Genomic DNA, 71203 nt, shown 5'->3' with positions numbered 1-71203 from the left:
GCTGAAGGCAGATGCTTAACCCACTGAGCCACCCAGGGGCCCATGACCTCTATCTTTGTGCCTGAGCATAGGGAAGAGGAGATGAACACAATTCTGTCCTATTTAGCACTTACCCCTGTTGGCTGTTTGCTCCACATACTGATGTTAATTATACATCCTCACTCTTCCAGGGCAGTGCTCATTTCAAATGATCTGCCCCACTGTTCTGGGGGGATGGTAGAGAGAACTGAGGTGCTCTCCCCTAGCCAGCCGGCTGTGTGCCTTTGAATGAGTTCATTTATCTCTGTTATCTTTTTCCTCCTCTGTAGAAAGAGGAACTAATACGGGCACTCTGTAGGTGTGATACACTGCTGGCTTTCACTCTGCCCTTCTTCCATAGTAATGGACATGTAGCAAGACACAGGGCTGACAGGCTGTCCTACCTTTCACCACCTTCTCTAAAGAAGATGTGACAAAGTTCTCTCCAGTGAAGTGTGACAGGAGCAATGTGTCCAATTCCCAGCCTGGTATCTTGAGACTAGACCAGGAGGGGTCATATACTTTCCCCTTTCCACTTGGCGCCACCCAGATGAGGTGCCCTCTCAAAACTGGATGAAGAAACAAGATGGAGGGGTGCCTGGCTGGCTCAGTTGGTGGAGCGTGCGACTCTTGATCTTGGGGTCGTGAGTTCAAGCCCCACGTTGGGCATGGAACTTACTTGGAAGGAAGGAAGGAAGGAAGGAAGGAAGGAAGGAAGGAAGGAGGGAGGGAGGGAAGGAAGGAAGGAAGGAAGGAAAGAAGAAAGAGAGAAGAGAAGAGAAAAGAAGAGAGAAGAGACAAGAAGAAAAAAGAAAGATAGATAGATGGAGAGGACCCAGGTCCGTGAATAATTGTGGGGAGAGCTGCATGCTGAGCCAGTCTGTTTACATGAGGATAAACTAAAGTATCTTGTGTGAGCTATTCCATTTTGGAGGTCCCTAAACTTTAACCTTATCCAAATTGGGTGTATTTCACTGAACTCTTAGAAGCCCAAGAAAATAGAGGATGCAAGATTCCCTTATAAAGTGTTTTACAAATAGATTATGACTGCCACATAATTGAATGAGCCATCAGTGGAAGCAACAACTCTGAAAAACTAACTACACCCTACTGCCAAGCGGAATTACCCAGTCTAATCTCACTGCAGTGAGCAAATCAAGCAAGGGTGATAGACACGCGTTGCTATTTGAGTGTTTGTCAAACCTCTCTTCCTGTTAATAGCCCTTCTTCTCTTTGGGGAGTCTTGGGAGGTAGTGGACACGAAGCCTGAGGGGCCACATCCCCTCTCCCCGAGACTGCATGTAACCAGCCTAACATGAAGATGGCTGGAGTTCATGTCCATCATGCTGCAGAGTGGCAAGGTAGACCGGACTATGCCTGGGGCCCGCCCTTTGCTGCCGAGAACCTTGGCTGATGCCCCAGGCAATTGTCAGCTCTCCACATATGAGCTTACTCACAGACAAAACTTAATCAATTAAACAAAATCTGTCTCCAGAATCTCCCTGTTCCCTTCATTATAACCCTCCACAAATCCTCTCAACATCCCTGAGAAAGTGGAAAGCAGGTGTATCTTTCTTAACTTGACAGCAAGCAGATGTTTGGGGAAGGAATTAGCCAGCCCACAAAGGACTGCCTCCAGGAACAGAACAGAACCTGGCACAGCTGCCCTGGGCACCTGCATCTGAGCGGGACTGCTCCGCCCATCCTCGACCTAAAACGGGTGTCCCTCCTGCCCTCGTGGGCCAAGGGTCCTTGGCATTCCCACTGTTGGAGATTAGAGACTCATTCATTTGCATTCCCTAGGAATTACCTTCCTTCAAAATGGAGAAAGTCCTGGGGGGAGAGGCTCACTTGTTTATTACCTAAGCCGCTGAGTCACAATGCGGGCTTGGAGCCCCTGTGGGAGGGGCTGCGAATGACAGAAGCCATTTCTGCCCCACCGTAAAGCCCGGGCTTGCTGTTTCCACTTGCCACACCTGGTCCCAGAGCCGAGGAGGACCCAAGCCAAAAACATTAATTGGGTCCAATTTCTACCATCCCCTCTTGTTTACTGCAATTTCAACTTCCCCAGAAACAGATTTTTGCTTCAGGTGCTTTTCTGCTGGTCTCATTTTCCCCATTTTATGGTCTCCTCCTTGAGACATCCTGTTTGTCATTGAGCGGTGCCAATGACAGAATCTTTCCCCATAGCCCCAGAAATGTGAGGTGGAAGAGGAAAGAGAGAGTGCACACCCCAGGGTGCAGTAAAAGGCAAGCAGGCTTTTGATTTGGACTCTCTGACATCCCTGCTCCCAGCAAAAAAGTTGGACGCAAGCTCTACCCTCGATTTGCTCGCACCCCACAAACTGACAAGCTTACAGCACACAAGGCACAGTCTGGATGCTTGCGACCAGTTTTGGAAGCAGAGATCTTTTCCTTTCCCCCAACTTGCTGACACACCTTGGTGGGCTTCTGATCTTTACGTTGTCCCCTTGCCTTCGGCACTGATCCCCCCAAAGCCCAGCTTCTCCTCCCAGCCTGGGATCCCCTGACCTTTCTTTGAAGGGAATGTCATTTACTTCTTTCGACAGGAAAGGAAGATCTAAGCACTTCTTTTTGCCTCCTACTTGCCCTTTATTCTATACCAAGACAGGAACGTGCCTTCTCAAAGGAGCATACTAAGGAGACACACAGCTGCTGAAGGAGGAATTCTGGAAAGGCAGGATCTGACTGGAGCCTGCAGGAGGTAGACCTGGGTCCGGGGCGCAGCTTAGCTGCTCACCGCCTGTGACAGTATGAACTGATCCCTGCACGACTCAGTTTCTTGCTCTGTAAAACGAAGATCAAAACCCCTTTCTCATGGGCTTGGTGAAGCCACCGCCTTGACCCGTCTGGCCAACTTAGTAGTCTTTATTAGCAAGCATGATTATAGTGCCATGATTGCTTTCTTTGTAAATTTACAGATCATGCAGTGTTTCCTGGAAAGACTCAGAACCAAACCCTCTGGCGCAACCTCCCCCTGGACACCAATACACAACCTCCAAGCGCTGAGATAAGGTCCGTAACTGGTACCCTAGAGTCTGCATGCAATCAAGAAGTGTTACAGACCGCTGCGCTCCCCTTTTACTGATTCACTGCCCTAACGTTCCTTTAAAAATATCTTTGGGCCAGGCAGAAACCTCGGAGTTGGTTTTTGGATAAGAGTCTGCCTTTCTCCCCGGGTGGCTGGCCTCCTGCGTAAAGCTCATCTTTTCCAATCAAAACTCATCTCTTGAGGTAGATGGCGTCACCCGGAGCATGAGTTGCTGCACAAGGGTGTTGAAGACAATGGCCAAAAACAAACTAAGAGGGCAGAAGTCCAGGAATGTATTTCATATAGCCAGCCAAAAAAACTTTAAGTCTAAAAACAAAGCAAAACCAGTTACCACTAATCTTAAGAAGATAAACATTGTGAATGATGAAAAAGTTAACAGGATGAATAAAGCTTCTGTAGATATACAAAAGGAACTTGCCCATTTCTCAAAAGGCCTTTCCCTTGAACCTTTGCAGAAACAGCTGATTCCTCAGCAGTGTCATGAAAACGAACCAGTTGATGTTGATGAATCGACAAGATTAATGGTTCAGTTGTAATACATCAAATACCCCAAAAAGACCAACGAATTAAATGTTTTATACAAAAAACAAACAAACAAACTCATTTCTTGAGTATTGGCTTTTCGTGCCACAGGCAGCTGAACTTGGGTTTTTCGGTAACATTGGGGTAATAATGAAAAGATATAGCACGTGTTAAGCACGTGGCATGTGAGTACCTGGCATCATACTGATTAACTTCCCTCATTTTCCAACATCCTCAAGATAAAGAATTTGGAGGGGGTAGTAACATTCTGACAAATAACACGGTGGCTTCTTGAGGTATGGTCCAAGACTGCTTCCACTGCAAAATACACAGAAGCGATCACACACTCGCCCTCAGTTCTTGGCTGCCATGCAGTGAGATGCTGTAGTCCGAGTGGGATCTCATCAATGAGAACATCAGAGGGACAGACTGCTGGTAATGAAGTTACTCCCGCACTTACTCTAAACTATAACATGCCAACCTGGAGAAGAGAATGGAACGTGCTAATTAATTTGTTTATTTAGAAAATAAAATAATAAATACATTAAAAAAATTTTTTTAATTTTTTTTTATTCTTATGTTAATCCCCATACATTACATCATTAGTTTTAGATGAAGTGTTCCATGATTCATTGTTTGTGCATAACACCCAGTGCTCCATGCAGAATGTGCCCTCCTCAATACCCACCACCAGGCTAACCCATCCTCCCACCCCCCTCCCCTCTAGAACCCTCAGTTTGTTTTTCAGAGTCCATCGTCTCTCATGGTTCGTCTACCCCTCCGATTTCCCCCACTTCATTCTTCCCCTCCCGCTACCTTCTTCTTCTTCTTTTTTTTTTTTCCTTAACATATATTGCATTATTTGTTTCAGAGGTACAGATCTGAGATTCAACAGTCTTGCACAATTCACAGCGCTTACCAGAGCACATACCCTCCCCAGTGTCTATCACCCAGTCACCCCATCCCTCCCCCCCCACCCCCCCACTCCAGCAACCCTCAGTTTGTTTCCTGCAATTAAGAATTCCTCATATCAGTGAGATCATATGATACATGTCTTTCTCTGTTTGACTTATTTCACTCAACATAATACCCTCCAGTTCCATCCACGTCGTTGCAAATGGCAAGATGTCATTCCTTTTGATGGCTGCATAATATTCCATTGTATATATATACCACTTCTTCTTTATCCATTCATCTGTCGATGCACATCTTGGCTCTTTCCACAGTTTGGCTATTGTGGACATTGCTGCTATAAACATCGGGGTGCACGTACCCCTTCGGATCCCTACTTTTGTATCTTTGGGGTAAATACCCAGTAGTGCAATTGCTGGATCATATGGTAGTTCTATTTTCAACTTTTTGAGGAACCTCCATACTGTTTTCCAGAGTGGCTGCACCAGCTTGCATTCCCACCAACAGTGTAGGAGGGTTCCCCTTTCTCCGCATTCCCGCCAGCATCTGTCGTTTCCTGACTTGTTAATTTTAGCCATTCTGACTGGTGTGAGGTGGTATCTCATTGACGTTTTGATTTGGATTTCCCTGATGCCGAGCGATATTGAGCACTTTTTCATGTGTCTGTTGGCCATTTGGATGTCTTCTTTGGAAAAATGTCTGTTCATGTCTTCTGCCCATTTCTTGATTGGATTCTTTGTTCTTTGGGTGTTGAGTTTGATGAGTTCTTTATAGATTTTGGATACTAGCCCTTTATCTGATATGTCATTTGCAAATATCTTCTCCCATTCTGTTGGTTGTCTTTTGGTTTTGTTGTCTGTTTCCTTTGCTTTGCAAAAGCTTTTTATCTTGATGAAGTCCCAATAGTTCATTTTTGCCCTTGCTTCCCTTGCCTTTGGCGATGTTTCTAGGAAGAAGTTGCTTCGGCTGAGGTTGAAGAGGTTGCTGCCCGTGTTCTCCTTTAGGATTTTGATGGACTCCTGTCTCACGTTGAGGTCTTTCAACCATTTTGAGTCTATTTTTGTGTGTGGTGTAAGGAAATGGTCCAGTTTCATTCTTCTGCATGTGGCTATCCAATTTTCCCAACACCATTTGTTGAAGAGACTGTCTTTATTCCATTGGACATTCTTTCCTGCTTTGTCAAAGATGAGTTGACCATAGAGTTGAGGGTCCATTTCTGGGCTCTCTATTCTGTTCCATTGATCTATGTGTCTGTTTTTGTGCCAGTACCATGCTGTCTTGATGATGACAGCTTTGTAATAGAGCTGGAAGTCCGGAATTGTGATGCCGCCGGCTTTGCTTTTCTTTTTCAACATTCCTCTGGCTATGCGGGGTCTTTTCTGGTTCCATACAAATTTTAGGATGATTTGTTCCATTTCTTTGAAAAAAGTGGATGGTATTTTGATGGGGATTGCATTGAATGTGTAGATTGCTCTAGGTAGCATTGACATCTTCACAATATTTGTTCTTCCAATCCATGAGCATAGAACGTTTTTCCATTTCTTTGTGTCTTCCTCAATTTCTTTCATGAGTATTTTATAGTTTTCTGAGTACAGATCCTTTGTCTCTTTGGTTAGATTTATTCCTAGGTATCTTATGGTTTTGGGTGCAATTGTAAATGGGATCGACTCCTTAATTTCTCTTTCTTCTGTCTTGTTGTTGGTGTATAGGAATGCCACTGACTTCTGTGCATTGATTTTATATCCTGCCACTTGACTGAATTCCTGTATGAGTTCTAGCAGTTTTGGGGTGGAGTCTTTTGGGTTTTCCACATAAAGTATCATATCATCTGCAAAGAGTGAGAGTTTGACTTCTTCTTTGCCAATTTGGATGCCTTTGATTTCTTTTTGTTGTCTGATTGCTGTGGCTAGGACTTCCAATACTATGTTGAATAGCAGTGGTGATAGTGGACACCCCTGCCGTGTTCCTGACCTTAGGGGGAAAGCTCTCAGTTTTTCCCCATTGAGAATGATATTCGCTGTAGGTTTTTCATAGATGGCTTTTATGATATTGAGGTATGTACCCTCTATGCCTATACTCTGAAGAGTTTTGATCAAGAAAGGATGCTGTACTTTGTCAAATGCTTTTTCTGCATCTATTGAGAGGATCATATGATTCTTGTTCTTTCTTTTGTTAATGTATTGTATCACATTGATTGATTTGCGGATGTTGAACCAACCTTGCAGCCCAGGGATAAATCCCACTTGGTCATGGTGAATAATCCTTGTAATGTACTGTTGGATCCTATTGGCTAGTATTTTGGTGAGAATTTTTGCATCCATGTTCATCAGGGATATTGGTCTGTAATTCTCCTTTTTGATGGGGTCTTTGTCTGGTTTTGGGATCAAGGTAATGCTGGCCTCATAAAATGAGTTTGGAAGTTTTCCTTCCATTTCTATTTTTTGGAACAGTTTCAGAAGAATAGGTATTAATTCTTCTTGAAATGTTTGGTAGAATTCCCCTGGGAAGCCATCTGGCCCTGGGCTTTTGTTTGTTGGGAGATTTTTGATGACTGCTTCAATTTCCGTAGTGGTTATAGGTCTGTTCAGGTTTTCTATTTCATCCTGGTTCAGTTTTGGTAGTTGATACATCTCTAGGAATGCATCCATTTCTTCCAGGTTATCTAATTTGCTGGCATAGAGTTGCTCATAATATGTTCTTATAATTGTTTGTATTTCTTTGGTGTTGGTTGTGATCTCTCCTCTTTCATTCATGATTTTGTTGATTTGGGTCATTTCTCTTTTCTTTTTGATAAGTCTGGCCAGGGGTTTATCAATCTTGTTAATTCTTTCAAAGAACCAGCTCCTAGTTTCGTTGATCTGTTCTACTGTTCTTTTAGTTTCTATTTCATTGATTTCTGCTCTGATCTTTATTATTTCTCTTCTCCTGCTGGGTTTAGGCTTTATTTGCTGTTCTTTCTCCAGCTCCTTTAGGTGTAGGGTTAGGTTGTGTACTTGAGACCTTTCTTGCTTCTTGAGAAAGGCTTGTATTGCTATATACTTTCCTCTTAGGACTGCCTTTGCTGCATCCCAAAGATTTTGAATAGTTGTGTTTTCATTTTCATTGGTTTCCATGTATTTTTTTAATTCTTCTTTAATTTCCTGGTTGACCCATTCATTCTTCAGTAGGATGCTCTTTAGCCTCCATGTATTTGAGTTCTTTCCGACTTTCCTCTTGTGATTGAGTTCTAGTTTCAAAGCATTGTGGTCTGAAAATAGGCAGGGAATGATTCCAATCTTTTGGTACCGGTTGAGACCTGATTTATGACCTAGGATGTGATCTATTCTGGAGAATGTTCCATGGGCACTAGAGAAGAATGTGTATTCCGTTGCTTTGGGGTGGAATGTTCTGAATATGTCATGGTAAATGGTTTTCCACCCCCTCACTTTCAATCTGGGGGTGTCTTTGGTTCTAAAATGAGTCTCTTGCAGACAGCATATCGATGGGTCTTGTTTTTTAATCCAGTCTGATAGCCTGTGGCTTTTGATTGGGGCATTTAGCCCATTTACATTCAGGGTAACTATTGAAAGATAGGAATTTAGTGCCATTGTATTGCCTGTAAGGTGACTGTTACCGTATATTGTCTGTGTTCCTTTCTGGTCTATATTGCTTTTAGGCTCTCTCTTTGCTTAGAGGACCCCTTTCAAGATTTCCTGTAGGGCTGGTTTTGTGTTTGCAAATTCCTTTAGTTTTTGTTTGTCCTGGAAGCTTTTTATCTCTCCTTCAATTTTCAATGACAGCCTAGCTGGATAGAGTATTCTTGGCTGCATAGTTTTCTCATTTAGTGCTCTGAATATATCCTGCCAGTCCTTTCTGGCCTGCCAGGTCTCTGTGGATAGGTCTGTTGCCAATCTAATGTTTCTACCCTTGTAGGTTACATATCTCTTCTCCCGAGCTGCTTTCAGGATTTTCTCTTTGTCTATGAGACTCATAAGTTTTACTATTAGATGTCGGGGTGTTGACCTATTTTTATTGATTTTGAGAGGGGTTCTCTGTGCTTCCTGGATTTTCATGCCTGTTTCCTTTCCCAAATTAGGGAAGTTCTCTGCTATAATTTGCTCCAATATACCTTCTGCCCCTCTCTCTCTTTCTTCTTCTTCTGGGATCCCAATTATTCTAATGTTGTTTCGTCTTATGGTATCGCTTCTCTCTCGAATTCTGCCCTCGTGATCCAGTAGTTGTTTATCTCTCTTTTTCTCAGCTTCTTTATTTTCCATCATTTCATCTTCTATATTACTGATTCTCTCTTCTGCCTCATTTATTCTAGCAGTTAGCGCCCCCATTTTTGATTGCACCTCATTAATAGCCTTTTTGATTTCTACTTGGTTGGATTTTAGTTCTTTTACTTCTCCAGAAAGGGTTTCTCTAATAACTTCCATATTTTTTTCAAGCCCAGCTAGTATCTTTAAAGTGATGATTCTGAACTCTAGATCTGACATCGTACTAATGTCCGTATTGAGTAGGTCCCTGGCAGTCAGTACTACCTCTTGTTCTTTTTGTTGAGGTGATTTTTTCCGTCTTGTCATTTTGTGCAGAGGAGAATAGATTAATGAGAGAACAAAATGCTAGCAGAGTGACAACGTCCCCAGAAAATATACTCTAAACAAATCAGAAAAGACTTGAAGCAGTGGGAAAAGAAAGGGAAAGAGAAAAAAAGGAAAAGAAAAAGATAAAGATAAAAACAAAAACAAACAAAACAAAACAACAACAACAACAACAACGAAAACCCAGAATGTGATCAAATATGATCAGGCTGGTATATAGATCAGTGCCACACACTAGATTTGGGGTGTATTTTGGTCTTTTAGAAGAAAGTGCCTCCCAAAATTTTAAAGAAAGAAAAACTTATATATGTACAAAAATAAGGGTTGATATGATGAAGGGATGGAATATGACTGTAAAGATGGAAATTATAAAAAATTTTATAAAAGGAATTGATAAGAAGTTGTTTGAAAAAAAGAAAGAAGAGGATTTAAAAAAAGAAAAAAAAGGGAGAGGATGTGATCAGGCAGGGGAATAGAAAACACCATATACTAGAGATTTAGGGTATATTTTAATCTGTTAGAAGAAACTATCTCAAAATTTTAAAGAGAGAACAACTTATATATATAAGCCAAAAATACAGGTAACTACTATGAAGGGATAGAATATGACTCTAAAAATGAAAAATAAAAATGTTTTTTTTAAAAAAAGGGATTGATAAGATGTTGGTTGAAAAAGGGAAAAAGAAAAATTCAAAAAGAAAAAAAAAGAAAAAAAGACAGTTAAAAAAAAAATTAACTTTGAAAGACTAAAGAATCATGGTAAAAAAGCCATGAATTCTATGTGCAGTAGTCCCCTAGTGCTGGAGTTCTGCCGTTCTCATTGATGGGTAAACTTGGCCTTGGCTGGCTGTTCTCGCTGATCTTCTGGGGAGGGGCCTGTTGCCGTGGTTTCCAAATGTCTCTGCTGGAGGCGGAATTGCCCCGCCCTTGCCCCCTCCCGGCTAAGTAATCTGCTTGGGTTTGCTCTCCGGGGCTTTTGTTCCCTGCGAGCTTTCCGTACAGCTTTGGAGGCGGAGAGTGAAAATGGCGGCCTCCCAATCTCCGCCCCGGAGGAGCCGAGAACTCGGGGCCCCGCTTCTAAGTGAGCCCCCAGAGAAAAGCCGTCAGTCACTCCCGTCTCCCCGGTCTTCGGCCGCACTCCGTGCTCACCCGGCTTGTGACCGCGTGTTTCTATCTCTGGCACCCGACCCCGGGTGGAGTCTCCAAACCCAGCAGATCCCTGCAGCGCACTCCCGCGCGGCTCCTCCCGGGGAGGAAGGTGAGTCTCCCCGGATCTGCCGCTTGTTGGGTCCCTGCTGGAGGAGCAGGGGCCCGACTGTGCCGCGGATCACGGTTTATGGCAACCCCGAGCTGAGAGCCCGCGCCTGGGCTCCGCCTCTGCAGCTGGCTTCCCTGCTCCGATACCTGGGAGCTCCGCCACACTCAGGCACCCCCGGTCTTTCTGTGACCCGTGGGTCCTGAGACCACACTGTCCCGGAGGGTTCCACCCCCCGCTTAGCCACCAGAGTGACGTCCCTCAGCGGAGCAGACTTTTAAAAGTTCCGATTTTGTGCTCCGTGGTTCTATCACTTGCCAGAAGCGGCCGCCGGAGGCCCCTCCCCCGCCGTCTCTCCTCCCGAATATCGCCTCGGATTCACTTCTCCGCACGTCCTACCTTCCAGAAAGTGGTCGCTTTTCTGATGAGAGAGTTGTTGCTCTTCTTTTCTTCGATCTCCTGTTGAGTTTGTAGGTGTTCAGAATGGTTTGATCCCTATCCAGCTGAATTCCTGAGAGGAGACGAAATCCAGGTCTCCTACTCCTCCGCCATCTTGCTCCGCTCTACATTAAAAATTTTTTTTTAAACTTCTAAATAACTCTATTGGAACTTTCTTAAATCGGCGTGCACTTGAATTTTCATTGGGTCTGGTCTTTAAGGTAAACTATGTGATTCCCAACGGGCCAATATTTGGCACCGATTTGGGCCACTTCACTACATTTTTTGACTAAAGAAGATATCAATGTCGAAAGGAGGGACAAAATATGAACAGGAGTACATGAGTGAGATAGGATGTGTCTTAGTCTGTAAGCTAAATTATACCTTCAAAATATACAATCTTTTGAAAGAGAAAGTTTTATTAAATTTAAAAAAAATTTTTTTTAAAGATTTTATTTATTTATTTGAGACAGAGAGAATGAGATACAGAGAGCACGAGAGGGAGGAGGGTCAGAGGGAGAAGCAGACCCCCCGCTGAGCAGGGAGCCCGATGTGGGACTCGATCCCGGGACTCCAGGATCATGACCTGAGCCGAAGGCAGTCGCCTAACCGACTGAGCCACCCAGGCGTCCCCTTAAATTTTTTAAATAAAGTTTTAATTAGGTTTTATGATCCGTAGAGCAAAACCTGAAATAGTCCTATGTATCATGTGGTAATTCCCCGTCCGACATCTGTGTGTTGTAAAATAGCCTTTGAATTTGCTCACTAGGGAAGGGGCTCTGTGTTTGAAGCAGGAACTCTCCCGAGACTCCCAGCCTCCCTGAAATGACTTGCCACATTTTGCATGCATACCACTCTGTGTTTTGTTTTGTTTTTTTTCCTGGGTAGATTGTCAGTCTCTTTCAGCAGACTCGCAAAGGGGTTCTTGACCCCTGTAAGTCACAAAGCCTATGGTTTGGAGATTGTGCACTGCCATGAAGCCTTGTTGCCACAGCTAGACCAGCCATCAGCTCCACGTGTTCCCACGGTTATGTTCTCGTTTCTGCTCTTCTACCCGCCCCAGGAGATGGTGACTGAGCATCTTCTGTCAGAGAAGGTACAGGTCACCAAACCTCCCCAACGCACTGAGCTAACCCTCTCCTCCCAGAAAGACGTCTCCTCCGGATGCCAGGAGGCGTCAACCAGAGGCGTTGTATTTGTCAACAGACTGAGCGCTGGTTCCCTTTCAGGCACTCTTCTCTGATCACAGATTTTGTCTCATTTGATCCTCACTATAACTCCATGGGGTAGCTATTTTTATAACCATTTTACAGAGGAAGCAACTAAGTCTCAACATGGTTGTTAACTTGACCAAGTTTGTACACCTGGTCCATTCAACAGGAAATGATTAAAGAGTATTTAAGTTGGAGAGTTATATGATGAGATTTATATTCTTTTTTTTTTTTTAAAGATTTTATTTATTTATTTTAGAGAGAGAGAATGAGAGACAGCATGAGGGGGAGGAGGGTCAGAGGGAGAAGCAGACTCCCCGCCGAGCAGGGAGCCCGATGCGGGACTCGATCCCGGGACCCCAGGATCACGACCTGAGCCGAAGGCAGTCGCTTAACCAACTGAGCCACCCAGGCGCCCTGATGAGATTTATATTCTTAAAAGATGGCTGCTATCTGTGTGGAAAATGGGTTGGAGAGGCACAAGGGTAGGACTAGAGAGGACAGCTTAGAGGCTGTTGTAGTACAGTTATGAGGCTTGGACTGGAGTGATAACAGAAGACAAAGTCAAAGCAGAGATGAGGTAGACTAGACTTGGTATTGACTAAAGATGGTAGAGAGAAGGTGTCAAAGATGACTCTTAGGTTTCCGATGTGAGCAACTGGATAGACAGTGCTGGTAACCAGCCACCAAGATGGCCCCAGTGATCTTTGTCTCCTGGTATTCACACCCTTGTGGAATACCCGTTTACAATGAATCATGACTAGCCTGTATGGCCAATAGCATACTGAGAAAGTGCCAGTGTTTGCCTTATGAGGCTGAGTCAGGAAAGGCATTACAGCATCCTCCTTTTGGGTCAGCTGCTCTGGAGGGAGCCAGCCACTATGTCATGAGGACACTCAAGCAGCTCTCCAGAGCACTGTGAAGAGGTCCACGTAGGGAGGAACTGAGGTCTCCTACCAACAGACAGCACCAACTTGCAAGCCATATGAGTGAAACACCCTGGAAGTGGGATCTTCCATCCCCATTCAAGCCCTCGATTGACTGCAGCTCTGCTCAACATCTTGCCTGCAAACTCATGAGAGACTTTGAGCCAGAATCACCTAGCCAAGCTATTGCCTAATTCCTGACCCACAGAAACTCTGAGATAATAAATATGTATTGTTGTTTAAAGCCGCTAGATTGTGCGGTAATTTGTTTCACAGCAATAGATAAATAATTCAACATTAGTGCTAGGTTTGGGTTCTTTGAAGGAGGGGTGATGAGATTGGTTTGGGCATGTTTAGTTTAAGATGCCATCCAAGTGGAGCTTTTGAGCAAACAATTATACATACATGTCTGAAGCTCAGAAGAGAGCTGAACTGGAGATTTAAATTTGGGAGTCCTTAGCATATGGATGGGATGTGAAACCAAGAAAGAGTGTGAAACCAAAGAGAAGAGAGCAAGAAAGGCTTCTGGGAGGAAGTGATAGCTGAGTTGAATGTGGACACATGATCAGGAGTTAGCCTGGAAAAGGAACTGAGGATCTGAACTGGGGTAGGGGTGGCAGGGAATTCCAGAGCCTGTAGGAGGTTAAGGTGTAAATAACTTCTTGTGGACAGTGGTATCCATTTGATTTGAGGCTACGTACATTTCTAAGTATCTCCTGAGTAAATGATAAAAGCCATCCCTGGTGTGGTATTAAAGGATACTAAAACAAAATATCTGTGGTCAATAAAAGACACACATACTACAAAAGAGTCTGTTTTGCAGATGGATAAATTTGCATTAGCAGTAACAAAGGAATTGGTAATAAATTCTGTGCCTCCTCAAGCCCTCTTTCACAAGGCAAATGGCTTGAGCAATAGTAGTCTACCCAGCTGACTCTTTTATTTCTCTCTGTGTCCTGGTTGCTATATTGAGTCTGAGTATAAATAAAGCTTTGATATTTATATATGGAATGATATATAAAAAGTGGCACTGAAAATACCTGGAAAGATTTCAGAAAAGAGTTATGTTACAAGAATCAAATAAGAAGTACAGAGGTAGTAATCAGAAAAAAAAACATGTATAGATATTTACAGGCATTCCCTATTATTAGATTAGCCCAGATGGAAGGGCTATGTACACAGTCCTTGCGTTCAGCAGAAAGGAGGGATATGTTTTCTTCTCTGGCCACAGACATGTGAGAAAAGATTAACTCAGCTACCTGACTTTTGAAATTTAATGGATGTATTTATGGAAGAATATTAGAGCTGACTGGTCTTGGTTCAAAAATGCTAAATTTCCTGAACCTGGACTATGTTTTCAAAAATTCAAGATGCATTTAGCAAAGCAAGGAAAAATAAATTCAGGCTGCTAGCTTGGCAGCTGGTCTGGATACAGTATTTTGCTCTGTTTACTCTGTCAGGAAGCCAGTTCCATTTGATTAAATTCTGAAATTAGAATGCATGCACTCTGGAAGATACCAAGCAGCTTCATGCTTTCACCCGTATGGAAAATGTGATTAAGGAAATAAACTCAACGGCTGTAGCATCAGAAGAGATCAGTGCAATAGCTGTATTCAACTAGGCTCAATGGGCTAGACCTTCACTTTATTAAAATGGATGGCTTTAGCATAGAAACTGTGTCCACATCACAGAACTGCCATATTGCTCTGAACTCAGGCCGAGAAAGGAGCCAAGTGGAACTGCCATCCAATATTATGGCAACAGTGCAAAATGCAGACCCACTCTCACATCACAGAACTAAAATTTAGCCAAAAGGAGAGATAATTAAAGAATTTATATGCACAGTTTTTCCACATCAACATATTGGATTATTTTCAAAATTGCCAGTATGTTCTAATTTGGCAAGTTCTACAGAATGCCTCCACAACAATCTTGAAATTCTCTGTGGGGTGGCAATATCTTTTGCTTTGCCTAAAATGAAGTAGACTATGAAAAGAATTTCTATGTAAAATACTGTCCAATATAACCAGATAATCCAGGCAAAAAAACCCCCAAAAAACCTGTGTGTTGTGTTCATTTACCAGTTAATGGAGAGAAAGTTGGGAGTCTATTGGAAAATACTTAAATTGGCAACTGTGATTGCCAACTCTTCACTTTCGCCGTAGAGGCTTTGTCAATAAGTTGAAAAAACTGAAATGGAATTAATGTATTATCATTGCACCTGTGAACCTCAGGGGATGTGAAGGGAATGTGACCTAAGAGATGGTAAACCAGAGGACTGTCTAGATGAGACTTTCTAGAATAGCAGTACGTTGATATGGACACTGTGTTCCAGGATCTAATCTTCAGGCTTCATATGCCAAGGAGCTTTTTGTAAGGGCCTCCCAATGTAATCAGATTCTCTGGGACTCTTTTCATGCTAACAAACTCACAAGAAGCTGACACATAAAACCGGATGCCAATAATCATGGGGCTTGGAATGCTCAGGTGAGCTGATGGTGTACTCTTTCCCTTATGACAAGCTAGATAGGTGTTTGCTGGGTCAGCTTGGAGCCAGAGCAAGGAAAGCTGATGGATCTCCTTTATCAGTTTTATCTGGCTGCATATCCATCTCTACAGATTACATGTTGTTGTTCTCACATTGGGGCACACTCTTCCTTCAACAGGAGAAAATTCTTACCTATTGGACTGTTTTTTTAGAAATACTACATAAGTTATCCCTTCTATTAATGCAATCTTCCTTTGATAGGGTTTAAGACAAATGATTCAGCAGAGCTAATATATTTGTTCTTTAATCTAGACTATACCTTGTGCCTGACTATCACCCTTATATATCATCCATGATTATTGTGAAATGATCTACTAAAAGGACAATGCAAGAATTGATTGACTTATGCTAAGTAGTTAAAAATATCAACATAACTGGGGCACCTGGGTGGCTCAGTCGGTTAAGCACTGGACTGTTGGTTTGCGCTCAAGTCATGATCTCAGGGTCAAGAGATCAAACTTCACATCAGGCTCCGTGCTTGATATGGAGTTTGCTTGAGATTCTTCCCCCTCTGCTCCTCCCTCTGTTCAAGCTCATGCATGCACGTGCACGCGTGCTCTCTCTCTCTCTCAAATAAAGAAATAAATACAATCTTTAAAAAAATCAACATAACCTAATTGAAGTTAATATGGTTAAAGAATAAAGAGAAAAAATAATGGCATTATTAAACTATTTTACAGATGATTTAAATTAAAAATTTTTTTTATGAAAATGAACAATTATTTTGTAAATTCAGGAAAACATAATAAGCACATATTACAAATCACACAAAATGTCACCACCCAAAAATAACATTTTGGCAAAATTGCTCATAGTCTTTTCTCTGCATATTTTGTTCATATAGGTTAGAGCATATAATATATATAATTTTATATCATTTTTGCCAGATAGAACATAAATGTCATTATAACACAATATAAGACAAATAAATTCCCCTGTTATTAAAACTTTCTATTCTAATGGCTACATGAGATGTCTTCTTGAATCAGGTATCACAAACTCAAATGGCTTCAGAGGCCTGGTGGGTAATTAAAATACATGAAATGGATGGCATAAGACATAGGGGCTGATGGTAACTGAAAATGTAGATCCCACCAAAAGGCATCCAAATCTAATTTTATTGTTATTTAAAATTTTTTTTTAAAGATTTTATTTTGAGAGAGAGAGGGAGGGAGAGAGAGAGAGTGAGAGCAGGGGGGAGGGGCAGAGGGGTAGGGACAAGCAGACTCCATGCTGAACATGGAGCCTGACAATGTAGGGCTCCATCCCAGGACCTGGAGATCATGACCTGAGCTGAAATCAAGAGTCAGACGCTGAACCGACAGCCACCCAGGGGCCCCAGTTTTATTTTTAAACGTGCCAGCAAAATCAAGTGGAGAAAATAAGCCACAGAACATGTTTAGTATAATACCATTTATCTTGTTTTAAAGCAGGTAAGACAATTCTATGTTCCACTTAGAGATACACTAGGGGTACATGTGTAATAAAAGTCGTTTTTGAAAATAAAGGAGAGAATGCAAAATACCAAATTCAGGACAGTGATTACTCAGGAAGTGGTATGAACACAAGGTTATCAAAGCAAGGTAAACAGAAGGGATTTTAAATGTGGGGCAATATTTTACTTAAGTTGGTTGGTAAGTACATGGGTATTGGTTGCATTTTACTTCTTCTGTTTTGTACGTATTAAATATTGTACAATGCATCTTTTTAAGAAAAAAAAAAACCCTCAACTGTTAGCCAAAGAAAACCCCATGCTGGATTTGGCCACGGGCTGCCGGTGGGCTACCCTAGCATGATAAGTAGTAGAGCATAGTTACCAAGTGAATGGGCTCTGAGTCAGGCTGCCTGATCATATTTGAATCCCCATTTCACCACTAAATAGTTTTGTGCCCTTGGGCAGATAATAAAATTCTCTGCAAACTAAGGCACACAGATCAAATCTAGCCCTTTGCCAATTTTTACATAGCCCTCCAGCTAAGAACAGTTTGTACATTTTTAGAAATGATTTATTTATTTATTTGAGAGAGAGAGAGAGTGAAGGAGGTGGGGAGAGGTAGCAGGAGAAGGAGAGAGAGAGAATCTCAAGCAGACTCCCAGCTGAGCATGAAGCTGGATGCAAGGCTCAATCTCAGGACCCTGAGATCAAGAGTTGGATGCTTAACCAACTGAGCCACCCAGGTGCCCCATGTACATTTTTAAGTGGTTGGAAGAGGGGCGCCTGGGTGGCTCAGTCGTTAAGTGGTTGGAAGAACTATCCTCAACCACTGTTGCTGAACTATGAATGGCTTTGGAAATTAGCTTTTGCTGCAGGCTTGATAATCTTTCTCAATGAATTAAGTCTAAAGCTGTAAGGCAAAACAGCACTTACACACCAAATTTATACTGTGGTAATCTCCACAACTAGCATTGTTTGAATCACAAGCTATCTCAAGCTGTTTTATGTACTTCCTGTGCTGTTAAAAAGTTAAGAAGCAGGATCTCCATACCCCCACAAATTTGTAGTAGACATATTTTCTGAGTTCAAACTACAGCTCCAACAGTGTCTCTTGGACCTGGATGTGAGTGCAAAAAAAATTTCCATATCTCAAAATCCATTCAACTGTGCAATTGCGGAGCTTCCACCTTCAACTGGAAGCAATTAATCTGCAACATAATGACATACTAAAAGGCAAATATCAAGAGAAAAATTTAACAGAATTGCATAAATGCCTTCCAAGCAATGAATATGCTCAATTAAAACCATATACTCATGTACCAATATCAGGATTTGGCAGTACCTATGAAAAGAATATTTCAAAGACATTTTCAAAGATAAAATATATAAAATCTTACTAAAAATCAGCATTAACAAATGAGCATTTGCTATTGACTTTGATGATAGGGGAACATGAACTTTGAACTTGAGTAGAATGAAATGTCCCCCCACCCCCGCCAAAAAGAGTTCTACCTTTGCCTTAATAGTATAAGCATCACCAAAAAATGTATCAACTGTTAGATTTTGAAATTCATCAATACAAATTTTGTGGAAATTTGTTTTCTCTCGTTACATAAATACCTCAGCACCCATGTACTTACCATCCAACTTAAGTAAAATATTGCCCCACATTTAAAATCCCTTCTGTTTACCTTGCTTTGATAACCTTGTGTTCATACCACTTCCTGAGTAATCACTGTCTTGAATTTGGTATTTTGCATTCTCTCCTTTATTTTCAAAAATGACTTTTATTACACATGTACCCCTAGTGTATCTCTAAGTGGAACATAGATTTGTCTTACCTGCTTTAAAACAAGATAAATGGTATTATACTAATTATACTAATACTCGTTACATAATAGCCTCAGTTTTGCCCCTTGGTCTGCAAAGTCTAAGATATTTACTACCTGGGTCTTGACAGAAAAATTTTGCCACCTTCTGTCATACAATGATTGTAAGGATTAAATAAAATAATCCTTGGGAAAGTAGTTGGTGGCAACCTGGTATACACTAAGCACTCTTTCCTTTTTCTTTTCTCATCATCTATTTTGGACATAGAAGCTTTTCCACGTTTTAAAAATTATAAATGGGGCATTTTAAAGTGCATTAAATATTTATGTGCATAAATATTTGTCCACATCTTGGATTAGGATTAATCTTCAGGTTATATTCCCAGAGGCAGATTGATTCTAAATTGAAGTAAAACCTTTAAACAAAACTTATTTTGTCTTACCATATTACTCTTATCTTTAGACTAAAGGGCCTACAATTTCTGCCCTTGTCTTCCTGGAATGCTCCACTTTTGGATTTTGATTCCAAGAAGAGATAGCCTACGTGAAGTTCATTCGTTCATGTAACAGGCATTCATTAAATATCTACTCTTTGGGTAATAGGTACAAGTAAACATAAAAGTAAATTTATTTTTTTAAGAGATTTTATTTGAGAGGGTGAACAAGAGAGAGAGAGAGAGAGAGAGAGAGAGAGCATGAGCCAGGGGAGGAGCAGAGGGAGAAGGAGAAGCAGACTCCCCGTTGAGCAGGAAGCCCGAGCCCGGGACTCCAGGATCATGACCTGAGCCAAAGGCAGACGCTTAATGACTGAGCCACCCAGGCACCCCTAAAAATAAATTTAGACATGTCGTCTGCTCTCAGGGAGCTTCAAGGAAGTAGAGGAGGTAAGACATGGATTATAACTCTATCCCTGGAGGCAGGTGTTAAGCTTCTCCCCAAATACATGAATGGAGGATGAGGGAGGGGGCTCCACAGAAAAAAAAAAAACCAAGGTGCTCTTAGATAGAGGATAAATAGTTGCTTAATAGAACATCCCATATTCTCCTCATGTTTCCAGCTCTCAGCGTCAGTCCGGTCCATTTTTTGCTTAACCTTGTTAAAATGGGTGTGTCCTTTGTAATGTAAAGAAACTGGACCAATCTGGATGGATAGAAGTTTAACTGGCAGAAAACGAGAAGTACAAACAATTTAGTTAAGGGGACTAGAATAGGCATAGGCACAGCGGCAGGAAAGAACAGCAACCACGTGGGCACATTATGAAAAAGAAGGCTGGCAATGTAGTCTGGTCAGATTCTGTAAAGTCTTAAAAGTCAGTTTGTGGAGTCTGCAATTTTTAAGAGTTGCATTGCTTCAGTTACTCTCAGGTCTTTGGGAAGCTGAAGGCAGTATTTTCTTCTGATTTAGAAGTGTATTTTGAAGAAGGGCTGTCTTCAGATATTCCAGTGAAGCTAACAGCCAAGTAAATCATTACATTTAAAAAAAAGATTACATTATTAGCATGCTTAAGAAGTAAGTTTCATCAGGGGATGTTCCTAATGCCTTCCCTTAGTGACATTGCCAGTCTTGATCCTCAGTGGCTGGGGAATCTGCAGCTGCATGCTTGCCTCCCTCCTCCCACCGACTCACCAAAGACAATGATGGGTACCAGTCATCGTTTGGAATAAAGATGGGATTGAATCTTATCAAACCACGAGTGAGGAAACCAATCAATTTGCCTGACTAATAACATTCTGGAAACTTAGCAAATTCTGCTACATTATATAAAAGTCCATTTCTAATACCTGACGTGGGGAGCCATTGAAACTTCTTAAGTAAGGCAGCATACAGAATTATGTTTCTGTAGAACTGAGGCTCATCGGGAAGAGAGGTAGTATGCAAAAATTTTAAACTTATGGACAAATAAATTTGTGAAACCCTGGTGAAAATGAAGTTAAACAGCTTTCTTTTTCTAAAGGAATTATCAGAACATTTAACATATTATTATACATCATGACTCCCTAACAAGGTGATAAAACATGTACCACTTGTCAAATGTATTGATCTCGTCTTTCTACAAAGAAGTATCTTATATTTCTAAGCTGTACCTTAGCAGGATCTGGATTCACTGAAGGAATGAAAGACAACCAGTTTTGCTCGCAAGACAGCCAAGCCTCTGACCATCAAAAGTTAACTTACTCATCCTTCCTGTAGGACTTTCCTCCCTCCTTTCCTTTCTTTCCAAGGTACCCCGCTTTAGAGGTAAGGCTTATCACGAAATCCAGATACTGAGGGAAAGTCTCCTGGCCTCTTTTTTCTATATCCCTAGTGGGCATTCTTTTTAAGAGCTTTAGTGCTGATGAATAAAGTAAATATTCTAATAGGACTCCACTTCAACACATGCTAGTCAGTTACTATGATATGATAAATACGAGACAATAAAAAACAAACAGGAATTTACAATTTTTTTTTTTAAAGATTTTATTTATTTATTTGACAGAGAGAGACACAGCGAGAGAGGGAACACAAGCAGGGGGAGTGGGAGAGGGAGAAGCAGGCTCCCTGCAGAGCAGGGAGCCCGATGTGGGACTCGATCCCAGGACCCTGGGATCATGACCTGAGCTGAAGGCAGTCGCTTAACCAACTGAGCCACCCAGGCGCCCCCACAATTTTTTTTAAACTAACATTAAGTATTGATTTTTTTGGACAGTTTTTTTGTATTACTCTTATAAACCGCATTTATTTTAGAATGCCAACATGCTATACTTCACTACTGATGTTAAATATTTATTTTGTACGCTAACATTTTTAATGACATGGACTGCTCTTGGGAAAACTTTGTCCCTGCTTCAAGGTAATTTCATCGACAGAGGTTTACATTGGTTCTTGCTTCCATGATATGGTCTTTGTGACTCATTGTAACTTGGACACTAGCACAGATGCTAAGAAGAATTTAGATATTCATTGGCTCAGATTTTTTTTTTTTAAAGATTTTATTTATTTATTTGAGAAAGAGAGAATGAGAGAGAGCATGAGAGGGAAGAGGGTCAGAGGGAGAAGCAGACTCCCTGCTGAGCAGGGAACCCAACGCGGGACTTGATCCTGGGACTCCAGGATCATGACCTGAGCCAAAAGCAGTCACTTAACCAACTGAGCCACCCAGGCGCCCTCATTGGCTCAGATTTAAAATGATGGAACATTTATGTGAACAAGGGTCTCCTCCTGTCAAAGCACAATAAACCACACAATTTTTTTCTTTTTTTTCCTCTGGCACATATACACTATTATTCAGTCAAAGCCCTACTCCTGATGATCTCACGCCTAAACAAACAGAAATGAAATCACTCCCCTTGGATCTTCCTTTTCTCATGTGCACTTTTATGCCAGAACCTGCAGCACCCTCTCCCACTCTCGTGTCCTGGTTTGTACAGTAAATATGGTCATCCTGTGTATTATACCTCATTTTCCTCTTCTCATCCTGTTCTCCACTTCCAATTTTAACAAGTTTATTTTTTAAACTACAGAATTAATAGGTTAAATGGGGGAAGATCCAAGAAGACATAATCCTATTTCATACTTGATAGTATTCAGCCTCTCTCTGAAGTTTTTGGCTGAACTTACCTTGTGAGGTGTTATTTTTCACTATTAGGCATCTCTAAGTTTTATGAAAACACTTCTTACCTTTAGTCTTAATTTTATTATTCTTCCCAGTCTAAAACTCGTTAACATATAGATTTGGGATTCCTTTCTCAACTACAGGTTTTTGTAATGCCCACTCTAAGGCACCCATCGTATATTATCAATTAATCTTTTAGGTTAGAAGAGTATTAGATATATGCTATCTTTGAGAGAACTGAGAAAATAGTTACTCAAATGACTTTTTGTATGGCATGGTTCAAATGAGGAAACTGGATGAGAGCTGCAAGGCTCTATCATTGACTAGCCGTATGACCTTGGAAAGTTTACTTCATCTCTTTGTGCCTTGGTTTCTGGGCAATAAAATGAAGTATGATATCTCTCTTATGGGCCACTGTGAGAATTAAATGACATATATAAAGCTCCACCAAAGCAGAGACGTTATTGAACTTGTTCACCACTTTATTCTAAATGCCTAATACAGGTCGTATCAGGCACAGAATAAGTTCTCAATAAATACCTGAATAAATAATGAATAAAAGCCTCTACAACACTGCCTTACACATACCACTCAATAAAACATAGCTGTTATTATCCTTCCAACCGTTCTTTCTATGACCTGGTTTCCAGATCTCTCACCATATTAATCACCCTCTTAGGGAAGCTCTTGGATTTACCAACATTCTTCTTCAGATGTGGTTCTAACAATTCAATACTGTGTGGTATGTGGTAATTTTGCTTTACCTGATCATAATTATACACAAGAGTCCACTGGGAAAAAGCTAGTCTACCTGCTTACAGAGAGTTGGCACTTAAAAAACCCCACTAATTTTCTCCCCATACCACCCTTTAAACCTTAGGAAATATGTGGTTAAGAGAATAAAAATATCAGAAAATAAGGAGTGACCAGCCAGGTAGGAGAACCAGGATAGGAGAGTATTATGGAAAGCCACTGCAACCAATGCTATTGTTATTACTGCCCGTAATGAACAGTCCAGTGTGGTGATTACCTATTGATTTATTAGCCTCCCTATCTAGAACACATTCCTCGACTGTAGCTTATCCACAGTGCTCACCACTGGGAAGATCTTCAAATATTGTTGAACGGCTAATGAATAAAAATAAACAAGAACGTTTGGGGAAGATGTTACAGTGAATCGATGAACCGAGACCGTAAGCCTCAATTATCCACCATTGTATTTCGGGACAACAGACTCAGATTAAGGAAACTGGGATTGAATCCTAATAATAAAATGACAAATAGAAATGTAAAAACTCATTTGGAGCCTTTGGCAAAAAAAGAAATGAAACTGGCTTAATAATGTGAAAAAGCAGCAAAGTTTAGGTTTACTTTTGTTTTTAGTATGACTGAGATTGGAGTTTGTAGATATGCCTGAAGAAAAAGTGGAGGGAGATGGAAAAGGGATAAAGACAAGAGGATTGGATAAGCCTCAGGCCCTATGGAAGAATGAGCCAGGGTAGTAAAAAGAGGCATTTCCTTTTCACCAACAGAAGTAAACGTAATGGCAATAGTCTGGGGTAGAGAGGTAGGCCGTTTCCAATTACAAGTCTCCAATTACAAGTAGGAGAATCTGCCAGGGTGGGAGATACGGTTCGTGGAAAGCAGAGAAATTTGGGTCCATTGTTGGGATGGAGTGCACAAGGGGTGAAAAAATGATTGCTGACCTCTGGGAAGGGTGGTTCAGCTTTGTGACTAAGAAGATCTCTTCTACCTCCCTCCTGATTTAATCACTCTGGCCGCCTAAAACCATCGGAATTCAGCAGTAAGAAGTTTCCTCTGTACTAAGCCGTATTAACAGGACTCCTACGCGTTTTTATATTAAAATGAAAATACATCCCTCTGAAAATAAGACTGCCCAGGCACCAAGGATTTTAGAGAGGCCTCGTTTACAAGCGAATCGAGGGGCAGAGGGAGGTATTAAGCCGAGAGGCGGGCTGCGATAACACTTCCAATGGCCATCAGCCGCTGTTGCAGCAGGCTCCTCAGGAGATCCAGTTTAACCCCGGGGGTCGGATACGGCGAGAATCTGGTCTGGCGGCTCCGGTTCCGTCCATCAGGTTCCCTTCCCGTTATAAAGCGGGTCGGGCTCCGGCCGCCCCCACTCGTCCGACGGCTCTCGGTACGAGCGCTCGGCCGCAGGGCCCGCCGAGGAGTGGGTCCTGGAAGAATAGCCTCGGGCCTGGCAACGAGGAAGCTGTCTCCGGAGACCATCGCCAGCGCTAAGGCCGACGGGCTGAGGTCGCCGTGGGACGCGCGGTAGGCCACCCCGGTCCTTTGATCGCCGGCCGACAGGGACACATTGTTCAGCGCCATCTTCAAACACTGCGCGCAGTGTTTGTTACGTCCCTCGGTCAAGGTGGGCCCTTTGCGGCTCCACAGATCAGTCCAGGCCGTCTCGAACGCCGCCACGGCCTACATGTGAGGCCATAACTAGAACCGCGGCCGACCAAGGAGCCGCCTCTCACCGGCGTTCTCCTCGCGAGCATGCGCAGCGCGTCCGCGCTCCGCGACGCCGGCCGGGAGCGAGCGTGATTGACGTTTACGTCCGTGACGTCCGGGAGGGCAAGGACGTGGGGTTTCCGAGAGTGCGCAGTGAGTGCGACGGCGACGACCCCCTCGGCCTTTTTGGGGAGGGGGCGACGCTAAAATGGGGGCGGCGGCGGCGGAGGCGGACCGCACTCTCTTTGTGGGCAACCTTGAAACTAAAGTGACCGAGGAGCTCCTCTTCGAGCTTTTCCACCAGGTTAGTAGCCGACGGCAGGCTTTTCCTTTCGCTATGTGGGTCTCGTACACGGCCCGGTCCGACGGCCATGTCCGCCTTCTTGGGGAAAGGGGGTCTGTGGGTCCGGGCGCCCGACGGGTGGGCCGCTTGGGGCCGGAGGTCCACTGGGAAAGTGAGGCGCTCGCTGGGTGTCGCCTTATGGGAAGAACCCTAGTCAGTTCACTCCAGTGTGGTGGAGGATTCCTCCGTGAAGCATTCCCAAGGTAAAGATTCGAGGGTCCTGGGCGCCTGGGTGGCTCAGTTGGTTAAGCGACTGCCTTCGGCTCAGGTCATGATCCTGGAGTCCCGGGATCGAGTCCCGCATCGGGCTCCCTGCTCGGCGGGGAGTCTGCTTCTCCCTCTGACCCTCCTCCCTCTCGTGCTCTCTGTATCTCATTCTCTCTGTCTCAAATAAATAAATAAAATCTTTAAAAAAAAAAAAAAAAGATTCGAGGGTCCTAAGGGGCACGGTGTGTGTGGGTTCTTCGTGGAGCAGGGCTTTTTCCTATTCCTTTGCTCATCTTCCTTCCCCTTAAGGCACTTTGTCTTCGGTTTATCTGGCTAATTAGATTTCAATTGCTTGGTCAGTATCTGTTTCCATTTAAGTTTTTAAAATTAATTGCAGCGTTAAAATACTTAAAATCGACTACTCCATAGAGCAGCAGACTCGTAGTGTTTCTGTATTCGAATCTGCATTAAAACGTGTTAAAAATTCAGAATTTCTTGTTCTTTCCAGTTCCATTCTCTAACAACTGGTAATATTTGGTTAATCAGTACAAAAGTGAATTTTTAGTCCAAGGAAACCACTTGCTCTAGCTCTTGATAAACGGTACCTGGAGTGGGAAAGTGATGGATGTTGGTCGCCTTGTTAAAAAGTCACATGAAATGTAAACTGAGTGACTGTTTCCAGTTCCTTATAGGCTTCCTTCCCCAAATAAATGAATCAAGTGTTCAGTCATATCTATAGAACCTTTAATTGAGTTGGAAATCCCTGTGTGTCCATTTTTTAGACTTTTCCTGGTTACATTTCTGTTGTTTTTAAACTTCCTCATTTAAATTCTGAACACTTTCTTTTTCTTTTTTTGTTTGTAGGCTGGACCTGTAGTAAAAGTGAAAATTCCAAAAGATAAGGATGGTAAACCAAAACAGTTCGCATTTGTGAATTTCAAACATGAAGTGTCTGTTCCTTATGCGATGAATCTACTTAATGGAATCAAACTTTTTGGGAGGCCCATCAAAATTCAATTTAGATCAGGTAACTATAACTGTTCAGTGTTACTGTTTAGGGAGACAGGTTTTTTGCTGCTTTGTTCTTTGTTTTTAATGTTATTATTCAATTTTTAAAGAACCTCTTGTTGGATGAAAATACCTTAAGCTTTGTGGGTAGTAAGCTTTATATATCCCTGAAACTAGATAACGCTGAAACATGGATTTTGAAAATTGTCATTTTAAAATTGAGTTTGGGTTACTAAAAAGAGCATAAACTTTGTTGTTAGGAAGACTTGGGTTTGGGTTCCTACTCTGAAAGGAGTGAGGTTGTTTTCTAAAAATACTTTTCCTTGCTGCTTTGTGATTTACATTTACAAATTTTGATTCTGGATCATGTGAGGATGAAACTTTCCATGTATCCAGTTAAAATTTAGTGTGTTATGGCCAGATTGGATATTTGTACATTGGTAGTACTTATTCAGAACCCTTTGTTTTGGATATATCTGATGATAAACACATAATTTTCATTCTGATGGAACTGTAAAGCGGTCTAGTGAAATTTGAAGTTTTCTCTTGTAGCTTCAGTCTACCTTTTTGGTATGATTTGGGCTAGGAGGGATAAAATTTCAACTTGTTCTATCAAGGATAATTTCTCAAATTACTTCATTTTAGGAAGTAGCCATGCCTCACAGGATGTCAGTTTGCCATATCCCCAGCATCATGTTGGAAACTCAAGCCCTACCTCTACATCTCCTAGCAGGTAATATTTTGGACCTATTGTTAAAATCATTTATTGGAAATTTTTTAGTTAGTGATCTCAAAACATACTGAGGGATTTGTTTCCTCCTTTAAGCTCCTACCTCTTTATTTTTCTGCTATATTATATTTTGGATTATAATTAGGTATCTATTTTAAGGGGACTACAGACAGACATATATAGTACCCCTAAAATAGATATATATGTATATATAATTACGTTCATTTGTGAAGACATATACCCACAGCCACATGTTTAGTATGTAACTGAAAATTTCCCAGAACATTACTTATTCTCTACTTTCAGTATACTCTATTTTCTATTTTATTTTCTTTTAAAAATTCACATTAGTTTTGACCATTAATTTGTTGTTACTTGCAGTTTAAAAATACCTATCAGTAACAGACTGGTGGACTAAGAGTTTATAGAATTGGATTCTAGGTCTGCCTCTCCGATTGTGTAATCTTGAAGTAGTCTCATTTCTCTGGTCCTGTCCTTCCATTTGTAAGGAAAAGCTGAATTGAATGCTCTCCAGAGTCTCTTCCAGCTACTAAGGGTTAGAAAAGGTACCATGTTTATACTAAATAATTTTATTTGCTTTGGGAAGCATGATATTTTACCAGGGACATTTTTTCCCCTGGTTTATCAGTAGAGCTATTCATCAGTCATAATGGGCTTCATTCAAGAAAGAGTCAACAAATATCTGTCATGTGTCAGGTTCTTCACCAAGTCCTTTGCATTTATGGTTTTATTTCTCACAGCAGTCTTAGGAGGTAGGGATTATTGTTAGTTCTACCTTGTATGTGAGGAAAGTGAAGACTGACATTAAGTTGCTCAAGTTTGAACTGCTCATGAACAGTGGGCTGGATTGAAACCCAGGCATTGTGACTGAGCCCCAGCCACTGTCATAGGCTGCATAGTGAAGCTTAAAAGTCTATAGGAAGATACATATATATTTTGCGACTGCCTGTTTTATTTTGCGACTACCTGTTTAATAAGTTCTCTAAAGAAAGCATAGAATGTGCTTGGAGAAAGGTTTAACAAGGAGAGATGATATAAATGAATGAGGAACTAAAAGAGGCAGATGTATCTAGATCATAATGAAGGAAAAATGGAGTAGTAGATAATGTTGGTGAAGTAGAAAGAGGGTCTTTCTTACAGACCATAGTTAAGATTTGGGAATTTTCTCCTAAAAATGGTAGAGACACATTGAAATGTTTTCAGTAGGATAGCAACAAGAACAGGTTTGTATTTTAATAAGTTGTTTGGTTGCTGTGGGAGAATGGCTCATTGGAGGGGACAAGGCTGAAAATAGACCAGTTAGGAGGCTATTGGTAGCTAAGTATTGCTATTAGTAGCAAGATAGCAAGGAAGTTACTAGGGTGAGGTTGTTGGTTTGGATTAGGGTGGTGCCAGGATGTGGAGCGAAGTCGCTTCAGTATGAAAAGATAACTGGAAAGTAAAATTTCCAAGAAAGAATAGTGTAAAAATGGTACCTCTTAGCAACCTTCTTGCCAACTGAAATTGTGTTTAAATACTTCTCAGCACATTTGGAACTTGAAGCATCTCAAACCACTTTTGTAGAAGCTTCAAAGGTATCTCAGGTGGAGGAAAAAAGTTTACCTCCCTGAGAATTTCTTTGGAAAAAAATACACAAGTAAATAAGTTGTTTTTAATTTAAGGCTAGAGTGCACATCGTTTTTGTTTTCTTAAAAGGAAATTTATACTTTTTACCCCTTTAACATACACGTGTCTTAACCTGATTTAAGAAAACCCAAAATGAAAAGATCTAAACTATGAGACAAATCAGTTAGTGATTTGATGCTAAGTATTTTAAAATAAAATTAAAGCACTTGCTAAAGTGACTTTTTCTGTAGAGCAAGCTACTTTTTTAAGAATTGAGGAATAAGGTATAATTCTTTAAAATTAATATCCTATTTATGTTACAGAACTCTTTAATTCCTTGCTCCCCCAGACCTGTTCCTCTCCCTGTCACAGTAAATGTCCACGTAATTGCTCAAGCCAAAAATCTAGATTTTATCCTTTTTTTTTTTCCCTCATCTATCATATCTAATCAACCAAATCCTTTTCATCTTAGTTTTCAACCTAGGCCTCTGCACTAGTCCTGGGATTGACAGGTTTTTTTGTTTTTGTTTTTTCTATGAAGGGCCATATAGTTAATGTTTCAGACTTTACAGGCCATACTTTTTTTTTCTTTTTCTTTGTCATTGTAACACTACATAGATAAAACAGACACAGGAGTGTCAGAAAAACGGGGTTTGGCCCACAGGCTATATAGCTTGCTCACCCCTGTGCTGATTCTTCCCTCAGCTGGAATGTGTTGCCTCCAGGTAATCTTGTTACTTAGTTTTCACTTCAAATGTGTCTCCTTTTTAGAAAGACCATCCCTGACCAGCAGAGCTAAAATAGAACCCCTATCTCTCTCCCATTACTTGCTTTTTAATCAATTATTTATCACTTGTAACAAGGTGAAGTTGTTTTACTGTCTGAATCCTTACCCTTATCCATGAGAGAGCAGATAGATACCTTGTCTTTCTTGTTCATTCCTACGTTTGACACTGTGTCTTGCTTATGATTGGTATGTAGTAAATATATGTTAAACTGATGATTATATGTTGGTTTTCTTATTTTCCACAGGTATGAAAGGCCTGTGGATAACATGACTCCATCAGTACAGATAATTCAGAGATCTTTCTCTTCTCCAGAAAATTTTCAGAGACAAGCAGTGGTAGGTTGATATTTCTCTTCTCTTATTTTTTTTTAAAGATTTTATTTATTCATTTGAGATAGAGAGACAACCAGAGCACAGCAGGGTAGGGGCAGGGGGGAGGGGCAGAGGGAGAAGGAGAAGCAGACCCCCTGCTGAGCTGGGAGCCCGACTGGAGCTTGATCCCAGGACCTGGAGATCATGACCTGAGCCGAAGGCAGATGCTTAACCAATTGAGCCACCCACGTGCCCCTTCTTTTTTTTCTTTTCTTTTCCTTTCTTTTTTTCTTTTTAAATAAAGTAATAATTCCTTTTATTTAAAAAACTAGCACATATCTTTGTTGTACTATTTACTTACAGGTACAGACAAGCTAGTCTCTTAGTAGCCATGAAAAATACCATGCAGTCTTCTACAAATAGAATAATTTCTAAGGTATTACCTAAAAAGTTAGTTTCATGATGAGTAAATTATCAAATTCTTGAATTTAAAACAAATTAGACCTTGATTAGCATCTACTAGTGCTAGAACTGGGGCTACCCAAATGTCTAGACTAAGCCTTTAAGTAGCTTACACACACACACACACACACACACACGCATGCAACACACATAAATGAAGTCCCTACAAAAATAAAAATAGTTACAATGTATTGATTAATTAATATGTGTCAGGCAATATCACCTAAAAGTGTTACATACATTATTTATTCTTCAGGGTAACTGAGATATATTCCCTGTTATAATATATAGGAAAATTAAGGTTTAGAAAGGTCATAAAATTAGCAAAGGCAGGACTGAGATTAAGTTGCAGCCTGCTAAAATTTGAAACCATGGAGTGTTACACAGAAAATTTAATGAAAAAGAGCAACACAACATAATTAAAATAGAAAACCCAGAAAATCATGATTAGGTTATTGAATAAAGTATCACATATGATAATTATGCAGTGCAACAGAATACGATGTACACTTGCAAATACAATTCAGTTTATGAAGTTTTCAAAATTTGTCACAAGAAGTCTTTTGTCTTACAAAGACAAAAGCAGAAGTTGTAATTGCTTTTACCAGTGATTTATGTACTTGGAGGGTTTTTAACTCAGCTTCTCAAAAAAATCTCAAAAATAATCACATTTGATATATTGAATGCTTGCTGAAACCTTAATTCTTTGAACATCGAGTCTAAATTTATCAGCCAATTAACAATATTATGCTACAACTTGCATCTCTTTCACAGCTGTAAAATAAAATTTATCACTCATTTACTGTCCTCTACAAATAAACTAAAATACACTTCTTGAGACATATTTGTTGGGCCTAAAGGTCGCTTATAACTGAAGTTAAGTAATGTCTCTAGAGGTTGTGCAAAAATGTTGACCAAAACTCAGACATCTTCAAGAAGAACCCCAAAAAACTTAGAATGTTCAAACAGGGGTGCCTGGGTGGCTTAGTTGGTTAAGCATCTGACTCTTAATTTTGACTGAGGTCATCTCAGAATTGTGAGATTGAGCCCTGTTTCCGGCTCTGCGCTCAGTGGGGAGTCTGCTTGATATTCTCTCTCTCTCTTTCTCTCTCTGCCCCTGCCCCTGCTTGGGCATGCATGTGCGCTCGCAGGCGCTCACTCACTCACTCTCTCTAAAATAAATGTTTTAAAAAATGTTCAGATGATTCTTAAATAATATTCTAAGTTTTAGTTAGACTAGCATGATGTCTTGTAGGTTGATCACACATTTTGATTTTCACTGGGCTGAAAAACATATTTAACAGATTGAAGATAAATAGAAGAACTGCATTTCACATTTGTATTTTTCTTCAGCTGTTGTTGGGGGTGGGGGGTGTATGTGTGTGTTTCAAGGACTGGAAATTTATTCTCTGATATTCTTGCAGCCTATGCTGAAGGGCTTCTTACCATACATTCTCCTTAATGCTTAATAATAGTACTTGAATATATTGGAGTCTTTGACCAGTTTCCTCTTGATTTCCATTTTTTCTGTAATAATGAGACTGTGAGAATAGGCTTAAAATCTTTGCTGTGTTTTACTCTTCCATCTTTGTCTCCAGTCTTTCATTTTTTTTAGTTTTGTCACCAAGTCCTTTATTTTCTTCCTTTTCTTGAATTGATTTCTTCTTTTTTTTCTTTGCCCAAATCACAGTGTTGGCTTGTGACCCCTCACCCTTTTGCAGGTCTGCAAAATAAAAATATAAGTGAAATAAAGTAAACTTGAGGGACCAATATAAAGGGATGTCAACTTTTATGTAAATACCACATATTTTTCTCATTGTGGTATAGGTTATTTAAAAAAATCATCACTGGCTAACGCTTATCCACAGGCAGAATTGGGGACCACTGGGCTAGTCAGTTCGTACTTGTCTCTGTTTTCTCTTCACTAGCCCATCTCACATCTCACAATGTTTCAAAATGAATGTTATAATCCTGTTTCGCTTATCTTCCTGGTAATTTGATTTTCTTTCGTTTGCAAGATAAAGTCTGAATTCTCTAGTCTACTTACAAGGCACTTCCATCATCTCATGCCAATAAACCTTTCTAGCCTAACTCCATTATTCATTGCTTATGAGATCTGTTATCAGTCAGAATTTTTGCTATTCTACAAACTCATTGTTTCCCTATTATCTTTATGCAATTTCCTTTCCTTGGTATACTTCCCCCTTAAAATATTCCATCCGTACTTTTAATACTTAGATAAAAATGCCACCTTCGTGAAGCCTTTCCTAATGATCCTGAGCTCTTGGCTCTTTATGTGTTCATTAGACAATGATTTACATTATAATCATTTGTATGACCTCTTCCCTTCTAAGTTGTATTCTTGAGGGCAAGGAGTAGTAGTTATGTACAAATAGCTTACAGGTATACATTGGAATGAACAAAGCCATTGTATTTTTTTTTTTTTCTTTGAGTTCTGTTTAACCTAAGATCTATATATGGGCAAGAGTAATTTAGCTTTTCCATCATTATCTGTTTGGTTCACTGTGACTAAATATATATATTGGCTTTGATACCTAGAAATACTTGCAGTTAACATTTCCTTCTTTTTGTCTTCTCTTAGATGAATAGTGTTCTGAGACAGATGTCCTATGGTGGGAAATTTGGTTCTCCACATCTGGATCCATCAGGATTTTCCCCATCGCATAGTCATAGTTTTAACCAATCTTCAGGCTCCCAGTGGCGCCAAGATACGCCATCCTCACAACGTAAAGTCAGACAGAATTCTCATCCCTACATCCCGGATCGACATTATAGCCGTGAACAGCGGTACACTGACCATGGGTCTGATCATCATTACAGAGGAAGCAGGGATGACTGCTTCAGTGAGGATAGGAATCCCGATGGCTGGAGCCACGATTATGATAACAGAAGAGACAACAGCCGAGATGGAAAATGGCGTTCATCTCGACACTAACAAGTGTTAAAAGGATGAAGTTGTTATAGGGTCATTCTAGGTCCTTTTGGCTAAATTGACCTGGAAATGTTTTGTTAAACTTACAGAGCAGCTTTACAAGTTGCCACGTTTCTTTTTAAAATTTTTGAAACCTATAGCTACGGTCTAATACAGAAATAAGGGTTGTGGTTCCAGTTTTACTATTAATAACCTTTCACCTCAGGGTTTTATGAAGAGGAAAGGGTTTTATGCAAAAGAAAGTGCCACAATTCCTAATCATTTTAGACAAATGAGTAAGGAGGATGTATTATATGTGTTGGTTGTATTATAAAGCAAATATTTTAATTATCTGTTATCTTTTTGTATTGCAGGAAGTTTTTTGTTAGTGAATCAGATTTTGGTGTGTATAATAGAAAACATTCAAGTTCTGATAGTCTGAATTGACTATCAATATTTTGTTAAATGAGAAAATGTAATTTCAGTGATTGACTTTACTAACATTTTACGTAGAAAGCTTATTGGTAAAGTTTGGGGATAAATCATATTTGACTTAGAGAATTTTTAGTGTAAGTTCTGTGACATGGTCTTTTGAATTTTACTCTAATTGAACATAAAATTGTAAATTTATACATGCTATCATTCTAAAATTTTAGAATTTGCTCATTAAGTCATGTTTGATGTATAACTGAAGTCACTCAGGAAGTTAAATATTTTTAAATGTATTTTTTTACATTAAAAATACAGTGTTAATATAAAACCCCCTTTTCAGGAAGAACACAAATGTAAATGCATAGTCAGATAAAAATGGTAAAATGTTTTACTGAAAGTATGCTTTTGTGAGGGGGAAAAAAAAAGGTTCCTGAAGCCTTTAAGTGCTGCCTCTGACACTCAAATTTTAAAAATTCTAACATTTTCAAAGTGCCCAGGACATGTGTATAAGGATACGTTTTATTATGGAGACTGTACAGGTCGCTTTTTTGTTTGAACATTTGAAAGAATTTAGTCTTAAACATTTTCTGATTTAAAAATTTTAAGATCTTGTTTAGCAGAACTTTTGTGTATCAAGATGCTGTTTCTTCTTTGTTGTAGAACTTGTTTATAAAAATATCATTCCTTGAAAATTTTTGATCCTTTTTAGTATTAATCACAGCATTTGTACTCTGTTGCTTTTTAATATATTGAAAACATAAAAAGGACTGTGCCTTATTTTTTGGACATCACTTACTTTAGAGACATTGTATACGACATTAACAATATGCTTCAATTCAGTGATTACCTAGTGTTAAGAATGTCTGTTCTTAGAACATCCTGAAATACTCCTTTTGTACATATAGAACTTAATATTTTAGAATCAGATTTTCGGTGACATGGATTATAGTTCTGAGCATTAGCTAACTAGTGCAAGTTAGCCTCCTTGAGAGTTCACATACTCTCAGGTCTTTCCTGTTTGTAAATAAAATGCATGCAGTTTTTAGGTAAATGGAATTATTTACTCAACATGGAGAGCATTAGGATCAAAAGTTTCTGTTTGCTTTAGCAGTTTAATAGTAGAAGGATTTGTTTCCAATGAGCTTGTTCTCAGGTATCTTACCTGTATGAATATTTGGTAGGTTTTATAGAGATTTACAGAGATGTATTCTGCTTTATTGCAGTTTATCTTTGGGTCAGTTCTTTTCATATTGATTCATAGGTAATCCTGGTTTGGAATAATCTATTTTTTTAATGACTTGGGACACACCCCTTTTGAGGTTTCAGAGAAACTTTTTCACTTCAATCTCTCCCAGTTGAGGGTAATCAAACTAATAAATGTCCTGTGTAAAGGGATCAAACAAGACAGCCTCAACAAACAATATAGTTAGTAAGATGATTCACATAGGTTTGGGAGCTGCAGTAGAAAGGAAGAGGTGTTTCTGTGGGAGCAGTTTCTCCCCATGTGTTCATGAACCACCATTCTCACAAGGTGTTCTGCACAATAAGCGTTCTGTAATCAAATGTGGTAAAGTTGGGTACTATCTAACATTGGGTGGCTTTCTCTTAGTGACAAAAACCACAAAGCTTCTGACAGGTACTGCAGTAAAGAAATCTTTATGCTTAACCTAGTATTTTCCAAACTTATTTGACCCTTTTGTGCATAACACTAAGATATTAAGACCCCCAAAGAATCTGACTCAACCCTTCTCTACCCAATCAACCAACATTTTTGATACTACTCTCTAATATTGTGTAGGTCCATATTCCTCACACCAACTGCCATCATCTGAGAAGGGGCAATCATCCTCAACAGGATTATTCCAACAGCACCCTGATGTGCCAATTTATGTAATACAATAATAGTACCCTGTATTTTTTTTGTCGTAGCCTTATACCGTGTTAATAATTTTCTTTTTATCTGTATCTCTCTAGGTAGCTCCATGAAGGCAGAGACCATATCTTATCACTGAATTCTCATTATCCAGTGCCTGGCACTCCAATAATACTTGGTAAATTTTTTGATGAGTAAATGAACATTTGTCAAATAATTGAATAAAAAGGGAGGCTTCAGCATAGTAGTATTTTTTTTTTTATCGGTTTCCTAATCCTGAACCATCATTCTATCCTGTTATAAAAACTCTGTATTACAATATATTGTGCCAATTACACTCTAGAATTCTGTTTTTCAAAAATGTTAAGATTTAGATACGTATTCATGAGGTTTTCTTTAAAAAATTGTTTATTATCTTAGTTTGGTTTGGGAATTATAGTTCTGCTAGTTTTATAGAATGAATTGGTAAGCTTATCTTTTTCTATGCCCTGGCAAGAAAATTGAATAATACAGGAATTATCTGTTAATTTAAGACTTGTTGAACTCATAAAACAGTCTTAGAAATAAATGATTTTCCCCCCATCTTCCTTTATTAGCCATGGGGGAAACTATTCGTTTCCTACTTTCTCAGAAATCAATTTGAATAATTTATACCTTTCTAAAAAAAATCAGCCATTTTCTTTATCTTTACAAATTAATTGATAGAAGTACATGGTATTTCTTACAATTTTTGTTAAACTCTTCCTCCAGTTAGAGTCCAGTTTCAGTTTGTGATATATTTCTACTTTCCTTCCTACATCCTGGTCAGACTTGTTAGAGGCTGTGCTGTTCCACAGTTTACATTTATATATGTAAAAGCCCCTCACTGCATTGTTTTTTTTGTTTTTTTAAAGCTTATTTATTTGTTTGACAGAGAGTGGTGGTGGGGGGGGGTGCACGGCAGGCAGCCTTTTCGAAGCAGGCTCCCCACTGAGCAGGGAGCCCAACATGGGGCTCTACCCCAGGACCCTGGGATCGAGTCCCGCATCGGGCTCCCTGCTCGCTGGGGAGCCTGCTTCTCCCTCTGCCTCTCTCTGTTTCTTATGAATAAATAAATAAAATCTTAAAAAAAAAAAAAATTCTCTTTTAAAGAGATTTATAAATAAAAATCTTGCTCCAATAGTTACCATTTCTGGAGCTCTTTGTTCCTCTGTGTAGATCCATTTATCCATCTGGTATTCTACTTGAAGTTTTTTTGGGTATCTCTTACAGTGCTGGCTTGCTGCTCATGAATTCTTTTAGCCTTTGTGTCTGAAAAAGTTTCTTTCACCTTTGTTTTTGAAATACCTTTTTGTTGGGTACAGAATTCTAACTTGACAGGCTTTTTTTTTTTCCTGTCAATACTTTAAAAATGTGGCTTCACTGTCCTCCTGCTTGTTATTTTTTCCTGTAAGAAATATGCTGTCAGGTACATAATGTGTCATTTTTCTCTGGCTGATTTTGAGCAATTGGGTGATAATGTGTCTTAAAACAGTTTTTTTTCATGTTCCTTTTGCTTGGAGTTCATTGAGCTTCATGGATCTGCAGGTTTATAATTTTCATCAAAATTGGAAAAATTTTAGCCGTTAATAAAAAAAAGTTTTGTCCTCAATTTCCTCTTTGGAAACTCCAACTACACTTATATAAGACCTCTTGATGTTATCCCATAGCTCACTGATATGCTCTTTATTTTTTAAATTATTTTTTCTCTGTTTCATTTTGGATAGTTGTATTACTAGGTCTGCAAGCCCACTTGTCTTTTTTTTTTTTCCTGAAGTGTCTAGTCAGCAGTTACTTACAGTATAATCTTCATCTTAGACATTATAGTTTTTCTCTCTAGAAGTTTGATTTACATCACTTCTGATTGTTACTCTTTTTCTTCAGCTCTGTTGAGGTACAGTTGACAAAACTGTAAGCTATTTAAAGTATACAACATGATTCGATATATATGATTGTGAGAGGGTTCTCCGCCCCCCCGCCCCAGTTAATTAGCACATGACTTGGATCTTCTTTTTATATCTTCACTATCTTTACTTAAATTTTCAACAAATGGAATAAAGTTATAGTAATTTCTAATGTCCTTGCCTGCTAATTCTAATATTTTTGTCAGTTCTGAGTTGGTCTCTGTTGGTTCACTCTCATTATTGGATGTACTTTCCTGCTTCTTTGCATGCCTTGTCATTTTGATTGAATGCTAGGCAATATGAATTTTACCTTACTGGATACTTGATAGTTTGTATTTCTATAAATATTCTTGAGCTTTGTTCTGGGACACACATACGTTACTTGTAAACCATTGTATCCAGGACATGATTTAAGATTTGTTAGGCAGAATTTGAGAACTATTTAGGATTAACTCACCCCATTACTGACTGAGGCAAAACTCTTGGATGCTGTAACAGGTGCCTCATGAATTACCAAGACTTTCGGTCTGACTAGTGGGAACAGATACTGTTCCTAGTCCTATGTGAGTGCTGAGTTGTATTCCCTCTGACTTTTTGGGACAATTTTTTTCTCAGCCTTAGATAATTTCTTCAAACCTATATGCTGTTCATTACTCTCATGGATACTGGAGGAAACCTGCAGATCTCTGAGAATTTTCTCCTGGGCAACTTAACCCTCTTCAGTCCTGTGTACTGGACATTCTAGCTGGCTTGGTTTCCCTAGATTCTCAGTCTTAGCTCCTCAGCCCGTGGAATTTGCCAGGCTCTGCCCACCCTGCCCCCAACCACACTGCAGCTTGGAAATTCCCTCAAGGCAGCAAGTTGAGGCAATTGTAAAGCTCACCTCATTTGTCTCCAGCTTTTCAGGATCACTGTCCTTTCTACCTGGTGTCCATTGTCTTGTTTTGTGCTTTTTTGTGTGTATTGGTTGTTTTGGGCAGGAGGGTAAATCCTTGTTACTCCATCTTGACTGGAGGTGGAAGGTAATTCCTGGGTTTTGACATGTAGTGTACTCACCATCCTTCCTTTAAATGATCTGTATTTTTATGTTTGATTTTTCTCTTTAAATTGAGTTGAGATTCTTTTTTAATTTCTAAGTGACTTTTTTTTTCTTCTGTGACTTTTAATTTTATAGCCTGTGGACAGAGAATGTGGCCAATGTGACATAAACTTGTAGAGATACGAACCAGATCACTAGCTGGATGATCACAGGCTTTCTCTAGGTTTCCTGGCAGTGAGCTAACTGTGCTGACCCATGGCCCGCACACCTATCCCAGGGTTGCTGAGGAGAACCTGGAGCCACACCCATCCTCCTTGGCTGGCCCTTCTGCCTGTGAGTTCCATCCTGCACTGTGTGATGTCTGCAGGGTATTTGCCTAAAGGTTTCTTTTCCCAGTTTTTATAATGGTTCCATGCATGTTTGAAAAACATTTATTTTCTCTGTCTCAAAATTCTGTCTTTACAAAATTGTCTCTTACCTGACAAGATTTGTAAATCAAAAATGTCAGAATGAGGAGTCATTTAAAAAATGAAAATGCATGCATTTTAATTTAATACACATAAATATACATTCATTTGCCAATCTTTTGATGTAGGGCCAAGGCCTTTTCCTTACATCTAGCTACATCAATTTGGAGTTTAGTTGGCCTTTCTTGTATAAATCACTGCTAGACTCCATTGCCTGTAATTTCCATTTTGGGTTTCTTTATAGTGGAATACAAATGCAGAGAAACTTGTGAAGGATTCAGGTTTTCTAGGATTCATATCTATTTTTTTTTTTTTACAGTTGTCTTGCACACATTTAATCTGACAGCAAATTCTTACAATGATTTATCCTTACTGAATCTTTACAAAGTATTCAACTAGTTTTCTAGAAGTTGTTATTTTACAAATTCATATTCATATTTCACATTCATGTTCTTATTTACTGGCTTATAAAATATTCAGGTTAGGAAGTTATATTAATGAGAACTAGCATAAGCAGGTTTGGAACCACTTACCTAGTGAGAGCAAGAACAGGTGAACATAGAGGAGGGGTTGACTAGCACCTAGCTTGCAATATGTCAAGGACAAAGACATTTATTACAGAAAGAATAGAGAATATCAGTTAACCCAACAAATCGGTTGTGTGGAATTCAAGGAGTTAAATGTGCTAATATGGTATATAAGTTCTATTAATTACGTGTTTTAAGTTCTATATGTTTTTCTCTTCTTGATCTCTTAGTTCTGAAACAGACGATTTTAATTTATCATTTTCTCTGAGTAATAAATACATCCTGCAGTTAGTGTATATCCTGAAGCTCTGCTAGATGCAAAAAGAGGTATGACGTTCCTTCCCCGTGCCCTGTAATAGGTTATTAATGGAAATATCCTTGACCCATCTTCATGCTATTAACTTTGGACTCAGATATTCTGTTTTATATTGCTGTTTCACATCTTATTTTTTGTTAATATTGGCCTGCTTTGTCTGTTTGTTAATTTTTAATACCTTTATGTCACTTGATTTTAGGAATACCTCTTATAGTAAGGTATATTTTAATTTATTCCTGCTTTACCTACTTGCATATATAGGTTTATAGGATTGATCACCTTTTCTTTTTTTTTCCCTTCCTTCCAGGGCAGCATTTAATAACTCTGGATACAGACTGGAATCCCCTTTCAAAAATCAACTTAATGCCCAATGAATCATGGAACACTACATCAAAAACTAATGATGTAATGTATGGTGACTAACATAATAAAATAAAATTAAAAAAAAAAATCAACTTAATGCCTAAATTTTACCCCAGAATCTCAGGGGAGGAGAGTGGTATCAGTATTTTTTAAAAGAGTCTGGTATGTAGTCAGAATTGAAAACCCTAGTGTCGGGCGCCTGGGTGGCTCAGTTGGTTAAGCGACTGCCTTCGGCTCAGGTCATGATCCCGGAGTCCCGGGATCGAGTCCCACATCGGGCTCCCTGCTCGGCGGGAAGCCTGCTTCTCCCTCTGACCCTATCCCCTCTCATGCTGTTTCTCTCTCTCTCTCTCTCAAATAAATAAATAAAATCTTTAAAAAAAAAAAAAATATTTAAAAAAAAAAGAAAACCCTAGTGTCATACTATTTCTATTCCTGTAGTGTATTCCTTTAAATTCTCATCCATCATATTAAATTTATAGTTTTTTATCAGATAGACTGAAACAGTTGTAGCAGTCAAGGTAAAATCAGAGTGATAAAGTATAAGGGACTTACTGTGGGGATATAACCTTACACAGTTGTAATTGCAGGTGGAAAAATCTGCTGCCCTGCATCTGGTGTTGGGCCTGAAGTCATAATAAGTTTGCCAGATCCACAGCTGGGAAGAAAAGCTGAACAAGAACAGGAGCAGGAACAAACTGGAAACTGCTAGAAAACAGACACAGAGCTTGCATCTGTCTCTCATCACTCTGCCTTAGATGACTCAGATGATGCCTGCAGGGGTAACTGGCACGCTTGACTACAGAACCGCACGTATCTTTGGCTCAGGACTCAGAGAAGTTGGAGGACGTGTGGCAGGACCTGGAGGAGCCATGGGCTGGGTGCTGCCCCACGCCAGCAAGGTGAGCCAGGAGATCAGCAATGTGCATGAGGTACCCTGGCACCCACTGCTGATCTTCTGCAGTGTAAAAAATATGACCGCTCTTTCCCTTACGATGTCCAAATCTCAAGTGAATTTCTCTTGTGGTCAAAACTGCATTGCAATCCTAACACTAACTATCTGGAGTTAGGCCAAATGTCACAGGTTAAGGGCTTATTCCTCTAGATACTGCCCTCACTTCAGACACCAGCTGCAAGGTCAGTGATTCCCGGGCCACCCACGCTTCTGACCAGTTGGCTACAAATTCAGGGGTTCCCACTACTCCCTCGGGTTTGGTAATTCACTAGAATGACTCACAGAACTCAGCTAAGAGCTATATTTATGATTACATTTTATTATAGCAAAAGATACAAATCAAATGAGACAAAAGAGGAGACACATGGGGTGAGGTCTGGGAGGGTCTCAAATACAAGGCTTCTGTGTCCTCTTCCCATGGAGTCAGGGTGCATCACCCTCATGGCACATCAATGTGTGGTACCAGGCAGGAAGCTTATCCAAGCTTTGTGTCCAGAGTTTTTACTGGGGTTTCATTATAGAGGCATGATTGATTGAACCTTGGCCATGAGATTGAACTCTCCCAGGAGTCTGGACTGGTATCAAGTGGCTCAAAGCCTCAGCTCTAATCACGTGGCTGATCTTTCCAGCATGGCCAGATCCAGTCCTGAAACTATCTAGGATATCTAAGAATCTCAAAGATACTCTTCTTACTTGGGAAATTCCAAGGATTTAGAGAGGGAGCAGGAACAAAGGCCAGTCAGAATCTTTACTATAGAACAGCAACTCTAAATGGAACTAGACGGGGGTGGGGGGAGATTCTGGGAGCCAGAGTTCCGCCCTAACTAAGCCGATACAGTGCCAAGCCACCACAGCAGTACTGTGTCTGACACCCTTGCCCCCCACCAAGAAGATGCCTCTAGCGTGCCTTCACTTTCCTTGCCGCTTCTCCTGCCACAAGCATATAGACCACCTTCAGTGCTTTATCACAATTACTTGGATTTTAGTTTCAGATGGCCATTAATATTTAAAGATTTTATCTCCTTGGGGTGCCTGGGTGACTCAGTTGGTTAAGTGTCTGCCTCTTGATTTTGGCTCAGATCATGATCCTCAAGGTGATGAGCTCGAGCCCTGAGTTGGGCTCCTGTGCTGAATGTGGAGCCTGCTTGAGATTCTCTCTTTCTCCCTCTCCTAACCTCTAACCCTAATCCCTAACCCTAAACTACCCCCAAACTCAGTGTTAAAAAAAGACAATTATTTGGCTGGGACTCAACAAGGATGTCTCTTCTCTGCTTAGCATCACTGGGGTGACCCAGTTTGTGGCTGGATGATCCACTTTCAAGATGGATCACTCATATCACTATCAAGTTGGTGCTGGCCGTTGGCTGAGAGCTCAGCCAAGGTTGTGAGCTGAGTGGTTTGGTTCCTCGCCATGTGGTCCTGCTTGGGCTTCCTTTCAGCATGGTGAATGCATTCCAAGAGTGAGCATTCCAAGAGAGCAAGGTGGAAGTATTTTATAATCTAGCCTGAGAAGTCACTTCTGCTATATTCTTCTGATCAAAAAAGCCACAGTGGTCCATCCTAGTTCATGGAGAGGGGACACAGAGCCCAAAGATCAATGAGAGGAGTTTTAAGATCATACTGCAAGAGAAGAATGTGGGACAGGAGCTACGGTTGTGACCATCTTTAAAAATTAAATCTGCCATACTATTCATCCAGGACCTAGATTCTGCAAACAGCACAACTAAAAACAACTACTGTTGTTTTCTTCTAGCAATTTTAATTTTTCCCACTTAAATGCTTAATCCATTTAGATTTTATTTTGGTATAAATTTTGAAGTCAGGAGCCAATGTAATTTTTTCTCCGGATAACTGCCTAGTTGCTAACAAAATTTATCAATCCATCTTTCATCACTTATATGAAATGGTGTCTAAATCCCCCCTTGTATTGTCGATTTCTGGGCTTTACAATCTATAAATGTCTGGCTATTCCTGCCCTAGAAACTAATTATTGCAGGACTATTCCACACCCACCCTATTGGTCTTCTTTTTCAAAATTTTGCTGGCTATTCTTGCATGTTGATTTTTCTATGTTAATTTTTCTGTGGCAACTTAGCCTGTCTACTTTTAAACCATTCTATTGGTATTTCCATCAAAATAGTGGTTATTAATTTTAAATCACTTTTATCATTAATGAAATTGGGTGTTTTCCTACTTTGTTTCAGCCAATTCCGTTTTTTCATGAATTGTTCATAATCTTTGACCATTTTTCTTTTTTTTTTCTTTGACCATTTTTCTACTAGGGTTTTGATTCTTCTTATTCATCTGTGAAACTCTTTGTATTTGGGGCTATCAGAGCTTTGTTTGAAATGTTTCTTGTAAATATTTTCCCCAGTTACAGGAATCCTCCCCCATCCGTGGTTTTACTTTCTGTGGTTTCAGCTACGCACTGTCAGCTGTGTTCAGAAAGCAGATGATCCTTCTGACAGTCTGTCAGTAGTAGCCTCAGTCTGTGTCACAATGTCTATGTCATCCCCCTCCCATCGTCTCAGCACTAGACCTTTTATCATCTCACATCATCACAAAAGGGTGAATATAGTTACAATAAGATATTTTGAGAGAGAGAGACCACGTACACATAACTTTTATTACAGTGTATATTATTACGATTGTTCTATTTTATTATTATTGTTGTTAATCTCTTACTGTGCCTAATTTATAAATTAAACTTTATCATAGGTATGTATATATAAGAAAAAACGTAGTATATATAGGGTTAGGTACTATCTTGCATCCACTGGGGGTCTTGGAACTATCTTGCAGATAAGGGGGAACTGCTGTAGTTAATTTTGCTTCTAATATTTTTTTAAGTATTGAAAGAAATAGTAAATGTGTGTGTGTGCACATGAGTGGGTGGGGGATGAAAGCTATCTTTTCTTGGGTGGTTTCTTCTGCTATTTTGAGATTTAGACATTCTTTCCCTGTCCCAAAATAAATAGTCACATATTTTCAGGATTTTTTATGACCTTGTTTTTATATTTAAGTGTTTAATCCATTTGAAATTTATTTTAGTGTATTGTGTGAAGTTCTGATCGAACCAGTTTTTTTGCTTGTCTGTTTCTCCCAACACTATTAAACAAATGCCTTTATTTAACTGTTTTTTCAGAATTCAAAACATAATCAAGAAAACGTAATTTTTCAAGTTGGAAGAAAAATCCAGTTATGATTTTGACTGTGATTGTGTGACGCCCATAGACAATAGGCATTCAGGCCTGAATGGGAAATGACTTGTGGCTGGAGTATAAACACATCAAGTCACAGATTGAGGTCCTCTAGTTTCTATTTTAAGACGGGCCTCCCTCCAAATTTGGCAATCTGTAAGTTTTAAATTAAAACTTTTAATTCCTATTCATAAAGAAATAATTCCATTTAAAATTTTATTATGGTAAAATATATAAAATTTGGCATTTTAACCATCTTAAATTGTACAGTTCAGTGGCATTTAGTACATTCACACTGTGCAACCATCACTCTGTATTTCCAAAATTTTCTTGTCACCCGAAACACACTCTGTACCTGTTACGTAGTAACTTCCTATTCTACTGCCCTTCCCACCCCCAACATTTCAGCCCACAGACTTTCAGCCTCGATGAATTTGCCTTTTCTGGGTATTTTCTATAGTTGAAAGCATGCGTTATTTGGCCTTTTGTGTCTGGCTTATTTCATTTATCATAATGAAAGGAGTAATTGTAGGAAGTGGTTGTTACTATTATTTTATGAGTGCAAAACAAGAAATGTAGACAGTTTTCATTACTAGCCCAAGGTCACACAGGTAGCATCAGAATTTGAATGTAGGTCTTTCTGACTCCTAAACTCACACTCTCAAATACCCTACTATTACATGTTACCCCCATCCCTGACCCTCCCAAGATGAAGTGTTTTGCTTTGGGAATAACTGTACAGATGGGGCAAAAAAAGTGAAAATAATTTATTAGTTTTTTTTTATGTCTGTAATTTTTAAATCCATACCTTTTCTTCTCAGAATGGAATTCAAAGGCTACTTTGAGGTCAGTGCAGAATCAGAAGATAGGAAATGGATCTCTTCCTATTTGAATAGTTAGGATTAGTCATCAAAGTATTCTCTAAAGTGAAGTAGCTATTTCTTACTGCTTTTACAGGAAGCAAACTAGATACAATAAATTCGAAGAATGAAATAGTACTAAGGAGTTTGTAGAGTTTGCCTTTAGAGCAATGCTTACATCGAGCTGTATCAGTAATAAGTTTTGTGAAATAAAATGAGATCTATACAATGAGATGAAAAAGAAATATTTTGGTTGTGGCACAAGATGAGTAAAATTCAAAGGTAAATGATAAACTCTGAAGAGGGTCTAATTTCATGAACATATTTCTGGTGTATTAGTTTACTCTTAGTCTATTTGCTGTTAATGACAATTTTAAAAATAATGGAAAGCTAATTATGTATTTTTCCCAACAATTACTTTTCCGTGTGTTTTGTTGTTGGTGTTGCAAGATTTTTCCCCTTTCAGAATTACATTCTGAGTGCTGTTATGCTCATTTAAAATTTAATGCAAGTGTTTGAAGGTGGCACTTAATTTACCATGTAGAAATAGAATTACTGCTGTCAGCACTTAACGTTTTGAAAAATTTTTTCAGGACAATATAATTATTTTAAAGCCAGTGTTCATTCAAAGGAGAAGATTTCATTTGTGAAAGTGATCATTCTAAGGCTTGTCCCAGCAGCTGTGCTTCTGTGATTTGTTCTCCCAGAATCTTTTGCAGATACCTTTTTCTCAATTTCATTCTTCTCTACCTCTTTTCCTTTATTTCTTGAGCTTTTCTTGTCAGTGGCATTGTGGTTCCTACTCTTAACAAACTTGTTCGCTCCTATGCTGCTTCTCTTCCATTCTCTCCAAGGCACCAAGAAAGAACCTTTGTTACTTGCTTTGTCCAACTTGTAGTTCTCTGATTTGTTTCTCAAGCTGCAGCGAAATTTTGTGTGTGTGTGTTTTTTTTAAAGATTTTATTCATTTATTTATTTGAGAGAGAGACAGTGTGTGAGACGGAAGGGAGGGAGGAGCAGAGGGGGAGGGAGAGGGACAAGCAGACTCTACACTCCATGCGGGGCTCAATCCCAGGACCCTGAGATCATGACCTGAGCCGAAACCAAGAGTCGGACGCCCAGCCAACTGAGTCACCCCAAATTTTATGTTCTAATGACCAAATACAATGACATCTTTCTGAACTCATCCTGAGTTTGATACCAAAGACTTCACTCACACCTTCAAATTTTTTCTTCCTTTATTTTCTGTAATGCTGCCTTTTTTTGAAACTTTTCCTATTCCTACCACTTTGACCAATAGTTATCTTTCTGATTTCCTTTTTCTTCACTCACCACTTAAATATAGGCAATCTCCAAAGCATGTTCTGTAGGGGTTAGGAATTGTGTTAGGTTATCAAAAACAGAGGCTCAAAAATAGTGGCTTCACAAAGTAGGGAGTTTTCTTTCACCTCCAGCAAGTTTCTGGGTAGTATGGAAGCTCCCCTAAGTCACCATGCATAGAGAGACCAAAATCATTCCTACCTTTCTGCTTTAGCATCCTCACCACTAGTTCTGTGCTTAAGATGGTATCATGGTGCAGGATAGGTACTAAGGCTTTAGCCACTGTGCCAAAATTCTAAGTATCAGGAAGGGTAAATCAGTTCCTTTCAAGAAAACTTTTGGAAATCCAATAATATGATTGGCTAGAACGTAGTCACACGACCACAGCCAGCCACAAGGATGACAAAGTGTCTTGCTAAAACTGAGAAATATGTCATGCATGAAGAAAGGGGGGTATTTGATAGGTAATGCTCACTCTCTGCCACAGTCTGTTTTCTCAGATGCTGGCTACATGATCAGAAATGATCGGTATTTATAAATGGTGAATGGGTTGGGTCTGTTAAATAATAATGATTTATTTAGACTATTTATTAAGCACCTGCCACATGCCAGGTATTGTCCTGCCTTTATGCATAGTATCTGAAGCTCTTACAATAATTTTTCAAATGCCATAGTGCTCTCAGTGTTTTGAAGATGAGGAAAGAGTCTCAGACTAGAGTCTACTTGTTTAAGGAAATATAGGTAGAAATGAGCTGAGGTAAGGTTTGAATTTAGCTAGTTTGTATCCAAAGCCCCCCCCCCTTTTTTTTTTATTATACATGGCCCACATTGAATATCTTGCACATTGTCTTTTGTCCAATAATTACTTAGACTGCTTTAGCCTGATGTCATAATTTCCAGTAGCATTCACCTTGGACTATTCAGAATATATTATAGAGTTGTCTAAACTTGGTTGCAGTGACAATTACTAGTTGATTCAAGGTTGTTATCAAGATATCCAGAAATCACCACGGTAGCCTGGTAGCACAGGGAGGTGGTTAGATCTGAACAACCTGTGGGTGCCAGTGACAGAAAGGATTCACACTTAATTCTCTGGGACCCTCCACCGGAGTAATACAGGACCTCAGCTCTGCAAAGGCTCCTGCCCAAATACTTGTAGGACTTCTAAACATGCCCACCCCCTAGGACACTGCCTTTGTACCGGGTTGCCCTTGCCTGATTTCCTATTCCAAGTCTTGAAATGTTACTCCGTGTTTTCATGGAGAAATTAGAGGTGCAAGGGGCCAGGACTGGTAAGCCAGTGGCTGTCCTTCTGCATGGAAGGCAAGTATGAGGAGTGAGAAGAGATTCTCCTTTTCGTTCCCCGTACCTGCTGCTGCCTCGCTTCGGTTTTGTCTTTTATTTTGTTGTGCTGGTGGAGAACTCAAGCGACGTTGTGTAAGACCATTATTATATGTGCTTTTTATTGAAAAAGCTCTCTTAGGACACCTCTCCGTTCTCCGTAGACCTTAGACACACATCCAGTAGGGACTAAGCCAGGAGACAATCTACTACATGATAGTTGCGTGCTGTCAGAATTACCCTTTTCCTCCCTCTGACTTAGTCGGCTTCCGTGCTGCACTGTGCTCTTTGTTTCTGGCTGCTGCTTCCTTCAGCTGATTTCTCTCCAAGGATACTCCTTACTCTTCCAAGAAATTGGCTTCTCATGGGCTTGCTTCACCGCTTGGTTCAATATGTGCCAACATGTATAAATCCAGCTGAGAATCTTCTCTATGTGTGAACTGGGTTTAAAAATTAGTTTTGCAAAAAAAAATGAAGTTCTTAAGGTTGGCCTGAGCCTATAGCTGTATTTTTTAGACAGCTTGCAACCTTCTCTCCCATTGCTCCATCTATCTTCTCTCTGTACATGACTTCCAAGTTCATGTCTCCATCCGTGCCCTCTTCCTAGCTGCCTGCTGGATACCTCTGTGTAGTTGTCCCTCTTGAAGTGTGACTCCAACCTTTCCAGAACTCTGACCTGTACTTCTTGCATTCATTCTCTCTTTTGGGTTTCTCTCTTATTTAAAGACTCATCATTCCAGTTGCTTAAGTTCAAGATATTCTTTCTATCTGGGATAGGCTTACCATACTATCTGTTGTCAAAGTTACCTTTTTTAAGGATCTAATTCAATTTCCAACCTCCTGTATCTCTTCAGACAAAATGAATCCCTTTCCCCTATATTCCCATAGCACTCTCTAATCCTTTAAAGCATTGGCACAACTCTCTTTATTAAATTTTGTATCTTCTGATTTGCTTCCAGAAATAAATTAAATGAGCACCTATTATGTAATGTATTAGATATTTATATGTTTTTGCTTAATCATGCGACCCATTTTACAGATGGAAAAAAAGCTGTTTCCTTATCTGCAAAGGAAGAACTCTAAACCCAGAATGAACCGTCTTATTCTTAGATGGTAAGCCTATCTTAATATCTTAAATGCCTACAGTGTCTGGTATAATAAATATCATCTTAATAAGTGTATTTTTACTTTGATATTCTAGCACAGTGTTTGATACACTCCAAGGATTCAGTGTTTGTTGAACTGAATCGAGATAAAATGCAATTCAAATTTCATGAAAGCCTTTATAGAGTGTCAATTCTATACAAGGCACATTTTGAAGATTATATTTGGCTTCTATTTTTACCACTTTTTGTTTTTTTTTTTTTACAGTGGTAAAGGGTAAAGGCAAAAGATTTATCATCCTTTATTCCCCAGACCACTAGATGGAAGTAAATAGCAGTGGTCAGTAATTAACAGCAGTAAACCTGATGTCAACATTTCTCAAGACTGAGTTCCACAAAGCCGTTGAAAGGAAGAGATATTAACATCAACTGGTAAGCATTCATAAGGTACCTACTGCCTGTTTAAAAATATTTTATAAACTGTAGGACAGTTTACAGGTGTGAAATAGTTTCATTACTTTGGTGACTACTAACTAGTACTACTACCATTATTATATGGCTCCGTGCAAGTCTTATGAAAGTACAAAAATAAATGTGTTTGGAAATTAAAGTCTAGTTTAATAGGATGTAGATAAAGCATATCAGATAAAGTTCACTAGAACACAATTTTAACAGTGTTAGTTTTATGAACTTGCTGTCAAAATTAACAGAAGGAACTAGGGGCCTCTCTTAAGAGGGAGTAGTAGGGAAGGACATTTTAAAAGGTAGGGTTTGGAATAGTTCTAAAGAGGAACCAGGGGGAGTGGGGATCACCTCTGGATTGATTATCACAGTAATCTTTGCTTAGGAAGTGAGAGAGCAAAGCAGGTCTGGGGAGGTTCTGGTAAGAAAGCCCAATTAAAAATATATATATATATATTATATATATATAAAATATTAAAAACCATGTCAGTGCTCACAATAGCCTAAGGGTGGAAGCAACCCAAGTGTCCATCAACTGACGACTGGCTAAACAAGATGCCATGTGCCATATATATATAATGAAATATCAGCCTTAAAAAGGAAGATAATTGTGATGCATACTATAACACTGATGAAATTTGAGGACATTGTGCTAAGTGAAATAAGCCAGACATAAAAGGACAAATATTGTATGATTCCACCTATATGAGATACTTAGTGTAGTCAAATTCAGGGAGACAAAGTAGAATGGTGATTGCCAAGGGGTGGGTGAGGGAATGGGAAGTTAGTGTTTAATGGACATGTATTTTCAGTTTGGAAAGATGAGAAAGTTCTGGACATGGATGGCATTGATGGTTGCACAACAACGTACTTCATGCCACTGAACTGCACACTTAAAAATGGTTAAAATGGGAAAATTTATTTTACCACAATTAAGAAAATAAAAGTAAAAAAACATGTAACAAAGAACTAGTGATCTCTTAATTAGGGGAGTATTTGTGCGGCTTTGGCCATGTTCTGTTAGAAACATTGTCATTGATTCTGTTTGAAACATCATAGTCTGACTACCCCCAGTGTTGAGAAGCTGACTCAGAGCCCTGTTTATTTAGAAACAAAAAAGTCAAGATAAATGTGGAATGCTGTGTCTGAAAACCTTTTATCTGAATCTCTGCCCCTGGGGTGACAATTAAGGCAGCTTTTCTGTGTCAGTGACTCACAAGGCTCAGATTCTTTAAGTAAGAGGAGATGTTCTATTCTCATTAAAATGACTTCAAACAGCAAAGTTTACCCGTCTATGATACTAGAGAACAAGATTTCTTAGCACTATAACCTTGTTGTTAATTAATAAAAGCAGTTTTTATAGGATCTGAACAGAAATGAAAAGGCAAAGTCTGACCAGAGTGGTGTGGAAAAGACAAAGAAATGATTGAGCCCACCGCCGGATGAAGCTGCTTGCAGAATCTAGCATTCTGTGTTCTTGTGTCTGTCCTCATTTACATGGTTGGGATTTGTGAATTTGGTGCATACAGTGCTCTGCTTTGGGACATTAATCTTTAAGATCACCAATGTAACGATATTACAAACAAAAACCAACAACTGCTAAGTCTCCTTGCGTTATAGCACCATTCACCTAAAATGTGTCTTTATCATTATAGTTACTATGAAAACCGAAGTTTCAAAAATGTCCACACGTAATTTTTAACTACATAGTATTTTAAAATTAAGGTCATAAATTTTCAGGATATAAGTTCTTAAATGTAAATAGCATTTTCTAAGTTGTAATTTCTAATAAAACTGAACAATGTTTTAGTAGTAACTTTGAAAACAAAAGGTGTTTTGTGAAAATTTAAAGAAATAATAATACTTTAGAAGGATGATAAAAAGCCCAATTGATAAAAGTTTCTGTATTTCAACTGATTCTTTCTATGAATCAAGTTAAAAACTAAGGGAAAAAAGGAAGAAATGTAGACTGTTCCTTATAGAGTAGGCTACAGTGAATAAAAAGCTATAGCAAAACAATGTGACTCATCAGGCAATGCAGTTATAATACATACACATTGTGCACAATAAAAGTCTTTATAAGTATACCATCTGTGCACACAATTTCATGACCCTTCAAAGAGTTTCTATGTGCCCTGGCAGGTGGTGGTTTGGGTACACCAAAGGAGTTGAAGGTGACATCCAGTACACTATGCTATCCTTACAGCTCTGATTAGGTAACAAGTTTCTCTCTCACAAAACCAGCTCACCAGGTACGAATTACTATGCGATGGACCACAAGCTCTGTAATTAGTGGCAATACGGCTTTCAGAAAAAATACATAGAGGGTGTAATTCCAGGCTGAAGCCAATGTTTGTGACAAAGTTGCACTCTGCACACGAGTTTGCTACTGAATAGCCAAGATTTAAGAGAGTCGTGCAATTTGACACTACACGGTCAACAGGTTCTGTTGATGGCCATCTCCTGGAAATGACGGAAACTATAGCTACATCGGAGATTACTCGATCAAAACCAAAGCAGATTACAGAGCAGGCAGAGCCGTTTTTAGTTCATTTTAATTTGCTGCATAGATTCGTTATAAAAGGACAAGATTTAAACTTTGAGGACTTGTAAGGGTGGAGCAGGAAGTCATTACCACTGACACCGCACAGCTGAGCTGAAACAGACGCCCGCCCTCCCTAAGGAATAAAGAGCAGCCCTTTGCCAAGGAAAGAAAGTCTTATTGAACACCTAATGCATGCTAAGAGATCGCTCACACGAGATCTCAAGGATTTCTAAAGGATTTGACGATAGCCGAATTGGCCTTCTGGCCTAAAAAAGAAGCACACCGCACTGCTGCCTTACGTCGATGAGAAAAATACCCAGTGGGGAGTGGAGGAGCAGGTAAGTAAAGGGGGGACCAAAAAAGATAAACAATAATAAATAATCAGGTCTTTTTTGACCAAAGAAAGTAAGACTTCTTTCTCAACTAGGCGCTTTGCAACTAATCCAAAGTCAGGAAATAACTGTGAAACGAATAAACTTAGTTCTGAAAAACATGCGCGTCCAGTAACATCCGAAAACACGTGGCGGGGGTGGGGGAAACCGGTCGGAACACCGGGCGAGACTCCAACTCCCATCATCCCATTCGGCAACTAAGCCGGGCTGTTCAGGGCCAGCTGGCGCACAGGATGCTGGGACTTGTGGTTTTCGCTCCTGCGCCTCCCCGCGGGTTTGCGACGTTTAGCGACCATCGCGCCTGCGCCAGCGCCGGCTGAGAGGCTGGGGCCGTGGCGGCTCGTGCCGGGTGATGCTAGGCGGCTCCCTGGGCTCCAGGCTGTTGCGAGGTGTGGGTGGGAGTCGCGGGCAGTTCGGGTCGCGGGGTGTCCGCGAAGGTGGCGCAGCCATGGCGGCAGGGGAGAGCATGGCTCAGCGGATGGTTTGGGTGGACTTGGAGGTGAGTGCGGTCGGCGGGGATGAGGGGAGGCGAGTGAGGTTCCGCGCGTAGACGGAGTAGCTGAGCCTGTCCGCGGACAGCGGCGGGTCTTTGGGTCTCAGGTGTGGCATGTGAGCGCCGCCGGGCTGTGTGCTGCGCGGGGCAGGTCGGCAGGCTGGAGTCCTGTAGTGTTGGGGACTGTGCTGGGCTGTGGGGTTTGTTTTCCAAAGGGAAGAGTCATCCATATGGCTCCCCCCAATCCCCTGCACCCAGATGTAAACCTCCCTAACGCTTTGGTTCCTCTGGGTTTAGGGTCACTGGGGTGGGGGGTTGGGACAGCGACTTTGCTAGACTCCAGACTCTCCTTCCGCAGTCTTAACAGGACCCTAGGTTGTTATAGCTGGACGGGACTCCGGAGATGACTCAGCCTTACCTCTTATTCCATAAACGAGAGAACCGAGGCCCAGAGAGAGGATTGAGCTCATTCAAGGTCATGGTTAGGTTCTGAGTTGGGACTAGAACCCAGTTCTGATCCCTCGAGGTTTTCCATACCCATGCTGAAGACTCCCCGCCTCGGTTGAACTTCAGTTTTTTATATATGAAATGGGGGTAATAACAGTGCTTTCTACATTAGATTGTGATGAAGATCAAGAGGTGTAATTAATATGAAAACTTTGTAAACTGCAGAGATGTAGTGATGTGAGTAGTCTCTTACCAAATTGAATGCTGTCAGCACTCAATTTTGCTGACTTTGCATCTGTCCTGCAGTAGAACTGGGGTGCCTGACATATAGCAGGCCCTTGGTAAATATTCACTGAATAAGTGACTCATATTTAGTGTCTTGGGGGCTTGCCAGAGAAGCATTGTTGTCTCTTTTATCCTGGCTACGGGATATAAATGGAATATGCTTGAGGGAATTACTGTTCAATAAAATTGGGTAAAATAGACCAGAAAGATGGTTTGGTGTGTTACATATTTATTTTTGGTTGCAGATGACAGGATTGGACATTGAGAAGGACCAGATTATTGAGATGGCCTGTCTGATAACTGACTCTGATCTCAACATTTTGGCTGAAGTAGGTGATGCCACGTAATACAGTCATACTGTTTAGAGTGTATGAGAAATCTAAATCATTTTTCCCCATCTCCTTATTTAAAAAATAAGAAAACTGAGGTCCATATAGGTTAAGTTCCCAAGGAATATGCTAGGTCATGGTAGGGTTGGTTCTGGAACCAAAGTAGTCTATCTCACAGTCTAGCTATTTTTCAGTTATCCATGCCAAAAATTACAGAAACCTACATGCCCTTGTTTACTGAGACCTTACTGTGTGCCTCCCACAGTTCTAAATGCTTTACATGTATACACTGTTAGTCCTTACAACAACTATAAGGGAGGTGAGGTGGTTGCACTCATAGAAGAGGACGTTTTGGCATGGAGATATTGGGTAATTTTCCCAAGGCCACCTGGCTTATTACTGGGGCAGTCAGGAATTTAACCCAGGTGGTTTGAGTAAAGTACTTCTAACCAATAAGACAACCAGCTGTTGTGTCATCAGGATTAGTGACTCAGGCCAAAATATCTGTATGTCATCACCTTAATTTTAACTCGATTCTCTGTGTCCAGTTTCTGCCTTCTCAACTAGGATGTGTGCTTGTCTAGATCTATATTAAGATTTTAGAATTCCTGTTGAGGCAGAATCAGAATACTCTCTTGTTGATATATTGGGCATGATTAAGGTTTTAACATGCTGCTTTTAGCTGAAACATTAAGCAAAACAACACACCTGTTGCCTTTTGGCCACTTATGAAGCATTTGAGAAGTGTGTGAGGGCGTCTGGTCTGGAATTGGTCCCTGGTCTCATATTGTCAGGATTTTCAGAGGCCATAAGAAACTCTAGAATAGGAACACAGTGGGGATGTTTGTGGAAAAGGTAGTCCTGTTAAAATCAATTCCCAGAGAGCAGGAGTGATGTGCTGCTGACACTGGATAGATTTCATAAATGCACAGTAAGACTTATCTTGGTAGGTAAGGGACAGGAGAAGGTATTTATAGATGAATTGTGACTTTTGTAGAGTACCAGGCATACATCTGGAGTACCACTTGATACATCAGCTGGAGGAGAATCATGAGACTTTGTATTTCGCATCATAACAACTAGCTCCTTTCTTTTCCTTTTTTTTTTTTTTTTAACATTATATAAATAAAGTTCTGTGTTTTAGGTTTGGTTGTTTTTTCCTGTCACTTGGAATTTAGTACGGATGAATAGGGAAGAGAAGTGTCTTTATTTTGTGAGCCCTACTTACCCTTGGCTGAAGAAGAGCTTTTCCTTTAGACTGTTGATATAATGTGAAATACTGACAGTTTAATGGACCAGTTAGTTAGTATGTACCCTAGAGGAAATTTGGGTCTGTATTCACACAGCTGCCGATGAGTGTGGCATTTGTAAATAGACTCAGTCAGATGAGGATAAGAATGTTAAAAAATATATGCTCAGGGCTCTTAAGTGTCCTTTCTGTGGAAAATATGTTTTATTCTTGTATATGAGTCTGAGGAAAATGTTTTATGCTGGTAGAAGAGTAAACATCCTACCCTGAAAATTTTTCTGTAGGTAGTTTAGTGTGCCAAACTGGGACCTAAAATAAGTTAGATAGCCTTAGATTAATAGTTTGCTTTTCCCATCATGGTTTTTTGAAATTGTTTTTTGTTTTTTTAACAGTATGAGGTTTTTTGGTTTTTTAAAAAACTAATCAGAACAAATTTTTTGCTTCTTGGGGATTGCCTTTACCAATTTTCTTATTTGGCTGAAACTCCCTGTTAGTTTTAAGATGTCAAATAGTCAAATTCTAGTCATTCCTCTCAGTGATCGCAAATTATTTTTACCACCTTAGTGTAGTAATAATACCTTGGATTCATAGAATACTTCCAAAAGTTCAAAGAACTTTGATATCTATAATTTCTTTTATCCTATGTTAAACATTCCGTTGGGGGGGGGCAGTTTGTTATCGCCATCGTACAGGAGAAACTATACCCATGAAGACTTATTTTAATGCCACAAGTCAGGCTTCTGTGACTGCTGGGACTCTGTCTGAGACACTCAGAAGTTCAATTTTCTGTTAAATGGAGTGGAGGATTTGAGAGCCACGTGTTACTTTTTTTTTTCTTTTTCCAAATGTTGCCAGTTACCTTTAACCTTTTGATACAAAAATATTGTTAAACAGTATAACTTTATCCAAAATGTATGTGTAGAAAGCTGGGTTTTTTTGCCCTGTTCTGCTGCTGCATCCTATTCCCCAAAATTTGTATATTTTCTTGGTATTTTGTATGCATATATACATGTGTGTTTTTTAATTTAAACACGTGTACACGAAATCACATGCACATATATACTGTTCTGCAGTTTGCTTTTTTCACTTGGCAATATAGACACTTTCCAAAATGAACTCCTAGTTAGAGGTTGGCAAGCTCTTTCTGAAAAAAGACCGAATAGTAAATATTTTACATTTGGAGTTCCACATACCTGTCACATGTTTGTTTTATAACTCTTTACAATTGTAAAAATTATTCTTAGCTTGCTGGATAAAAAAAAAAAAAAGCCAAAGGCTGGGGCTATAGTTTGCTGATCCTTGACAGACAACCAATGTCCTCTGTTAGGCATTTCACTTTCCAGAGGTGTGTGTGCATGCGTGTGTGCACGTGCATGTATGCATTCCTTTTAGCCATTGTAAACAGTGCTGGAATGAATAAGGACCACTTACAGAGATAACAAAGGGCCCTCATCTCTTTCTCTGCTGTCTATCTATTGAATCCTGACAGCAGCGTAAACTTTACCTCAGAAACCACGGTTATCCCTGTCAATTCTGGATGACTAATGGCTTTTCCCATCCACAGGGTCCTAACCTGATTATAAAACAGCCAGATGAGTTACTGGACAGCATGTCAGATTGGTGTAAGGAGCATCATGGGAAGGTAACATTACCAAAATAACAGGAGCGCTGCTCTGGGGATCAGTAACAAGCGTGTTGCTCCCACATCTGAATCCTATACCATTGTTGGATGGGATTCTAAAAAGGGTTAGAGGAAGATTGCTTGGCAAGCCTGGGAGACTGCTTGCTTGTTTACCTGTCATCTTTGGGACCTCTCGAGATCATCTCCTGAATGTTCTCTTTTTTCCTCTCCTGCATTCAGTCTGTCGCGAACGCATTGCGGATTGTCAAGTATTGCTCAAATCAGTCTTTTGGATAAGGCTAGACATCAACTTTCAGAAAAGGGGGAATGCTGTTTTCCTGTTAATAGTTGTTTTTTCCCAGAGCTTGGACTTTGAGCACCATCTTTTTTTGACTGTGTGGAAATGCTATTAACAATCAGGAACATAGCTTATTTGACCTGGATTCTTTAAGAAAAAATCAGAGCAAAGATGGCAGTTTCATTGTGAACTTGAGCTTTATAAATGGTCCATCTGTGGTTATATTTGCCCATTTTAGCAGTGAAGTTTCATTTCTGGATGCCTTTGAAAACTGACTTGATGTGTTTCTGGTGGGGGCTGGGGATTCTCTCTTGCAGTCTGGTCTAACCAAGGCAGTGAAGGAGAGTACAATGACATTGCAGCAGGCAGAGTATGAATTTCTGTCCTTTGTACGACAGCAGACTCCTCCGGGGCTCTGTCCACTTGCAGGTAAAATCCAATCCTATGAATACCTTGTAGATAGTCTTCTATTGTAGTGGTTCAAGAGACTGCAGTTCCAGAAAGATCAACTAAGACCATCATGCCTTCCACTTACCCTGACTTGGATTATACATCTTAATTTTCTGTTCAAGTTTCCTTGTATAATTTATGAGTATTGGGAAACTGCCCTGAAACCCAACATGGGATCTGGGGTACATAGACTCATTCAGTAAAATTTTCCTTCATACTTTTATTATGGAAAAATTTCAACACGTACAGGAAAGTTGGATTTGGTAATGAATGGTTTAACCTTGTGCCATGTTTGTTTTACCTGTCTGTTTTTTTGTCGGACATTTGAAAGTAAATTGTAGGCGTTTTGACACCTCATTTCTAAATACTTCATCAAGCATTTCCTAAGAATAAGGACATTTTCTTCTGTAGCCACAGTATCATTATCACATTTAAGGTAATTAAAAATAATTCAGTAATATCATTTGACATCTAGTCCACGTGCAAAATGTCTAATTGTTTTTGAACCAGCACTCAGTCAAGACTCATGCATTTCATTTGGTTATTATTGTCTCTTTAGTCTCTTAATCTAAAATGTCCACCTTTTTTTTTTTTTCCTTTTTCCCTGTGTGACATTGACTTCTTAAAGAAACCGGGCCAGTTCTACTAGGATTTTGAAAGTCCTGCCATTGTCAGAGGAGTTAATGGTCTGTGGAGGTGTATTTGCATTTGTATATGTAAATTGATATGATAACCTACACTTTCCTTAAATTTCATTAAAAAAAAAAGTTTTGACATTAAGTATTAGAGTATATGTTGTATATATATTTTCCCTCTAGTTAGTGTGGCTGCTGTCTGTTTTAAAGTACTTATTTAAAATTTAGTGTTTTTAATATAAATTACTGTATGGAAACATGAATATGGATATGATTTGTTAAAATTGGAATGTGAATAAAGCTTTATTTACTTAATGTGGTTCAGTTAAGTTTTTAGTGTTAATAGTGTGGCTTTCATGACACTGGGAGAAAATTTGCACATCTGATATGATCTGAAAAAGTAACAAATAGATTTGTGCATTATTTTAAGTATGTGGAATGGTAGATTTATCCTTTTGTCCATAGAGAGGCTGTTTATAAATTTATTATGAGCTAGACTGACTACTCAGAAGTCTATACTTGCAACATAATCAAATGCACTCAAACCTGATTTAGGAATTCCAAGATGCTTTTAGGAGTTGTTTGACTTAAAAAAAAAAAAAAAAAAAAAAAAAAAACTCTCCATTTCAATACCAGTTAATGAATTTTTGTATCCTGTTGTATATTGCTAGAAATACACAGATGCAGTATGCTTCGTGTCTTTCTAGGAAATTCAGTTCATGCAGATAAGAAGTTTCTTGACAAATACATGCCCCAGTTCATGAAACATCTTCATTATAGAATAATTGATGTGAGCACTGTTAAAGAACTGTGCAGGTAAGGGCTGTATTTAGGATCCATTAAATTGCCTCATTTAGCATGTTTTAATTGAGAATTTGTGGAAAGTAATTGAATAGAACGATAGAACTGTGGGAGCCAGGTGGGTGCATAACTTCATCCCTTCCTCACTTGGACAGGTCCTTAGTTGATTCTGGACTGGTGAGAAATGGAAACAATGTTGAAAATCTTCTGTATAAATTTCATTAGTCCAGAAAATTTATTGAACACCATTATGTGCCAGGCATTGGCCTATGTGCTGGGAACGTAACAGATGAAAAGCCTTGAAATAGCATAGAATCTAGTGGGTTGAGAGATGTGTAAAAAACACACCTGACTCATATACTGTATGATGACTTCTGTAATGGAAATGTGCATATTGAATATTGAGGGCACCAGGGGGAAGGAGCCCCTAGCTGTTGGAGTGAAGAATGGGAAGTCGGGGAAAGCTTTACCTAGGAGATTTAAGTTGAGATGTAAAGAGGAGTTGGATGTTTTCCTGGCATTTAAATGAGGCAGGAGGATTCCAGAGAATGGGCAGAAGTATGAAGAAATGAGGGCTCAGGAAGATAAGGGAATTACAAATAGTTCATCAATGCCGGAGTGCCAAGCATGCAGTTTGCAAAAGGTCAGAGGTGAGGCCAAATCGTGAAGGGCTTGTGTGGTGGGCTGAGTTGGTTAACGTAAGGGATGGGTTCCTTTCAAAAAGTGTAAGTAGAGCAATGAGTGATACGATTAGGTCATTCTGATTATAAGGTGGCAAGAAAAGGGAGATAAGAAAGGAGATTTTTGCCTTATCTTGAAGGAAGAATGAGCTAGGGACATGGCATTTGGGTGGCAGAGAAGGGTGCGGAGAATGTCCCATCTGCGACATCTCTTGGCATGGTATGGAATGCTTGAATGGGGGAGTGAGGGAAAGGAAGATCTCTAAAGCAATTCTAGTGTTCCTGGTTTGGGCAGGTAGGCAGATGATGGAATTGTTCAAAGATAAAGGGGAAAATAGGAGCAAAAGCAGATTTGGTGGATGGGAGAAGGGAGGTCTTGAGGAGAAGTGTAGTTTTATATATGTTGATTAGAAGTGTCTAATGGATTTGTAGGTGGAGATGTCCAGCAGGTGGTTGGCTATCCATGACAAATTAGGAGACGGCTGGAATGGAGTGAATCTAGGAATCGTAGACATGGGTGAGCTTGCCTAAAGAGAGTATCTAGGGTGAAGAGAGGGTGGAAAAGAGAGTCCCAGGCAAGGAAGCATCTTGATAGTCACAACCCAAATGCCTTTTTCAGTGTTAATAAATGACTGGAAGGAGGTAATTATCCAGTATATTTGAGACAGTTTCCTTTGAGAGTTCCATTTTTGCTGTGTATAGACGCTGGTATCCAGAAGAATATGAATTTGCGCCAAAGAAGGCTGCTTCTCACAGGTAAGTTTGGGTCCTTCCAAGCACTTGGCAATCTGACACACACATAACCCCCAAATTCCTGACTGCTTAAAATACTGTCTGTTCTCTACTCTTTTTTCTTGGGGGGAAAAACAAAGGTCAACTAGCATAAATTTTTTTTTTTCTTTTTGCTAAGATTATTAGGAATTCTCGTCAGGATTCTAGTAGTCCTTTCTGAGATGGATAGCATCTTTTAACACTAAAAGATAGCTTAGTTTGTAGGTATGATGAAACAGTCTGTAATCTTTCTAGTAATGAGCAGTATTGATATTCTTCCCAGCAAGAATACGAATACTTGTAGCCACTTAAAATTAATTAGAACACTTTGTGGACAGTTATATAACATAGTTAGCCTAACTTTGACACTTTTGAGTGTTTCAGATCCTTTCTATTAAGTCTGCAGACTTAGGCACAGGTACACAAGAAATTGAAGATTTTGTTTACCCAGTGTCCTGTACTGGCTCTTTTACTTTTTTTTTTTTTTTTTAATTTTATCATCATTCAGGAGGAACCATAAAAGTCGGTTGGGGATTTAGCAGCTGACTTCTTTTTTTTTTTTTTTTTAAGGTCTTATTTATTTATTTGAGAGAGAGAGAGCTCATGAGAGGGGGGAGGGTCAGAGGGAGAAGCAGACTCCCTGTTGAGCAGGAAGCCCGATGTGGGACTCGATCCCGGGACTCCAGGATCATGACCTGAGCCGAAGGCAGTCGCTTAACCAACTGAGCCACCCAGGCGCCCCTAGCAGCTGACTTCTAAGGGCAGCCTTGAGTTCATCCCTTTGCTGAGTGCCTACGTGCACAGTTCTAGGCAAACAGAAAGACCGAGTCCCTGCTATAAGGAGCCTGGCATGCTAGTGTTTCTTTGCGGGGGAATTGCACGGACCACAGCACAATACAGGTTTAGAATACCTTATCTGAAATAATTAGGGTTTGATGTCTTTCGGATTTCGGAAATTTTCAAGCTTTAGAAAGGTAGTAGTGTATTTGTGGTATTTACCGTTATATAACATGCCTTAGAAGGTCTGAAGAAGCATCCCATGGTCAAACACACGGATGTTTCTGCAGCGAAATGTATGGGCATGCACACCAAATGGCATAACTGATGAGTATAAAGAGCCCCATGTCAAGATTGATCAGGTTTTGCTACAGAGCGAGTCACAAAAGTACTTTGGATTTTCAAATGTTTTTGGATTGAAGTGTTGTAGGTAAGATGTTGTGTACCTTGATTTAGTCTGCTCTCCACCACATATCCAATACCAGGGAAGAAAGCAAAACTGTCGTTTTAGCCACAACAATAACCATTGTAAAATTCTCGCATGAACATTTGTGCGGTTTATTCTCTAGAAGAAGCCCTTGGCTTATCATTCAGAGCTTACTGATTGGCCTGCACACAGGTCTCGTAATCTCGGTTACTTGATTTCTCAGACTACAACAGATGAGAGCATTTTGGAGAAGAGAGGGTGTTGTAGCTGATGGTAGCACAAATCTCTACCAGAGAGGAGGTAGATCCTCTGTTATGGTTAGGTACTGTCTGATGATCAGTGTTTATTATGACTGAGTCATGAGTCCTGTTTGAGCAGGTCAGTATATTTTGTATAGGGATGTCTCTAAGTATTGCACAGTGTTTCCCAAACTCTGTTCCATGAGCTGTTAATGATTATTCCACACATGTGGTTAAGTTTTAGAACTACTGTGTGCCTAGTACAGCCTCCCCTTGGAAATTCACAGTACACATTAGTAAATAAGTTCAGGAAAGGAATGCTTGATCTAGTTTTTCCTAAACTCACTTAGCCCTGGAATTCTTTTTTTCCGTGGAACACTTCACCATCTTATAGGACAGTTTAGGAGACTTTATAATCTGATATATTTTAGGAAATTTTTTTTAATCCGACTTTTCTTTTTAACAAAGTACTTAAATTTGCTTTATTGGAATGTTCCTCTTCTTGATGGTATCAGTGGCATTTGCAGTCATACCTGTTGTTACTTGTAAGAAGCTACGTTGTCGATTGCTTACTTCCTCCGTGGACATTTCAATTCAGTATGATGTGTTTGCTTGTAGGGCTCTCGATGACATTAGCGAAAGCATCAAAGAACTTCAGTTTTACCGAAATAACATCTTCAAGAAGAAAACAGATGAAAAGAAGAGGAAAATTATAGAAAACGGGGAAAATGAGAAGACTGTGAGTTGATGGCAGTTCTCATGCTGTCAGCACATAGTTCTTGGGAAGCAGCTGCTGGTGGTTGTGTTTGGTTTTGTTTTTTGTTCCTGCTGATTGCTTGGGACAGCACCTTCTTTCAGTTAACTTGCGTCTCCAGATTATTCAAGCAGACAGCACCTGAAATACCATTTTTCTCCTAACATTCTGTTTTCATTTATGGCACAGCAGCTCTTCTGTAAGTACCAGGTCATGTCCATCCCTCGGTACATATCTGCATTTGCTTTTAGACCATTTCTTTTGTTTAAAAAAAAATAATAATAATAATAAAGCTAGTTCTATTGAAATGCAAACGTTTTTGTACCATCTATTATTTAGTAGTTTGAAATGGTGGCTTTTTTCTCAGTGGCATGGCTAATGTTTAAATTCTCATGATGACATCAGGGATGGGTTAACTTTTCGTATGTTAAACAGCAGGTGAACTTGCTCTGTTTTGCTTTATACATCAAGAATAAAATAACTGGGGCAAATCTGGGCTCATTGTTATCAAACTCACAGAGCTCTGGAATGGCTACTTTTCACTGCACCCAAGAAATTCAAGTCCGTCATCATAGAGGGATTCTGTAAGTAAGGTTTCTTGAAGAGATATTATGTGTTACGCTATCACTGTGCTCATTTTATAAAACGTTGGCTGCCCAAGGTGTAATGCTCTGTAAGCCAGAGGGTGTATTAGAATAATCTGCCTGTGGAACACAACTCATTCTGACAAATGTCCTCTTAAGACAAGAAGTCAGAATTGGGAAGGCCCGTAGGGGGCTTCTGCCTGTCCTGGAGAACCACTGGATCTCAAATTGCATTCCTCAGCCCATTATGGCCATTATATGAACATAGCAGTGTGATCCTAATGTGCGAGAGTTGCAGATACAGAAGTCACTAGACTGTAGATCAGAATTATCATAATTTTATGTACTAAGTTGTTTTAGCTTTGCAACAATCATGTGAGTGGAGAAAGACTTGAACTTTTTCCAGATGAGTCAATTAAGGCTCAAATTCGTAAGTATAGTTAAGTGTAAGCTGAAGAAACATAAGTCTGCTGAGTTTTCTGACCAGTGTTCTTTCTGCTGTCTGGAGTTGCATGGGTTTTAGCTCATGTGACATCTACAGTGGTTTGGAAGACAGGATTGTATCCTAGTTGAGGACAGGGCTCTTGAATCAAACTCTGGCTTCAAATCTGAGCTTTGAGACCTTCTGAGTTGCTCTGCCAAGTTCACTTGTCTAAGCCTCAAGTTTCTTATTTATAAAACGAGGATGATGGTACCTGACTTAAAGAATAATGTTAGAATGAAATGCTTCCCATGTAGTTCTGAGCTCAGTGCTTGGTACACAGTGAGCACCCTGTTGTGATAACTAATGCGCAGTGAGAGTGGATTTGTTCAGTCCAGGATCTCTGGGAAATGGTGCTATGATTGATTCGCTATGGTGGCTGGGGTATTATTTTAAATCCGTGTTCGCTTAATGGCCTGTGACTGACTGTATGTTGCTGAAGATTGTTTCACTGCCAGTGTGACTTTGACCTGACTTAGTGCTTCCAACTAATTTATTCATCAGGTTAATGGTTTGAGCCCCACTGTTTAGTTTTCTTAAGAATTTTAGCTCCTGGTGTTCATTTTAAATCTCCCGGCCCATGAATGACCTGCTCACTGATTTAATCCTCTATTCCTTATCTTCCTAATGGAGCAATATCCCCTGATGGAGTACGTGTTAATTTTTAGCAAGATAATTGGCAACCTGTGAAATAAGCAAATCTGGTCTGATGTAGGTCTGTATGAAGACATGATGGTTCAGTGATCAGTTCATTATTTATTAGTCTGCTTTAAAAAAAAAATTTAAATTGGTAGTGCTGGTAACTGATTTCACAGGGGATTCCTGAAGCCATGAAGTAATTTCTGTGAAATGAACTGCCATGCAAATTGGTTTAAATATAACTACAGCCTTAAGAATGATCAGTATGTTTGTTTAGTAGAGCTTGCTGTTCAGCACTCCCGAGAGCTTTTCATTTGGTGGTTCTTCTGGCTGTGCTGTAATTATCCTGCAAGCTATATTCATAGGATTATCCAGGTATATTTCCCCTGAATTAAACTCATAAGGTGAATGAATTAGTACAGTGATGATAGTCTCCAGTCAGCATTCCTTGAGTGTTCATGGTAATCTTGCCATGACAGTGAGTGTGTGGGCAAGAAAGACCCCTTTTTTTCAGTAGCTTAGCCAGAGCAGATAAGGATGGAGCCTGAGACCCCTGTGTTTTTTCATTTACAAAACAATAGATCTCTTTATTAATAAACCAGCCAACAAATTCAAAGGGAAATCGATAGTTTCCTTTGACAAAAGTGGTGGTATTATATATGTAAGCCTTACAGAAAAAAGGTAAGAATAGCTAGTTGTAATGTTCAAGTGCAATTTTGTCATTAAATAAATTTTGACATATTGATTGCCTTGTGATAGCGCATGACAGTCCTAGGTACACTCAGGCGTTTACATCTTGAAAAATTAAGAAGCAGCAGGGACAGTGGAAAATTGGTTGTTAGGATAAGCCATCTGTAGCAGATTGATGAAAGCAAAAGCTGTTATATTCTGTATCTTTTGATGAGGCAAAAACTATTAATGCTCTGGACTTCGCTACATGCTATCTGTTGTGAGTATTGAGTTTGGGTTATTTGACTAAAGCCTTTTAATTTTATGTGGCTCCCAATTATACCACAGCCACAGTGCTCATGGAAATGAAGAGTTTCTCCTTAGTTGAGTCTTTTCTGCTGAGTAGAGGAGTATTTGAAATTTTCTAAGAGGACAGGTCTTAAATCTACTTAACACACACACACAAGGGTAACTATGTATGGATATTTATTTAGCTTGATTTTTTTTTTCCACAATGTATACATATATATAAAAACATTAAGTTGTGCCCCTTAAATATATAATTTCTGTATGTCTGCTATCTCAATTAAAGGCTGCTAAAAAGAAGGGATTATAAATCTTCATTTCACTAAAATATAGACAGATGTAATAGTTGCTTTCATAACTGACTTGTCAAGTCGAGTGCATCTGACCCGAGCTTTAACTTGGTGTCCGGGGGAATTTAATCAGTATCGTTTTGCACCTGGGTTGTAATACCACTGGTATTCTACGGTACAGAAAACAGGAGTCTCTCATTCAGGAATAAGCCCTAGAAAATGGAAAGATTCAGGGAATGTGGAGCAAAAATATGCTCTTGTGCAAATGAAAACCTACCATAAACAGCCTGCAGAATCTTTGGGGACCCACGAGAGTTTGCATAATTTGGGGTGCACAGCAGCTGTGTGACTTGTACAGCTAACCCTTGAGCAACATGGGGGTTGGGGCGCCGATCCCCCTGTGCAAAATCTGCGTATGTAACTTTTCTGCTCTGAAACTTTATTAATAGAATCTCTAGAGATCACTTTTCCGTGCAGTGCTCATGCGGGGATGATTAGCGCCACTGAGCATTTTAAGTGGGTATTCGCAACACTTGAGCTCACTGCAGTAGCAACAGGTGGTGGCTGTGAAATTATTACGGTAGTACAGTTTATGCAGTTGTGATTTAATACTGCATCTTCATATTCGCTTACATTTCTCTCAACTATGAATGGTGCAGGGTATGACCTGTTAGTGTTTGTGTAAGTTTTGGTAAATTGTAACTTCTTATAATCGATTTGTATATATTTTATGGTAGTAAATGTTAAAAGAAGTATCTACATATATTTTGTGCATTTGTGACATACCTAACCTTTTCTTAGTTTTTTCCATATTTCCAGGCTATGCAGCTCATCTGTGAGTTACTTCAAATTGTCGCAAATCTCCAAAATTTTTCCCACATGTTTATTGAAAAAAAAAATCCACATACGCGTGGACCCATGCGGTTCAAGCATGTGTTGTTCAAGGGGTCAACTGTACTTAGTGCCACTGAACTTACTGCACTTAAAATGGCAAAAATGGTAAATTTTAGGTATATTTTACCACACACAAAAAAAGGATGCATAATTTGACACAACCCATTTTCAGAATGATCCTATCTTAGGATGAATGTGTAAATGAAAGCCGGCCTGGAGGAGCTGAACTTGTGGATGCTTGCTTGTACCCTTGGGAAGAAGATCTTCTGTTTCCCAATTTGGAATAGGAGGAGGTGGAGAATTTAGGGAGCTGCTTTCTCTTATGTTGGCATCAAAGTGGTATAAGGAATGACTGGTTTTACTTACAGACAAAGGAAATTTAACAAATATCCTTTGGGAGCATCCAGCCTTCTTCCTGCCTTTAAATTTAGTCCCATGAGAGATGCTTCTGATTTCTGCATTAGGTGTACTTCCTGCACCATCTAGGTTAACTGGCTCATGAAGGCTGCCCTGGCATCCAGGCCTGTTTTGCTTCTGTGGGAAAACCTCTCCATTTTCCATTCTACTTCACCAGCTCCCTCTAGTAGGTAATAGAATCCACTGTTAAGTTAGAGACCTTATGTAGTAAATATTTTGACTCTTCTTGGTTACACTTCCTCTGTCCATGTCATTTTTTTTTTAATTTTATTTATTAGAGAACATGAGCGGGGAGGAGGAGGAGCAGAGGGAGAAGCAGACTCCCCGCTGAGCAGGGAGCCCGACACAGGGCTCAATCCCAGGACTCCAGGATCATGACCTGAGCTGAAGGCAGACGCCTAACTGACTGAGTCACCCAGGCACCCCTCCCCCGTTAATTTTTTTATACATTCATCTTTACTATTCAAGGGTTCTAAAGTATTTCATTCTACCTTGTACCTTCTTATTCTGTCGTTACAGTGCTTTGCGAAATATGTCAACATGATTGCCCCATCATTTTTATATTCACATTTGATAACTAGCAGAAAGCCAAGTCAGAAGAAAAGCAGGACAGATTCAAGGGACACCGTGAAGGGAATTCCTAGCCGTTCCTAGAGTGGAATAGGAGGAAAGGAGCTCTTGTTTTAACTACATGTTCAACATAAGCTTCCAGAAATATGGGGGTTGGCCTGACATGCTTCAGGGCCTGCTTTTATAGAAAAACTTGTTTCTTCCTCTATCAGTATTAGTTTTCCACAGCTTTGGGTTTTATAAATAATAAAAACATTAAGTTATTTGGATACTCTCTAGAGATTGCCAATGTTTATTTTGCCAGATAAGGATGTTAAAAATACCATCTTCTATCGCCATTTCAGAAGAGAAAAGGCATTTTAAAACATAACAAAGGGGGCACCTGGGTGGCTTAGTTGGTTAAGTGTCTGCCTTTGGCTCAGGTCAAGATCCCAGAGTCCTGGGGTCTGGCCCCGTGTCGGGCTCCCTGCAGAGCAGGGAGCCTGCTTCTCCCTTTCTGTGATTTCTCTCTCACACTCTCAAATAAATAAAATCTTAAAAAATAACGGAACATAATTTCAGAATGAGGAACAGGTACTTTAAGTGGAATACATTTAGTTTTGTGAAAAATCCAGTTGTGTCCTTATTTTCATTGCATTTCAGGTTGATTTAAAAAACATACCATCTTAATCCTGGGCCTCTATCAGTTACTAGACTGGAGTTTGGGAATCACTGGTATATTTATACTTGGGATGGGACATCTCTCCAAAATACTCCTGGGAGAGGAGAGAAAGAAGGTACATTCTATCCTACCCAAATAAATCTTTTTTGACAATTATTAAATGAGAGGAGTTGGAAGATATGCAAAAAAGCCTTGCAGTGGTGTAGTTGAGATGAAATTGTGTGATGTGTTAATGGTCAGAGCATCAAAGCAAGATGCTTTGTCCACATGTTTTATACCATTGTTGACCCTGTACAGTCTTTCCAGGTGATTCTAAGAATGCTGTGGATTCCTTGGTTATTTGAAACTTTGTTTTTCCAGTTTTGACATTCTGAAACTGTTTTTGCATGAACACTGGCTTTCTGAGGATGGGTGGGGAAAGGGGGCAGGTACGAGTTTTAAAATTATTTTTGAGTTTCAGATAAAGCCTGAAAATTAAAAAAAAATCACCGGAATTAAATCCCAAATCTAGTTTATGTTTGAAGAATATAGGTAAGTGTTTCCTACGAATAATACTGGTTTTTGAGAAAAGAATGACAAATCCTTTTAAATACTGAGCTCCTGAAAGACTCTTGGAAATGCAGTGATAGAGATCATGATAAAAATGGTTCTAAAATTAAGTGAGAGAATGGTCCATGCTTTGGGATTTTCTTCTTTGAAAATAGATAAATTACATAAATGGGATAGCAGATCTCCATAGTTCTGGAGAATTAAATTAGATAGTATTTAGTTGATAGAAAATAACAGTTTTACAGCTAAAAATTTATTTTCACTTATTTTGATACATTTTTTGAAGATTCTGATGTGCTGTTTGCTTATGAAGTATAGTTGGCATACAATGTTATGTTAGTTTCAGGTGTACAACATAGTGATTCCACAATACATCACTCAGTGCTCACCACGAGTGTAGTCACGATCTGTCACCACGTAGTGTTATTACAATATTATTGACTATATTCCCTATGCTGTACATTTCATCTACCGGACTTACTATATAACTGGAAGTTTGTACCTCTTAATCCCCTTTATCTATTTTGCCCATCCCCCCACCCAACTCACCTCTGACAACCGTCACTTTGTTCTCTGTATTTATGAGTCTGTTTTTTGGTTTATTTTGTTGTTTAGATTGTATATATATGTGAAATCACACGGTATTTGTCTTTCTCTAACTTATTTCACTTAGCATGATGCCCTCTAGGTCCATCTGTGTTTTTGCAGATGGCAAGATCTCATTCTTTTTTATGGTTGAGTAATATTACTTTGTATAAATATACCACCTCTTTATCCATTCGTCAGTCAGTGGACACTTGGGCTGCTTCCATATCTTGGCTATTGTAAATAACGTTGCAGTAAACATAGGAGTGCATGTATCTTTTCAAATTAGCATTTTCTTTTTTGGGGGTATTTTCTTTGGGATCCAGTAGAATTACTGGATCATGTGGTATTTTTATTTGTAATTTTTTGAGGAACCTCTGTTCTGTTTTCCACAGTGGTTGTACCAATTCTCATTCCCACCGACACTACACGAAGGTTTCCTTTTCTCTACATCCTTGCCAGTACTTGTTATTTCTTGTCTTTTTGATGCTACCCATTCTGACAGATGGGTGATGTCTCATTGTAGTTTTGGTTTGCATTTCCTTTATTAGTGATGTTGAGCATCTTTTCATGTCTGTTGGCTACCAGTATGTCTTTGGAAAAATGTCTGTTGAGGTGCTCTGTTCATGTTTTAATTGGATTGTGTCTTTTTTTGGTGTTGAGCTGTACATGTATATAAAATTCTTTATGTATTTTGGACAGTAACCCATAATTGGATATATCATTTGCAGGTACCGTCTCCCATTCAGTAGTTTGCCTTTTGTTGTTGGTTTCCTTTGCAAAAGCTTTTTATTTTGGTGTAGTCCTAATATTTTTGCTTTTGTTTCATGTGCTGAGGAGACATTCTTAAATATGTTGCAAGGCCGATAGTTACTGCCTATGTTTTCTTTTAGGAGTTTTATGGTTTCACATCTCACATTTAGGTATTTAATTCATTTTGAATTTACTTTTGTACATGGTGTAAGAAAGTGGTCTAGTTTCATTCTTTTGCATGTAGCTGTCTGATTTTCCCAACACCAGTTTTTGAAGACTGTCTTTTCCCTGTTGTATATTCTTGCCTCATTTAACTATATGATTGTGAGTTTATTTCTAGGTTCTCTGTCCTTTTCCATTGATCTGTTTATTTTTTGTGCCACTACTGTACTGTTTTGATTACTACAGCTTTGTAGTAGATCTTGAAATCTGGGATTGTGCTGTCTTCAGCTCTGTTCTTTTCAAGATTGCTTTGGCTGTTCGAGGTCTTTTGTGGTTTCATACAAATTTTAGGATTATTCTAGTTCTGTGAAAAATGCTGTTGATATTTTGGTAGGGATTGCATTGCATCTGTAGATTGCTTTGAGTGGTATGGACATTTTATTTATTTTATTTTTTAAAGATTTTTATTTATTTGACAGAGAGATAGCGAGAGCAGGAACACAAGCAGGGGGAGTGGGAGAGGGAGAAGCAGGCTTCCCGCCAAACAGGGAGCCCGATGTGGGGCTCGATCCTAGGACCCTGGGATCATGACCTGGGCCGAAGGCAGACGCTTAACGTCTTAGCCACCCAGGCACCCCTGGTATGGACATTTTAATGACATTCTTCCAATCCATGATAGTGACATGTTTTACTCAATAGTGGCAGTTTTACTTCTTCCTTACCACGTTGGATGTCTTTTACTTCTTTTTTTCTTGTATAATTGCTGCAGCTAGGTCTTTACAGTATTATGTTGAATAAAAGTGGTGAGAGTGGGCATCCTTGTCTTGTTCCTGATCTTAGAGTAACGTCTTTCACTTTTTCACCATTGAGTATGATGTTAGCTCTGGGTTTTTCATATGTGGCCTTTATTATGTTGTTATGTTCCCTCTAAACCCACTTTGTTGAGTTTTTATCATGAATGGATGTTGTATTTTGTCAAAAGCTTTTTCTGCATCTGTTGAGATGATCCTGTGGTTTTTGTCCTGCTCGTTAATGTGGTA

The 71203-nt window shown here is 39.6% G+C and overlaps 4 protein-coding genes across 6 annotated transcripts; 3 read left to right on the top strand and 1 right to left on the bottom strand.

The window, feature by feature from the left end:
* Positions 1–3316: 3316 nt before the first annotated feature.
* Positions 3317–3627, top strand: LOC110586342 (ribosomal biogenesis factor-like). 2 transcript variants are annotated; one of them, XM_021696545.1, is made up of 2 exons: positions 3317–3447; positions 3553–3627. In XM_021696545.1, the coding sequence occupies exons 1-2, from the start codon at positions 3325–3327 to the stop codon at positions 3625–3627; spliced, it is 198 nt and encodes a 65-aa protein (XP_021552220.1). In that variant the 5' UTR covers positions 3317–3324. The 2 variants fall into 2 exon arrangements, with proteins under 2 accessions (XP_021552220.1, XP_021552219.1); XM_021696544.1 differs by having other exon boundaries at positions 3317–3627.
* A 20521-nt stretch (positions 3628–24148) lies between these two features.
* C11H11orf71 (chromosome 11 C11orf71 homolog) lies at positions 24149–24862 on the bottom strand. The gene has a single exon (XM_021696513.1). It carries the CDS (start codon positions 24695–24697, stop codon positions 24302–24304), a length of 396 nt encoding a protein of 131 aa, XP_021552188.1. The 5' UTR covers positions 24698–24862; the 3' UTR covers positions 24149–24301.
* Positions 24863–24911: 49 nt separating this feature from the next.
* Positions 24912–34426, top strand: RBM7 (RNA binding motif protein 7). Of its 2 annotated transcripts, none has more exons than XM_021696384.1 (5): positions 24912–25127; positions 26238–26400; positions 27027–27114; positions 29770–29860; positions 32901–34426. In XM_021696384.1, exons 1-5 carry the CDS (start codon positions 25032–25034, stop codon positions 33252–33254), a joined length of 792 nt encoding a protein of 263 aa, XP_021552059.1. In that variant the 5' UTR covers positions 24912–25031; the 3' UTR covers positions 33255–34426. The 2 variants fall into 2 exon arrangements, with proteins under 2 accessions (XP_021552059.1, XP_044775321.1); XM_044919386.1 differs by having other exon boundaries at positions 24952–25127; positions 29779–29860.
* Positions 34427–52629: 18203 nt separating this feature from the next.
* Positions 52630–62917, top strand: REXO2 (RNA exonuclease 2). Its single transcript, XM_021696389.1, has 7 exons — positions 52630–52846; positions 53818–53901; positions 56715–56792; positions 57387–57498; positions 58862–58970; positions 60338–60391; positions 62468–62917. The coding sequence occupies exons 1-7, from the start codon at positions 52700–52702 to the stop codon at positions 62595–62597; spliced, it is 714 nt and encodes a 237-aa protein (XP_021552064.1). The 5' UTR covers positions 52630–52699; the 3' UTR covers positions 62598–62917.
* The last annotated feature ends 8286 nt before the right edge of the window (positions 62918–71203 follow it).

Source organism: Neomonachus schauinslandi, chromosome 11, assembly GCF_002201575.2.
Source record: "Neomonachus schauinslandi chromosome 11, ASM220157v2, whole genome shotgun sequence".
NCBI classification, from domain to species: domain Eukaryota; kingdom Metazoa; phylum Chordata; class Mammalia; order Carnivora; family Phocidae; genus Neomonachus; species Neomonachus schauinslandi.
The sequence above is the reverse complement of the archived record's forward strand: the minus strand, read 5'-3'. Positions and strand labels throughout refer to the sequence as shown.

Excerpts from the sequence above, each read along its gene's own strand:
- LOC110586342 (XM_021696544.1), top strand. The coding sequence starts at position 3,325 with ATGGCCAAAAACAAACTAAGAGGGCAGAAGTCCAGGAATGTATTTCAT.
- C11H11orf71 (XM_021696513.1), bottom strand. The coding sequence starts at position 24,697 with ATGGCGCTGAACAATGTGTCCCTGTCGGCCGGCGATCAAAGGACCGGG.
- RBM7 (XM_021696384.1), top strand. The coding sequence starts at position 25,032 with ATGGGGGCGGCGGCGGCGGAGGCGGACCGCACTCTCTTTGTGGGCAAC. Across the intron at positions 25,128-26,237 it reads TCTTCGAGCTTTTCCACCAG|GCTGGACCTGTAGTAAAAGT; the intron begins GTTAGTAGCCGA and ends TTTTGTTTGTAG. Across the intron at positions 29,861-32,900 it reads ATTTTCAGAGACAAGCAGTG|ATGAATAGTGTTCTGAGACA; the intron begins GTAGGTTGATAT and ends GTCTTCTCTTAG.
- REXO2 (XM_021696389.1), top strand. The coding sequence starts at position 52,700 with ATGCTAGGCGGCTCCCTGGGCTCCAGGCTGTTGCGAGGTGTGGGTGGG. Across the intron at positions 52,847-53,817 it reads TGGTTTGGGTGGACTTGGAG|ATGACAGGATTGGACATTGA; the intron begins GTGAGTGCGGTC and ends TTTTGGTTGCAG. Across the intron at positions 53,902-56,714 it reads ATCTCAACATTTTGGCTGAA|GGTCCTAACCTGATTATAAA; the intron begins GTAGGTGATGCC and ends TCCCATCCACAG.